This window comes from Heterodontus francisci, chromosome 43 (genome assembly GCF_036365525.1).
Source record: "Heterodontus francisci isolate sHetFra1 chromosome 43, sHetFra1.hap1, whole genome shotgun sequence".
NCBI lineage: Eukaryota > Metazoa > Chordata > Chondrichthyes > Heterodontiformes > Heterodontidae > Heterodontus > Heterodontus francisci.
The window spans coordinates 20,587,490-20,659,578 of NC_090413.1; the positions used below are offsets into that span (position 1 = coordinate 20,587,490).

Consider the following 72,089-nt stretch of genomic DNA (forward strand, 5'->3'; position numbering starts at 1 on the left):
ATTGTAAATTTACAAATATCTGACTTTTTGCAAAAACTATTTTTGCTCGAACAATGAATGCCAAGCACCATGTAGGGGCACTGGCTGGGAGGAACTAATGAACCATATAATAAGAGAAAGCTGTGTTAAAATTAGCTGATGCAGTCATTAACTAGGTGCGTCAGTGAGTTTATCATTATAGACCTGCGTTGGTTGAGCTTGATATTCCAATATCACAGAATCACAGAATTGTCACAGTGCAAAAGGAGACCATTCAGCTCATCGTGTCTTCACTGGCTCTTTGAATGAGCAATTCACCTAATGCCATTCCCCCGTCTTCTCCCCACAACCCTGCACATTCTTCCTTTTCAGATAACAGTCTAATTGCTTTTCGAATGCCTCGATTGAACCTGCCTCCACCACACACTCAAGCAATGCATTCCAGACCATGAAGAAGTTTTTCCTCTAGTCGCTTTTGTTTCTTTTGCCAATCACTTTAAATCTGTGCCCTCCCATTCTCGATCCTTCCATGAGTGGGAACAGTTTTTCCCTATCTACTCTGTTCAGACCCCTCATGATTTTGACTACCTCTATCAAATCTCCTCTCAGCCTTCCCTTCTCCAAGGAAAACAGTCCCAACGTCTCCAATCTGTCTCCATACCTGAAGTTCCTCAATCCTGGAACCATTCTCACGAATTTCTGTACTCTCTCCCAAGCCTTCATATCTCTCCTAAAGTGTGACACCCAGAACTGGACACAATACTCCAGCTGAGGTCGAACTAGTGTCTTTTAACATAACCTTCTTGCTCTTGTACTCTATATGCTCCTATTAATAAAGCCCAAGTTACTGTATGCTTTGTTAACCATGATATCTTTTGAAATATTACCAGAAGTAGGAAAGTATGCTAAATTTAGTGTATTCCATATTATATTTGAAGTAGTCCTAACATGTCCTAAAGATGACGAGGCCAATAGAATGAGAATCCATTATTGTGGGTGGTCTGTGGAAGGGACAAGGTTTTTTTTTCTTGTTCCACCCTCTCTTATAGTGACAGCATTCTCGCCTCTGAGTCAGAAGCTTGTGGGATCAAGTCTCACGCCAGAGACCCGAGCACAAAATCCAAGCTGACACTCCCAGTGCAGTGCTGAGGGAGCACCGCATTGTTGGAGGTGCCACCTTTCAGATAAGAACGTTAAATCCAGTCTTCGTCTGCCCTCTCTGGTGAACATAAAAGATCCCATGGCTCTATTACAAAGAACAGCAGGAGGGTTCTCCCTGATGTCCTGGTCAATATTTATCCCTCAACCAACATCACTAAAACAGATTATCCGGTTTTTATCACATTGCTGTTTGTGGGAGCTTGTTGTGCATAAATTGGCTGCTGTGTTTACTACATTACATTTACTACATTACGTCCTGACTTGGAACTATATCACCGCTCCTTCACTGTTGCTGAGTCAAAATCCTTCCCAGCAGCACTGTGGCTGTACCTACGGTTCAAGAAGGCAGCTCACCACCAGCTTCTCAAGGGCAATTAGGGATGTACGATAAATGCTGGCCTAGCCTGTGATGCTCACATCCCATGAATGAATGAAAAAAAAGAGACTACACTTCAAAAAGTACTTCATTGGCTGCAAAGTGCTTTGGAACATCCTGAAATCGTGAAAGGTGCTTTATAAGTACAAGTTCTATCTTTGCTTGTCAAGGAGAGGTGATGAGCTGATAGACTAACAGGGAGGGGAGGAAACTTGGTGCGTTGATTTCCTTGTGCTGATCTTCTGCAGGACCTAGTAACTGGGTGAAGTGTGGCCGGGCTAGCAGCATGGCAACAAGTCACTTGCTTACACCCACTTGCCCCGAGGCAGGGCAGGGGGAAGAACTAAATGGAACACAGGGAGGACGATACAAATCAAATGTGGCAACCTGTGTTAATCGGATTATTGTGAAGAAAGACTGCACATAAGTCTCTAGTTCTCTACAGCCCTAATTCAAGTATTTTTCTATTGATTTGTGATTACCTTGTCCTTTATTCACTTTAGATAGAAAGGTTTTGTTGCTATAATGCTTTAAGCGCGAAACATAGACACTAAGAAGAAACAAAAATAAAAGTTCAAACAGAACGTATGAATCAAAGACGCCACTGGGAATTTCCAAGGAGCGGATTAGCTCTCATTTTCAGGTGCAAAATTGGTGGCTTTGAGTTGAATTTCTCCCCCTACTCCTACCTCCCTCCACCAGTTTCCATTAATATGCATATCTCCCGGTCTAAATGTTTTACTCTTCATTCACCAATAGCATTAAAACAGCATATTCCAAATTCCAGGCTCATTAAATTCAATCAGCAGGTAAAAAAATGAGTTGCCAAGGCTTTGTAGACTGAATTGTGAGGCCCACAAGATGCCTAGTTTGGAATTTGAACATATCCTGCCAATGAGACAGTGGCTGGAGTTGTCCTGTGAGAGCTGTTGTACCTCTCCTCTGCATCTGTGTTTGGGTCCCTCACAGTCATCGGTAACCATGCCTTCAGTGGTTTGCCCTTGTTACCTAGTATCCTTCCTTGAAGGCCCATTGGGGGCCTGATAAAGTTGGGCAACTGGGACTGCCTTAGTATGTAGGCAGCATGGCAGCTTCTCGGGAATCTTGTACTGACTGGAAGGAACTGTTTACAGTAGTCGCAGACCAGTTGAACATTGAATGAGTGGAAGCTCTTCCTGTTGATGAAGGCTGCTGCTTGGTCTGTGGGAGTCTGGATGGCCACACGTGTACAGTCAATGACACCCTACACCTGGGGAAATCTAACGATGGCCCCGAATCCTATAGCCCTCTCAGCCTGACTTTCCAGATCGGTTTGAAAACCCACGTACTGGCCGGCCCTCTTGCACATGGCATTAGTGACCATCTTGGTGCAGCGAAGATACGCAGACTGGGAGATCCCACGGTTATCTCTAGAAGATCCCTAAAATGATCCTGAGGCATAGAGGTTCAGTGCCACAGTGATCTTCAATGCGACGGGCATTGTGTGCTTGCCTCTCCCATAGGGCTCAGATCATCGGCTATCATGGCACACAGTTCAGCGACCGCCTCCCTGGAGAGGTGCAGTCTTTGGCAACTCTGCTGCTCCGGCATTTGCAGGAAGCTGAGCCTCCGATAGTAGATCCTCGCTCGGGGGAGAGGTATTGTCTTCTGCGCACAACAGGCTGGTTGCATGCCCCTCTGAGTCCTCCTCCTCTGTGCGCCCTCAGAGGCTGAAGCTCTTGGTACCCCTCAGGTTGCTGCTGCCTCACTGCCTGTGGCTGCGGCTCTCTCCCTTTCTGATACTCCTCCTCACTGGCGATCTCGAAGCCAGAGTGAATGAGGCCTATAGCAATTAGTTACCCTAATTTCTCTGGGCTTTCCATGCCCTCGCTCTGTACATACAGGTGCCAAGTTCAAGAGGGCACTGCCAACTGCAGCCAATGCTGACATCCTGCTAAATATCCACCTTGTTATAGTTGGCAAGGCTCCGAAGCTCCATTGTTTTTGTGCGCCTGTCAAAACATCTGGTACAATCGCTGTTATTTGCCTCTTTATCAGGCTTAATTAGCTTGCGTCATGTTCCAGCATGACCTCCTCCTGCCAACCTAGCCACATTTGGTAATATCTGGTTGTGAAATAAAGACGTCGGGCTTCCCTCCCAATGCCTTTCATCACCATTTTACCTCTCCTCCCGCTTCCCAGCCTGTCTCCATTGGGCTAGTAAAATTCAGCCCAGTGATTTTATGAATGGTTCCTGTTCATTGCTATTCAAACCCAAATACTGCTGCACTACACTCTGGAGCAGTTTCACCTGCTTTGCATCCTTATTACTAAGGTCTCTAAAGTGGTTGCAAAGATAATTCAATGCATTCTTGATGAATACTTGAGTGGCACATAAGAATTAAATAGCTCTTTCATTGAATATTTAAGGATGTTTGCGTAAAGTTGATGGGTTCCAAAATCCATCCGTTTTGTGAAATATTAATGGGAAGAGCAGCCTCTGTAATTTGAATTTGAGATCCCATTGTGATATTGAATCTGGCATTTAGCACAATCGAACCTTTGGTCTCTAATTGAATCTATGTAAAATGTCGATGTGTCGAGGTGGTATTTTCAATTTTCATTTAATAGCTAAATTTTCATAGCTAAATGTATCATTAAAGAAATAGACTCGTTAGTACATTTTTGAAAAGGAAAAACATTAAAAATAAATTTCATTTGACTTAAGTACCTTGCTCATCTCTGTTGCATATTTGGTTGATTTCTTTAGTGTTATTGCCTTCAATTTACTTCAACAGGGAAAAGAATATATTTATTCAGTGTTTACTTGCATGTATTCACTTTACTAATATACAAAATGGCCCTAACTCCACTGCTGACTCAAGCCCCACTCCAGTAATTGAGTACAAAATCTTTTTTGGCTGAAGGACCACTTTTCAAATGGACTTGTAATCACAGACCCCACCCGCATCTAGATTATAATACTATATAATACGAAAGTTCTGCATGTGAAGTGTGCTTCAATAATGTTCTTAAAAAAGCAAGTATTTACTTACAGTGAGATGGGTGTGCCTGCTTTTCACTGCAGAGTCCATTTAACCTTGGTGTCAAGTTTGACAATGACACTTGTGAATCATTCTCCAGTTCCAGACCAGACCCAAACTTGTATTTTGGCACCAGTTCTTTGAGCTTAAGCGTGTAGTACTTGATTTTTTTTTAAACTCCTCTCTCAACCAAGGCTGAACTCAACTGGTATCCATCACCACCTTTGGTAATTGCAGGTTTACCTGGTGATTTTAATGCCACTCTCAGTACTTAACGCCATGTGTGCTCCCTGTCCTAGGTGAGACAGCCAGCCGCCCTGTGCTGTACATGTGGTGCTCACACTCTGTTTCCTGGCTCACATCAAACTTGCCTCCAGCCACTGCTCATTTGCTTCCTCTTGACCACGGCGCCCTGGGCAGTCGCCAATATCGCCCACCCGTAGGGCCGGACCTGCTCAGTAAGCATTTTCACATTGTTTTGTGGACCCTCATAGACCCCCAGGTGTCCACGGACCCCAGTTTGAGAATGACTAATCTCGGCTGATACTCCAGTCCAGAACTGAGGAACTTCTGCACTGTTGCATGAGTTTTGAATGAGACATTCACCTAAATATCTGCCTATTTAAATGCTTCAGCTGGTCCTTGAAGATCCCAGGGATATATCTGAAGAAGAGCCTGGAGTTCCCTGTGTCCTGGTAAAAATCCTTTTCTCAACAAACACCACTGAAAACTGCTTAATCAGCCATTCACCGCATGTAGAGTAGCTGTTATGTTTGCCTCTACTTTAAGGTTCATTTTGGTTTGTGAGAAGTTAACTTTAGATGTGTTTTTCTAGTACTGGTTTAAAAATGGCCCCAAACAAGGGGAGCTTAAAAGAGCTCTCAGGTTGACCAGGCATTTTAGTGAACTGATTTGAAGGAGCCTTTACATCCCCAGACACAAGTCCACAGCACAAAGCTGAATTCTAATTATCACAACTTTGACAATATTAACAACAAAATAGAATATAGACTATAAAGGTGTCACAGGGGAGATGGACAATACTATTAGATGGATTTTTGACTGTCTTTCCTTAAGAGTATTTTCACTAGAGGATGGCGGCACTGCGTCTGATCAGTGAGACTGACCTGGGAATGCTCAATACTGTCACTGGCTATCAAATGATGAGATATTTAATACTGCCACACAGACACATGGAAAGTGTGATAAATACATCTTTACACAGTTCATTACAAAATGTCTTGAGACTGTTCCCATAGTGCTCCATTTAATGCAGGCACTTTCTAGCATACAAGTCTCTTTCTCCTACCAAAATGGTAACCCCAGTTATTTGGCTTGACCTTTCTGGACCCGTGCACAAGTCACTCAACACAAGGAACTGAAACCGATCTGTGACACTTCTGATGATTAGATGATTGCTTTTTGAATCTTGCTCCTAATGGACAAGAGGTTCCTAGTGTGCTCCACACATGCTGTTTAGGCCCCCTCCTTTCCCCATCTTCAAACCCAATTGAGAGCCTCTAAGCTGTCCCATTCAAGCAAGAAAATAAAACTGGCCTTAGCTACAGTTTGCTCCATGGCTACTATCGCTGTTGCTTTGTGAGCAGTAGACATCAGATAGGTGGGACATGATTGCAGTGAGACAGCCAGTTCATTTCTTTCCCTTGTCCAATTACCGGAGGGGAACACTACCTCTGTGTGCAGTTTTGGATGAGATGTTAAGCTAAGGCCCTGTCTGCCCTCTCAGGTGGATGTAAAAGATCCCATGGCACTATTTTGAAGAAGAGCAGGGGAGTTCTCCCTGGTGTCCCTCAGACAACATCACTAAAACAGATTGTCTGGTCATTACCAATTTGCTGTTTGTGGGAGCTTGTTGTGCACGAATTGGCTGCTGTTACATTAAATCCAGGAAATCCCTCCCTAACAGCACTGTGGGTGTAGCTACGCCACACTCACCAATACTTTCTTTAAGGGCGGCACAGTGGCGCAGTGGTTAGCACTGCAGCCTCACAGCTCCAGGGACCCGGGTTTGATTCTGGGTACTGCCTGTGTGGAGTTTGCAAGTTCTCCCTGTGTCTGCGTGGGTTTTCTCCGGGTGCTCCAGTTTCCTCCCACAAGCCAAAAGACTTGCAGGTTGATAGGTAAATTGGCCATTATAAATTGTCACTAGTATAGGTAGGTGGTAGGGAAATATAGGGACAGGTGGGGATGTTTGGTAGGAATGTGGGATTAGTGTAGGATTAGTATAAATGGATGGTTGATGGTCGGCACAGACTCGGTGGGCCGAAGGGCCTGTTTCAGTGCTGTATCTCTAATCTAAAAAACTTTCTCAAGGGCAATTAGGGATGGGCAATAAATGCTGACCTTTCAAGTGATGCTCACATCCCATGAACGAATAAAGAAAAAGTGACTAGACTTCCAAAAAAGTGCTTCATTGGCTGCAAAGTGCTTTGGGATATCCTAAGGTCATGAAAGATGCTATACAAATGCAAGTCTTACTTTTTTCATCACTTGGCCTAGCATCGAATTCTGTGATTGTAAATACTAAACAGCCTTACTGCATGGTTCCGCTCTGAAATTCCTGCCCCTCCCCCACCCCCTCTCCACAGAATGTTATAGATGCCGCAGTTTTTTTTTGATCCATTCATGAGCTGTGAACGTTGCTGGCAACGTCAGTATTTGTTGTCCATTCCTAATTACCTCTGAGAAGGTTCTGGTGCTCCACCTTCTTGAACCACTGCAGTCCATGTGTACCCACAGTGCTGTTAGGAAGGGAGTTCCAGGATTTAGCCCCAGCGACAGTGAAGGAATGACAATATAGTTCCATGAGAGGATGGTGTGTGACTTGGAGGGGAACTTGCAGGTGGTGATGTTCCTTTGCATCTGCTGCTCTTGTCCTTCTAGATGTTAGAGGTCACGGGTTTGGAAGGTGCTGTCAAAGAAGGCTTGCAAGTTGCTGCAGTAGCTGCTCCCGGTACCCAAGTGGTCCCATTCCTTGAAGATTTATGATTGGTCAAGGTTTCCAAATAAATTCCTAATTCTAAGAAAAGCTGCAGTTGCTCAATGATGGCTATCACACAACACTACATTGTTAAAACTAACCTGGGTTCAGACAAACCTCGAGTGTGGGTTTCCTTTAAATCTCTGGTCAGTTTAATTCTTCACTTGAACTTTTCTCATTCATGATTCATGCTCCTCTTGGTTGCAAATTGGCACTGTTGTACTCCTAACCTCGCTGTTGGCCCTTCCAATCACTCTCTGGCAATCTGGAATAACTAATACAGAGCCGTGAGCTCAACAGAGCAGCTCGGGGAGTTTTTAAAGGGATTAGTCATAGATTTGGATTCAGCTGACTACACGCTGTCAATCCATATTCTTCTGATATTTGGCTTTTATCTTTTCCCCTTCACCGGAAAAAAAAATCAAGTGAGATCAGTTGTGAATAAAGCCAAACATTTGTAATGAAATTCAAGCTATGACATTAAATATCTTGGAGTGGGTTCAATTTTAAAGCGTTGATAATTCTTCTTCCCAATTCCAAAAAGCAAGGGAAGACTCCTCTGAATTTATTGAGTATTTTATTTTTAGGTGAATGCTGATATAGCTAGAATAAAAGCAAAATGCTGTGAATGCTGGAAATCTGAAATAGAAACAGAAAACGCTGGGAATATTCAGTGGGTCTGGCAGCATCTGCAGAGAGAGAAATAAAGTTAACGTGTCAGGTCGGTGACCTTTCATCAGAACTGGATGAAGTGTTTTACATGTTTTAATGATGCGATAAAGAAGTATAGAAATGCTAGTGGTATACAACACACTGTGGGGAGGAATACCTCTGAATACCATACAGAGCAACCTTATATATACATTTTCCACAATCTCCTGACTGAAGAATTTATATAATCTTGGTTTATAGCATGTTGCTGTGTCCCTAGTTTTACATTGATGGGATATAGGAAGCAGCTCAATTATGAATCTCTGGATCAGCCTCTATCCTTATCTAAAGCAAAATACTGCAGATGCTGGAAATCTGAAAAATAGGCAGAAGATGCTGGAAACTCTTAGCAGGTCAGGCAGTGTCTTTGGAGAGATGAAACAGAGAAACAATAACCTTGCGAACTGAAACGTTGGGCTGAATTTTCCCAGTTGGGTCATGATCCCGATGGTGGCCTCAGTTCCGGGTTGGGAACCTGGAAGTGGCCGTGGCGGGACTAAGAAAGTGATCTTCCCGGAGGCGGCCAATTAAGAAGCCGCCTCAGCGAGCCGTGTGTAATTAGGGAGGGCAGCTGGGTTCCAATGTCAGCAGATACGTTTAGCATGGCCCGCGGGTAGGGATGCTGGCTGCTTTCGTAGTGTGGGCACTTCTAAAGAGCCAGTGACAGGGGTGTCAGCGGCACAATGGAGGTGCCTTCCAGGGGTGCAATGGCTGCTATTGCAGCAAAAGCTACATTAGCGGAGACATCAGTCACCATGAAGTGACTGCAATGGCATGCCTTCTGCTTGGGGAGATGGAACACTGCAATTTAATGCCGTCAACGTCATAAAAAGCCTCGTGATTCATGGCAACTCACTTCAGTATTGAAGAAAACTAATTTCCTTTGCACCTTTTGGAATGTCAACTGGGTGCTGTTTTGAACTGATTTGTAATGCATTTTTTACAGATTTTTATGAATAAAGTATATTTTTGGGGAAAAAAATGATTCGTGTCTCAGACCCATCCACTGTGAAGCCGCTCAATTTCCGGGCTTCTGACATGGCAGGGGACCTGTGTGCTGTTGAAAAATTGCAAACCAATTCCACAATAGGGGCTAATTACTCCATTAAATGCCTTAATTGGCTACCTGCGACTGGCGGGCAGATAGGTATTGCTGCTGGGATCCCGCCTCCGGGAAAAGCGCACGGAGGCAGGAACATGTCGCGGAGACACCCCAACGCAAGTCAAACAAATTTTCCTCTTCCCCTCCCCCACCTGCCTCCAAAGCCACCTTCATGGAGCTGGGAAAATTCAGCCTGTTAACTCTGTTTCTCTCCCAACAGCTGCTGCCTGACATGCTGAGTATTACCAGCATTTAATGTTTTTATATATGTCATTATCTTGTTTTCCACATCATCCTTGGTTGTTAGGAGCTTTTAAAAAAAAATAATTCATTCATGGGATCTGGGTGTCGCTGGCCAGGCCAGCATTTATTGCCCATCCCTAATTGCCCTTGAGAAGGTGGTGGTGAGCTGCCTTCTTGAACCGTTGCAGTCCATGTGGCGTAGGTACACCCACAGTGTTGTTAGGAAGAGAGTTCCAGGATTTTGACCCATCAACAGTGAAGGAACAGCTATATAGTTCCACGTCAGGATGGTGTGTGTCTTGGAGGAGAACTTGCAGATGGTGGTGTTGCCATGCATTTGCTGCCCTTGTCCTTCTAGTTCGCAGAGGTTGCGGGTTTGGAAGATGCTTTCTAAGGAGCCTTGGTGCATTGCTACAGTGCATCTTGTAGATGGTACACACTGCTGCCACTGTGCGTCGGTGGTGGAGGGAGTGAATGTTTGTAGATGGGGTGCCAATCAAGTGGGCTGCTTTGTCCTGGATGGTGTCGAGCTTCTTGAGTGTTGTTGGAGCTGCACCCATCCAGGCAAGTGGAGAGTATTCCATCACGCTCCTGACTTGTGCCTTGTAGATGGTGGACAGGTTTTGGGGAGTCAGGAGGTGAGTTACTCGCCTCAGGATTCCTAGCCTCTGACCTGATCTTGTAGCCACAGTATTTATATGGCTACTCCAGTTCAGTTTCTGGTCAATGGTAGCCCCTAGGATGTTGATAGTGGGGGATTCAGCAATGACAATGCCATTGAATGTCAAGGGGAGATGGTCAGATTCTCTCTTGTTGGAGATGGTCATTGCCTGGCACTTGTGTGGCGCGAATGTTACTTGCCACTTATCAGCCCCAGCCTGGATATTGTCCAGGTCTTGCTGCATTTCTACACGGACTGCTTCAGTATCTGAGGAGTCATGAATGGTGCTGAACATTGTGCAATCATCAACGAACATCCCCACTTCTGGCCTAATGATTGAAGGAAGGTCATTGATGAAGCAGCTGAAGATGGTTGGGCCTAGGACACTACCCTGAGGAACTCCTGCAGTGATGTCCTGGAGCTCAGATGATTGACCTCCAACAATCACAACCATCTTCCTTTGCGCTAGGTATGACTCCAACCAGCTGAGGGTTTTCCCCCAGATTCCCATTGACCTCAGTTTTGCCAGGGCTCCTTGATGCCATACTCGGTCAAATGCTGCCTTGATGTCAAGGGCAGTCACTCTCACTCACCTCTGAGTTCAGCTCTTTTGTCCATGTTTGAACCAAGGCTGTAATGAGGTCAGGAGCTGAGTGGCCCTGGCGGAACCCAAACTGAGCGTCACTGAGCAGGTTATTGCTAAGCAAGTGCTGCTTGATGGCACTGTTGATGACACCTTCCATCACTTTACTGATGATTGAGAGTAGGCTGATGGGGCGGTAATTGGCCAGGTTGGACTTGTCCTGCTTTTTTTGCACAGGACATACCTGGGCAATTTTCCACATTGCAGGGTAGATGCCAGTGTCGTAGCTGTGCTGGAACAGCTTGGCTAGGGGCGCAGCAAGTTCTGGAGCACAGGTCTTCAGTACTATTGCTGGAATATTGTCTGGACCCATAGCCTTTGCAGTATCCAGTGCCTTCAGTCGTTTCTTGATATCACGCGGAGTGAATCGAATTGGCTGAAGTCTGGCATCTGTGATGCTGGGGACTTCAAGACGAGGCTGAGATGGATCATCAACTCGGCACTTCTGGCTGAAGATTGTTGCGAATGCTTCAGCCTTATCTTTCGCACTGATGTGCTGGGCTCCCCCATCATTGAGGATGGGGATATTTGTGGAGCCACCTCCTCCAGTTAGTTGTTTAATTGTCCACCACCATTCACGACTGGATGTGGCAGGACTGCAGAGCTTAGATCTGATCCATTGGTTATGGGATCATTTAGCTCTGTCTATTGCATGTTGCTTACGCAGTTTGGCATGCAGATAGTCCTGTGTTGTAGCTTCACCAGGTTGACACCTCATTCTGAGGTATTCCTGGTGCTGCTCCTGGCATGCTCTCCTACACTCTTCATTGAACCAGGGTTGGTCTCCTGGCTTGATGGTAATGGTAGAGTGGGGGATATGCCAGGCCATGAGGTTACAGATTGTGGTTGAGTACAGTTCTGCTGCTGCTGATGGCCCACGACGCCTCATGGATGCCCAGTTTTGCAATGCTAGATCTGTTCGAAATCTATCCGATTTAGCACAGTGATAGTGCCACACAACACGAAGGAGGGTATCCTCACTGTGAAGGTGCGATTTATATTTATTTTACTGTTTGGTAATGTTGGCATGAATGTAAAACCCATTTCATACTTGCCCTGGCATCAGGGAGCAGAGAGAACAATACATACCAACAAATGTAAATTTAATGAAAGTGCCAATCCTTCAGTCATGCATTTGCTTCATGCCCAGCAAGTTTTGACAGACAAGTCCATTTTCTGACAAAGAATCCCAATGCAGCAAACAACTTAAATCACAATTTAAAATGGCCTTTGCGTGGTTGAGTTTTATCTTCTTGTTTGTTGTAAGGAAAAGTTGTTGAGTCAGACACTGGTGACAATTTAAAGAATTTTAGTCGAAACATAAACTGCAGTCTGTTTGTAAGCTTTTTTAATCTCTTATCTGTCCTGGGACTGACTGCAGCAGTAAGTCAGAATTTATGTTCTTGTGAACAAGGTACCCAGGGATGGGTTCTAGTCAAAATGTTATAGAGTCATACAGTTATAGAGTTATACAGCACAGAAATAGGCCCTTCGGCCCATCGTGTCAGTGCCGGCCATCAAACACCTAACTATTCTAATCTCATTTTCTGCTGTTACATACCATGAATATTTCTTAATATTAACTGTCCTACCTGTTTGCCCTTATAATGCATCACAATTAATGTAATCAGTATGTTTTACCCTTCCACAAGAGGGAAGCAGCATAGAAATTTCACGGGAATTTTTCAGTTGAACTTTCGAAAAGTTAATTGTTGGCTTTATGTCATGCTGTGCAATATGAACAATTAAAACATTAGTGCACGCATATGAAATTCCTTTGTGTGTTGTGCAAATGCAGCATCAATCCATTTATTGTACACTGGTTTGTGCTTTATTAAAATAGCAGACAGATAAACTTTATGAAACAAAAGAACTTGCATTGATATAGAGCCTTTCACGTCCACCGGGTGTCCCAAAACGCTTTATGGCCAATGAAGTGCTTTTGAAATGTAGTCACTTTTGTAAAGTAGGAAACGTGGTAGCTAACTTGCACACTGTAAGCTCCCACAAACAGCAATGTGATAATAACCAGATAATCTGTTTTTGTGATGTTGATTGAGGAATAAATATTGGCCAGGACCCCGGGGAGAACTCCCCTGCTCTTCTTCAAAATAACACCACACGTTCTTTTATATCCACTTGAGAGGGCAGACAGGGTCTCAGTTTAACATCTCATCTGAAAGATGGAACCTCCAACAGTACAGCACTCCCTCTGTACTGCACTGGAGTGTCAGCCTTATGTTGAAGTCCTGGAGCAGGACTATGAACCACAGCCTTCTGACTCAGAGCTGAGTGTACTACCAGCTAAGGCAATGCTGTCACCTATAGGTATAAGTGAGCTAACATCCTATCTTGTCAATGAAAAATTGTGTTGGCACTGCAATCAATTATGTCCACAGATCATGAATGTTATGGATTTATACCTGTCTTGATATATGGGTGTATTGTATTATCATGACAATTTTATTATATTCTTACTGATACATACAGAGTTGTTATATAATTAGGGCAAATGATTTATTTTTCTCTCAGATCTGCTTTAAACCTTCATTGAGTTGAGACTGAAGTTTGGATCAATTATGTGCTCCAGTCTCTCTCTCTGGAGACTTGAACTATTAATCCAGGCTGTCACTCTAGTGCAGTACCATTTGAGATCCCGTCTGCCCTCTTGGGTGGACATCGAAGATCAAAGAAGAGCATGAAGTTCTCCCGGTGTCCTGGCAAATATTCAACCAACTCAACCAACATATCTGGTCATTTGTCTCATTGCTGTTTGTGGGAGTTTGCTGTACGCAAAGTAGCTGTCATGTTTCCCTTCATTATAACAGTGAACAAGAAAGTTACACTTCAAAAAAAGAACGTCATTGGGTGTGACGCACCTTGAAATGTCTTTAAGATAGAAAAGGTGCTGTATTGCTTTACTTATGCAAGAATGCAGGACTCAAGCAGCACATCACAGTGCGGCACAGTGGCGCAGTGGTTAGCACCGCAGCCTCACAGCTCCAGTGACCCGGGTTCGATTCCGGGTACTGCCTGTGTGGAGTTTGCAAGTTCTCCCTGTGTCTGCGTGGGTTTCCTCCGGGTGCTCCGGTTTCCTCCCACAAGCCAAAAAAGACTTGCAGGTTGATAGGTAAATTGGACATTATAAATTGTCACTAGTATAGGTAGGTGGTAGGGAAATATAAGGACAGGTGGGGATGTTTGGTAGGCATATGGGATTAGTGTAGGATTAGTATGAATGGGTGGTTGATGTTCGGCACAGACTCAGTGGGCCGAAGGGCCTGTTTCAGTGCTGTATCTCTAATCTAATCTAATCTAATCACGCCACAAGCTACAATCCAGTATACTTCACTGGGTTATCCCATATTTCCAGCAATTGGAATGGAAAGCTGATTTTCCTGTAATTACACATTTCCAATATGTTTGTGACATTTAAGTCACAGCCCTGCTGAAGAGCTTTATTGTTCAAAGCTCATTTAGCCTCCCCCGAGGTAAAGACCAGCAGGATTTGCAGAACTCTGCAGGCAACGAAACTCTTTGTTCAAGTACAAGTTCTAAGTTTGCAATAATTGAAATTTTCATTCTTTGTGAACAAAGGCTATCCACTGTTTGGGTTGCTTATCAATTCCAGAGGGTAATATTCTCTGCTAAACATTACATGGACCAATGATGAAATTGCTGCAAGTCATTATCCATGATCGACAGCCAGATCTTGCTGACAGTGTATGGGTCTTTTTTTACAACACTGAAACTTTAACTCATTCTAACTTCCACGTTCAATTAATTTCATAGAATCTTACAGCGCTGAAGGAGGTCATTTGGCCCATCGTGCAGGTGCTGGCTCTTTGGAGGAACTATCCAGTTAGTCCCTACTCTTTCCCCATAACTCTGCAAGATTTCCATTTCAAGTATGTATCCAATTCCCATTCGAACGTTACTATCGAATCTACTTCCACTACCCTTTCAGGTAGTGCATTCCAGATCATAACAACTCGCTGCAGAACACAATTTTTCTTCTTCTCCCCTCTGGTTCTTTTGCCATCTAGGCTACCTAATTGCTCTATGTCAAAGAACAGCAGCAGTTTTTTTGATGGATGTATGATCTGTAATCCAAGTTTTAGACCCAAGCAGCATGTTGAAACTTTACCCCAGGATCTCTCTAAGATCTATCAGTTTCCAATTCATATCTGGATTTACAGCAATTTGAAACGACTAACACCTTTAACATAGAAAACATACCATGGCATTTCACAGGAGCATTATCAAACAAAATTTGACACCACAACCACATAGAAAGATAATAGGACCAGAAGCTTGCCAAAGAGGTAGGTTTTAAATACCATCTCAAAGGAGGAGAGAGAGATAGAGAAGTGGAGAGATTTAGATAAGGAATTCCAGAGCTTGAGGCCTTGGCAGGTGAAGGCATGACTGCAAATTGTAGCATGAAGAAAATTAGGGATACGCAAAAGGCCAGAATTGGAAGAATGCGAAATTCTCAGAGGGTGTAGGGTTGGAGGAGATTACAAAGATAGGGAACAGCAAGATGTGAGATCTTCCTGTTTAGTATAGTTCATTATGTACTCGCTGAACCAATGGAGGTGTCCAATATTTTCTATTGTCCTCTATGGTTGTTAGGATCCATTGTTAAAATGTAGGAATAAGCATCCCACCTCCATCTGTTTGGACAGCTACTTTCAGAATTGTAGTGAATGAGTAGTAGACACTGTGAATCTTAGGATGAATTTTGGGAAGTTACACTCCTTGATTGGAGCCTCAGTGGATGGGAGCGAGAATCTGCATCATCACTGGGAAATTGGTGAGCGACATGAAGCAGCCACTTTGCCGAATCGGTCTTCATCAGGCAAATTGCTCTCATTGGTGAGACTCTGGTTAGAGTGATGTGTCATGGTTTCACTGCCAAGTTTATAAGAAGATATTGAAGCAGTGAAGGGGATTCAGAGAAAGACAGGAAGATGTAGTCTTCAGCTGTGGGGAGAGGCTAATGGCATGGAGAAATTATGATACACGTATTGTAGGCCGGGTGACAAATGTCAGGTAATATCAGGCACACAGAAAGAACAGGCTCAATTAAACAGATTGACTGAAAAGGGACAGGTGGACTTAATGTAGGTGAATGTAAGGAACAGTATGAATGACATGATGAAGAATTGCCCTTTTGTAAAGATGGAGAAGGAAATGGAGCTAGCTGTGAGTATTGATTGCTCACTTAAACTATCCAGTCAGTGGGAAAATGTTGATAATAAAAGCATACTAAATGTGTAGTCACAGCCTAGAAATTGGATTGTGTGCAAACTGGACCGTGATCCCAGTAAAAGACTCGCATTTATATAGCGCCTTTCATGCCCTCAGGATGTTTCTAAGCGCTTTGCAGCCAATGAAGTACTTTTGAAGTGTAGTCACTGTTTGTAGTGTAAGAAACGCGGTAGCCAATTTATGCACAGCAAGCTCCCACAAACAATGCAAATATCAGATCGAGTGTCCATTGAACATCTTTCCTAACTTTTGTTTTCATTGAAACTGCTGGAGACGGAAATGTACAATGGGTGGCTAATCTGATATCGCCCATTTTGTACCATCTCCCAACATTAAAATTACTGCCCAGCCATCTCTGCCTGAAACAATTTTCCTTCCCAGATACTGCTGCCTGACTGCTGTGTATTTCCAACATTTTCTGGTTTCTCTCCCTGATGCTGCCAGACTTGTTGTTCATGCAAAGCACCTTCTGCTTTTGCACGGCAAGGATGAGTTTGCTCTTTTCTTCTGTTTCAGAATTTTTTTTTTATTTCCAAAATATACTTTATTCATAAAAATCTGTAAAAAAAATACATTACCAAACAGTTTCAAACAGCACCAAGTCAGAAAATACAAACAGTGCCAGGGAGATCAGTTTCCTTCAATACAATCATGAGTTGCCTCACAACCCTTCCATTTCATTTGTCATGCCATATACATTTTTACATTTTACAGCAAATGAAAATTTTCCCCATACAGTTCGAGGGGTTTCCCATGGATCCAGCCCCTCAGTTCAGCTTGGTGGGGGGGGTATTTGAACCGTTGCAGAAATTCCTCCTTGCATTCTTTGGCTGTTTGCTTCTAACAACCTGCAATGGGTTAAAAGGTGCCTTTTACTCTGATTCTGACTGGTAGGTTCAGCTCTTGCTGATATTGCTTTGCCCTCTCACTGATTAACAGTCGGCATTCACTGAAGTCAGGCACACAGGTAATCAGCCCCTGAAGCTTGTCGGTAAAGGGGGCAGTTTGTATTCCCCTCTGACTGCCTCTCGCCTCAGTCATTTGCAACCAATCGTGTTGAACATTCAACACCATTCATTCAACTGCAGTGGGACCAAGGGAACATTGAAAACCTTCCCAATTGAGGGAGGGCAGCACAAACGAAGACAGTTAAATCACTTCAGTGTATATTCGAGCTGTGAATTTAAGAATTCACAACCGATTTTCATCCGGATGCATTTACATCTGATCAAAACTGGATAAGTCCCCAGTGTGAGAACAACTAATATACGATTTTGAGACGAATGACCTTCTCCTGTGCGATATGATTCTGTGATTGTGATTGCACGTGCCGATTGTTTCAAATCAGCTGCCAAGTATCGCCAGTGATGTATCGCCCTACCAGTGCAGGTATCGATTCCAGTGTTGGAGTGACTGTCCCTCCCAGCTCGGGCTACTATCCGTTTACTGGTATCGAGAGTGGCATGGGTATAGAACCCAATGCTAGTCGGGGGATCAAATCGATTGCGGTGAGGGCGAGTGCCGGCTCGAGTATCGGAGCAGGTATCGGTGACGATATGCTGGTGTTCAATTTCACGGGCGAGGAGAGCCCCCCGTTCCTGACCGACGCTTGGCTCGTCCCCTTGTTCTTCGCTTTGATAATGCTGGTGGGACTAGTCGGAAACTCGCTGGTGATTTATGTGATCAGCAAACATCGGCAGATGAGAACAGCCACCAACTTCTACATCGGTGAGATATCGATTTGAGTTGACATTCCCCCCCCCCCCCCCCCGTCTAGGCAACTTTTGAGTGATGAAAAGGAATCTGGAACTTCTTTTGAGAAAGCTGCCAATGTCACATAGGAAATGTATATAGAAAAAGTAAATTTGAAACAGTACTTCCAAACTGAACGGTAACTCTGGGATGAAGGGGTTCAAAAATTGGAGGTGCCACCTGATGCAAAGGATTGGGGAAATCAATTCAGGGATTTGGAATGGTTGGAAAAGAGACCTGAAATGTCATTATTGTCTTGGAGCCCCGGTCAGATTGAATCTGGGGTAGAATATTCTGTTTTGGGCACCGCACCCCAGGAAGAATCTAAAGCTGCAGCGTCGTCAGGGCTTTGAGGGTTAAAGTACAAGGACAACCTTGGCTTAGAGGTTGAGGGCGATCCAGTTGAGGTATTTAAAACAATAAAGGGAATGGACAGGGTAGATGCAGAGAAGCTATTTCCCATGGTGGGAGAATCCAAATCAAAAGGGCACAGAATTAAAATCAGAGATAGACCATTCAAGAATGAAGTGAGGAAGCACTATTTCAACAAAGGATGGTGGAAATCTGAAATCCCCCTCTCGTACCCCAGAATAAGCTGTGGATGCGGGTCAGTTGAAATTTTAAGACTGTGATCAGTATTTTTATTGGCATCAAGGTGGCTAAACAGAGTTTAAGATCAGATCAGCCAATGATGGGTGGGACTGGCTTGAGGGACCGATTGACCTACTCCTGTTCCGAATGTTCCTAAACACTGTGGGAATGCACATCCTCTCAATCCCACCCGCCTCACCCCTAAACTCAATGGCTGTTCTCCCGGTTATACCTTGAAAAAGACAAATTTAGAACTGACCAGGAATCTCTTAAAAGCATACCATCAGTGCTTGGAATGGACTCCTGGCTGCACCTCTCCACCTCACTCTCCTCCTTTAAACCTACTTCTTTGATCAAGGTTTTGGTCATCTGACCTATTAATGCCTTTTGTGGCTTGGTGTCATACTTGTTTGTTGACACTCCTATAAGTACCTTGGGACTCTATTATGTTAAAGGTGCTATATAAAAATATGTTGTAGAAGTTTGGAACTCTCTTCTGCAAATGGCAATTGATGCTAGATCAATGATAATTGATAGATTTTTGTAAACCAAACGTATTAGGGATATGGGGCAAAGGCAGGTATATGGAGTTAGGTCACAGATCAGCCATGATCTCATTGAATGGCTCGAGGGGCTAAATGGCCTCCTCCTGTTCCTAAGTTCCTATGTTCCGTGTAAAGTGCTTTATAAATGCAAGTCCTTTCCATTTTTTTTTCTTAAGGTGAGGAGGGAGCCTGCTATCGATAGCAAAAGCACAGTTCTCCCACCATGGAGGCAATAAAGGAGGCAATCTCCAGAGGCATTGCATAGGTTTTGCAAGCTGCTCTCAGGTCAGGTGCCCACTGTGCTCTCCTACTGAATGTCGGAGCCAGGTCTATGTGTTCTGCATATTTTCTTGGTGATGCTCGTGCATGTCGTCCTTCATGCAGACAGTCGCACAGCATCAGCTCCTCTTCAGTTCAGCCCAGCCTGGGTCATATGGGTTTGTCATAGTGATCACATATCTACAATCAGACAGGTCTCGCACGTGCACTTAAAAGTGTTCCTGATTTAAAACTGGCCCAATAATGAGGAGAAATTTCTTCACTCAAAGGGTTGTGAATCTTTGGAATTCTCTAACCCTGAGGGCTGTGGATGCTCAGTTGTTGACTATATTCAAGACAATGCAGTTAAAGTGTTCCTGATTTAAAACTGACCTAATTAGGAATGGCAACACAAATTGAGGAGGCCAACATTCTCCTGGGACCCGATCAAATGCCTCCAGTTGGAGGAAGCAATATTTTAGTTGTAAGAACATAAGAAATAGGAGCTGGAGTAGGCCATTCGTCCCTTTGAGTGTGCTCCCCCATTCAACAAGATCATGGCTGATCTTCTACCTCAACTCCACCTTCCCACACTATTCCTATATCCCTTAATTCCCTTAGTACCCAAAACATCTTTTGACCTCTGTCTGGAATATGCTCAACAACTGACCATCCATAGCTCTCTGGGATACAGAATTCTGAAGATTCACAACCCTTTGAGTGAAGCAATTTCTCCTTATCTCAGTCCCAATGGCTGACCTCTTATTCTGAGATTGTGACACAGTGTTCTACATTCCCCAGTTAGGAGAAACATTTTCCCAGTAGCTATGCTGTCAAGCTCCTTAAGATTTTTTATATGTTTGACTTAAAAAGTTGAGTGAGATTGGAGGTTCACCCCGGAATGTTCAACATGCTGGACATGTGTTCTTGTGTATACTTTTTTAATGGAGGTGTTAACCTGTTTCTTTAAAATGGGTTCATAGATATATATAAAACAATGCTCACAGAAATGTAGAGTGAGGTTAGGAGAATTTCTTTATGCAGAGGGTTGTTAATGCCTAGAATGCTTTGTCACACAGAGTAGATAAGGGATTGTTCAAGGGAGAGGGTGATGCAGTGGTTAGCACCGCAGCCTCACAGCTCCAGGGACCCGGGTTTAGTTTTGGGTACTGCCTGTGCGGAGTTTGCAAATTCTCCCTGTGACCTTGTGGGTTTCCGTCGGGTGCTCTGGTTTCCTCCCACAGCCAAAGACTTGCAGGTTGATAGGTAAATTGGCTACTGTAAATTGCCCCTAGTGTAGGTAGGTGGTAGGAGAATGGTGGGGAATATGGGATTAATGTAGGAATAGTATAACTGGGTGGTTGTTGGTCGGCACAGACTCGGTGGGCTGAAGGGCCTGTTTCAGTGCTGTATCTCTAAATAAAAATAATAAAATTTGGATAAATGTTTGAAGTGGAGGAAGATACAGAATGGTGGAGCAGGACAGAAGGATTTGTTTTAGATTGCTCCTCATAAAGAGTCAGTACTAAAATGATAGCCTTCTGCTGCACTGTTACTGCTTCTAAATCCATTGAGTGTTCGGCCCTGAACCTAACCTGTGGGAACTTCTATTCTTGAGTGCTAATTGGTTGGGGAAAGTTAAAAACATTGGTTACCAACTGTGCCTGTCATGAAGAAGTAGAATTGCTGATTAAATATACATAAATGAATATATTAATTTATGTCGAAGTTTATAGTGTGCGGATCATTTTATTGCTGGGAATTAATTTGCTTTGGTAGTGCATTGGTTAACATCCACCATCAGAATGAAGTAAAGCCCCTGTGGAATGTTTTCAGATTTATCAATTGCAGTGCTTTTCTTTTAGACTAAAGCTGCCAAGCTCTGCCAAAACATTTTTTGATGTCTCATGCTAAAACAGAATTTTATATCAATAGTGCTTTCTGAGCTTCCAGTACGCAGTTCTGTGAAGGACCGCTCTTCCAAACTGCAACGATAAATGCAGGAGATAGTGTAATGCGACAGAACACAGTGCCCTTTTTACTCGGGTTTTGGTGGAGTGCGATCGTGGAGCTGTGGAACCTTTGTTCAGCTGCACAGGAGGTGATCATTTCAACTTAGATTCCAGTAAAGTGAGATGGTTATAATGGCACTTTTTTGTCCAATGCCACTTGAACTATGAGAAACAATTAACTGTGTAATTACAGATTTTACTCACTCAAAAGTTGGGTTTGTAATGAAAGTGGATATTGAGCTGTTTGAATACTGGTGATGTTACTAGGGAGAGCAATTTGAGGGGATATATTAACTACCATACAGGAACATTGAGATGCATTGGCTTAAGCACAATATTTGCAACAGAGTATAATTAAGGCAAGTGTGTAGCTCTGTGATTTGTTTTTGTTCAGATTCACTCAGAAGCAAGCACTTGCTCTGCTTCAAAATATTAATGTACAATTGTGGTACTTGGGCACAATTATAGTACCTGCGATCAATCCAAAACTCGTGGATGTTGCTTTGTACTGATTCACTTTCCCTACATATTGCCACTCGTGTGCTCAATAGCTTGCAATTATGTCATGCTGATTACACGCACTAAGGCATCTCCGAGCCATTTCAGGAGGAAAAGCATTCAATGGGTTGCTGAAACTGCATCTTTGCTATAAAAGCTTCATTTCTTTCAAGAGTGTGCTTGACAATATATTAAACTAATGCAGTAAATAGTATAGGATATATCAGTCAACTGCAATCAGTTGGTAGCACTCCTGCCTCTGAATCAAAGGTTTGTGGATTCAAGTCCCACTCTGTTTAGAGCATAATCTCGGCTAACATTCCAGTGCATTGCTGAGGGAAGGCCTCATTGTCAGAGATGCCATCTTTCAGCTGAACCATTCAACTGAGATCCCAACTGCTTTCTCGTATTAAGTAAAAGATTCTTTGAAGAAGCACAGGGAATTCTTTGTATCCTGGTCAATGTTCATCTCTCATTGTGGAAATTGGCAATTTATACGTTTCTCCAAAACTGCAATGACTCTCCACAGCTGTGAAGTGCTTTGAGACATTGCGAGGATGTGGTAGGCTCCATATACCATACAAGGAGGTAAATATTGATTTTGTGCGATGGTGTAAAGCAGGTCAGAAACCCATTTACATCTCCCCTGATTTTTATTTCCATTGAATTCAGGGTCAGAATTTACTCCATATTCTTTTATCCTTTCCAAGGGGCCATTCTCAGCTCATAAATTATCAGCACCAGGTTACGGTGGGGAATTGCAATGGTTAGTTGTATTAGTCAATTCAAATATCTTTTGAAATCTTAGTTAGTTTGTTAAAGTTAACCCTACAGCACCTCTAGAATAAGTCTGTAGGTCAACAAACTGAGCATAATGGAGTTGGTAGTACAAATAAAGAGGAACTTACCCATTGAGCTAATGGTATTCCTCTTCAAGGGAATTATCTTGTGAGGGGTCATTTTGAAAAGCATCTATTAAGATGTGCCAGATTCATGAGCTGTTAGAGAACTACTTTTCATTTATCAGGATAACTGTGCTACATTACAGTAGTGATCAGGGAATGAATCATTCTCAAGCACAGAACATATGTGTTTTAGTTGATAGATACATCAGCAGTAATCAGGTGTATGTTAACGCTGAAAAATAAGCAATTGGTGGTAGGATCCTAGGAAGTACAGAGAGTCAGAGGGACATCGGTGTACTTGTCCATAGATCACTGAAGGCATCAGCTCAGATTGATAAGGTGATTAAGAATGCATATGGGATACTTTCCTTTATTAGATGAGGCATAGAATATATGAGCAGAGAGGTTATGATGGAGCTGTATAAAATGCTAGTTAGGCCACAGCTGGAGTATTGTGTACAGTTCTGGTCACACACTATCGGAAGGATGTGATTGAACTGGAGTGGGTGCAGTGGAGATTCACCAGGATGCTGCCTGGGCTGGAACATTTCAGCTATGAAGAGAGACTGGATAGGCTAGGGTTGTTTTCCTTAGAGCAGAGAAATCTGAGGGGGGAACCTGATTGAGGTATACAAAATTATGAGGGACATAGATAGGGTAGATAGGAAGAAACGTTTTCCCTTAGTGGAGGAGTCAATAACGAGGGGGCATAGATTTAAGGTAAAGGGCAGGAGGTTTAGAGGGGATTTGAGGAAAAAATTTTTTACCCAGAGAGTGGTTGGAATCTGGAACACACTGCCTGAAGAGGTGGTAGAGACAGGAACCCTCACAACATTTAAGAAGTATTTAGATGAGCACTTGAAACGCCATAGCATACAAGGCTATGGGCCAAGTGCTGGAAAATTAGAATAGCTAGGCGCTTGATGGTCGTCACAGACACAATGGGCCGAAGGGCCTGTTTCTGTGCTGTATAACTCTATGACTGTGACTTCCAGCAGGTCTGGGCCGATCCAGTCCCACAGAGTCAAAAACAACTCAACCGGTAAGCCGTCGCTTCCGGGACTTTCACTCGCTTCGAAGGCCCTGACAGCCTTCGTCAGCTCGTCCAGAGTTAGCAGCTTGTCCACACTCCCACATGTTCTGTCATCTAAGATCTCCACGATAGATGATAGGAAGGGCTGGTAGGCTGTGCTGTCCATGGGCTTCATGTCATACAGCCCGGCATAAAAGGATTTGCTAATCCTTAGCATGTCAGCCTGCGATGACATTACCGCACCATCCTCTTCCTTCAGGCTGCTGATCACAGAGCTCTCTCGTGTATGTTGTTCTGCATGCAAATGCAGCAGCCATTTTTATTTTATTTATTTATTTAGAGATACAGCACTGAAACAGGCCCTTCGGCCCACCGAGTCTGTGCCGACCAACAACCACCCATTTATACTAACCCTACAGTAATCCCATATTCCCTACCACCTACCTACACTAGGGGCAATTTACAATGGCCAATTTACCTATCAACCTGCAAGTCTTTGCACACAGCAAGATCTTACTAACCGCAAGGCAATGTTAACCTGCTGTTGCTGTCACTATTCATTTAGGTGAGAGTTATGACCACTGGATTAGAACATCTTTTGAGTTCGGTGAGTTAGCATCAGCATCAAGTGTACTGAGGTCAGGGATAACCCAGTGGTTTGCAGAGCGTGGATCCCCATTCTATACAGCAGGGGCTAATTTGAGCAACCAGCCATTGTTGAATACCCTTCTGATGATATGTCTAGCAGTCCAGGAGGGCAAGGTTATAGGAACATGAGAAGGCTGTTCAATCGCTCGAGCCTGTTCCACTTTATATAGAGACTTTCATAACCTAGGCTATACCAATTAAATCACGGTGCTCTTAAATGGGGTCATTAACTTGCATCTATCTCAAATTACTGATACTAATAGAGCTTGGCGTTCTGATTTCGGATTTATTGAGTGGAGAGCTAACAGCACTAAGGACAGCCGTTTTCAGGCTGACAAAATTCAAGTGGGGGGGGGGTAGCCCACAGGCTGCTGATTGCACACCTCTGATCTAAGGTATCAAATAAATTAAGTATTCCGTGGGAGTTCTTAACTATTGCTGCACCACAGCACCATCAAGCAAACTTTTGTTGTCTGTTCTACTTGTGAAATTGGGGTAATGCACGCTGTCAATGTTCAAGAACCAACCACAGTGCGCATTGTTTCGCATCAAGCACATGCCCCTTCCACATTGGTTCTTGCCAAGGTGAGCAGAAGTGACCAAAAGCTTGGTTAAAGAGATGTCTCCAGGCTTTTAAAAATGTGAAGGGAGTAGGGAGACATAGAGGTTTGGGAGTGGGTGGGAACTCCATTGAGTAGGCTGAAGGCTCTATCATCAAAGGTGGAGTGGAAGGGAGTGGGGAATGCACAGTTGCACTGGTCACGGGACAAGAGAACATGGAAGTTGATGTAAGGCTGGTGAGAAAGGGTGAGACAAGAGCATGTTGAGTTTAATCTATTTGGGATTGAGCTCCCCTGATAGTTTAGCTGGTTAAGATGGTAAGTGACAGGATGTGTAGGTCAGGAGTATCCCAGGTTTGATTCTTGGATTGTGCTGAATGCTGGTTACAAGGAGGAAATTCAGCCTAGTTTCCTATCCCTAATTGTTTATAGAGTGACTCTGGCAAGGCCTGCATTTATTATCCATCCCTAATTGACCTGGAGGAGGTGGTGAACCACTGCAGTCCATGTGATGAAGTGACACCCATTGTGCTGTTAGGGAGGGAGTTCCAGGATTTTGACCCAACGGTAGTGAAGAAACACTGATATATTTCCAAGCCAGGATGATGTGTGACTTGGTGGGGAGCTTGTGGGTGGTGTGTATATATATATAACAGAAGGAGGAAGGTAAAAATGTTTAAAATGAACAAAATTGGCAGTGAGGGAGGGAAATAAATCAGACCCCAAAACAAAACCCGGGACATTACTGAGGGAAATTTTAGATACTGGACAAAGGGTAAAAATCAGGTTGGTCTGATGGTTAAATCCTTTTGGCTGTAGTCACCCAAAGCTTCTCTGAAACTCCTCTCTGTGCTTTTTAGCAAAGGTGTTAATTTATTTTAAACCACTATTAAAATATTAGTGTGTGGACGGATATATTGAAAGTTTAGAGTCTGGAATATTGTAAAAAGACTTGCATTTATATAGTGCCTTTCACAACCATAGGATGTCCCAAAGTACGTTAGAGCTAATGAAGTACTTTTGAAGTGTATTCGTTGTTGTAATGTAGGAAACACAGCAGCCAATTTGCACACAGCAAGCTCCCATAGCAATGTGATAATGGCCAAATAATCTGTTTTTGTGATGTTTATTAAGGGATAAATATTGGCCAGGAAACAGGGGATAACTTCCCCACTGTTCTTCTAAATAGTGCCATGTGATCTTTTACGTTCACCAGAGGACAGACAGGACCTTGGTTTAAAGTCTAATCTGAAAGACAGTACCTCCACCAGTGCAGCACTCTCTCACTACTGTGCTGGAGTGTTAGCCTTGATTTTTGTGCTCTAGGTCTGGAGTATGACTGGAACCCACACCTTCTGACTCAGAGACAAGAGTACTACCCACTGAGCTACAGCTGACACATACATTAGACTTAACTGTACTGCTTCCGACAATGAGTCAAGTCTCTGCGTGCTAAGATTCCCAAGCACAATCTCAAGACCTTAGAGTTTAACAAATAATACCTGTGAAGAGCCAGTAGGAATTCTCAACAAGAACTCTTAAAAATGCTAATCCCCTGCAGTGGTAGAAATGCTGAAAATTGATTTCACTTAGACCCCCAGTAACCATCAGAGAGAAAATAATTTAATTCCATCAGTGTGAGATGGATTTGAATGTAGGTCACAGAGGTGAAGGACAATATTTTAATCCACTGCATCTGGCTTACAAACACTGTAGTTATTATGATACGAACTGATGGCAGACACTCAATTTTTTTCTTTTTGTGTAATAGGTGTTGAAAATCAAAGTGTTTGTATTGTATGTTAGATTTAACTGTAGTGTTTCTGACAGTACAAAGGAATCATTTGATGCAGCCAACTTTAGAAGATAATAAGCTAAATATTTTATGGAATTCTTGTGGCTGCAATGAGGAGCTGCCACCATGAGTGAATTCTGTTTGTGTTGTCTGATGCAACATAAATGAGACGCGTGGACTCCAGTTGGTTGAAGATCGCAAACAGATTTATTTACTGCTAAACTATGATACAGTACAGAGCTAACTATTTACAGGACCTATCTCTAGGTGTTACAGTTACAGAGTGACTCTGGCTTGTAGTCACATGACTGCATCCTGGTACTTGGCTCATTAGCATACTAAGATCTTAAAGGGAAATCACTCTTAAAGGCAATCAGAAAAAAAGGCCTTCTGTTTGTCAAACCTGTTTTGTTTTATGGAAATTAGTTAAGATTTTTATAGCATAGTTAACACCTGCTTTCATTACCTTTAATAGGCAATACTGCACTACCTACAAAAAGAGGCGAAAATTCTGGAAAACACTCAGCAGTTGAGGCAGCATCTGCAGAAAGAGAAACAGAGTGAATGTTTCTGGTCATTGACCTTTCATCAGAACTGACAGAAGTTATACATAGGTTTTAAGCAAGTCCAGAGGCACGAAAAGGGTGAAGAACAAAAGGGAAAGACTGTGATAGGGTGGAAGGCAGGAGGTTTTTTTTATTCATACATCGGGTGTGAGCATCACTGGCCAGGCCAGCATTTATTACCCATCCCGAATTGCCCTTGAGAAGGCGGTGGTGAGCTGCCGCCTTGAACCTCTGCAGTCCATGTGGGGTAGGGACACCCACAGTGCTGTTAAGAAGGGAGTTCCAGGATTTTGACCCAGCGAAGTGAAGGAATGGCGATATAGTTCCAAGTCAGGATGGTGTGTGACTTGGAGGGAAACGTGCAGGTGGTGGTGTTACCATGCATCTGCTGCTCTTGTTCTTCTAGTGGTAGAGGTCACAGGTTTGGAAGGTGCTATTGAAGTAGCCTTGGCAAATTGCTGCAATGCACCTTGTAGATGGTACACGCTGCTGCCACTGTGCGTTGGTGGTGGAGGGAGTGAATGTTGGTGGTGGTGGATGGGGTGTCAATCAAGCGGACTGCTTTGTCCTGGGTGGTGTTGAGCTTCTTGAGTGTTGCTGGAGCTGTGCTCATCCAGGCAAGTGGAGAGTATTCCATCACACTCTTGACTTGTGCCTTGTAGATGGTGGACAGGCATTGGGGAGTCAGGAGGTGACCATAGAATTCCCAGCCTCTGACTGTTCTTGTAGCCACAGTATTTGTATGGCTGGCCTAATGAGGTTTCTGGTCAATGGTAACCCCCAGAATGTTGATGGGAGTTATTCCAAGTGTCCTGGCCAAAATTCCACAATCAACATCACAAAAGCAGATTATTTGGTCATTATCCCATTGCTGTTTGTGGGAGCTTGCTGTGTGCAAATTGACTGCTACATTTCCTACATTACAACACTGACTACACCTCAAAAGTATTTCATTGGGTGTAAGGTGCTTTACAGCGGAACATCCTGTGGTCATGAAAGGTGCAATATACCTGCAAGTCTTTCTCCTTCCGATAACCTAAAGCCTTTTAAAGCATAAGTTTGATTGAGTTTATCTTCTTTCCTACTGTTTTAAACCCTGTTGGGTCATGCTTATGGGTCTTGACCCATCTAGACTTCTCAAAAGACTGGCTACGGCAACAGTCCTGGGTGAGGAGCCCTTTAAAAGTTCCTTCACAGGAAAGCAGGTGGCCTTCCCTTGAATCCTCCCCACAATGGCATAGCACAGAATCGGGAATTCTATGAGTGGAGGGAATCCACAAGAATTGAACCTATGTCCCATCATTCCCACTTCGAGGAGTCAAGCATATTTAAATATTACATGGAATTTATGATGGGATGCAAACTGACTGTGATACCTTGCTGTGCTCCACTGCTTTCAGAAGAAAGTCAAAAGAGTAGCCCAGTTTTAACAAGGCAACTTTCATTGATACTTTGCCATCAGGAATTTTAAATCCTGCCTCGCCCTTCTGCCCACACCATGAAGGCATTAGCAACACTTGGACGCCAGGACCACACAAACGTCCCATAAACCTGGTTCTGCTAGGCTACAAATGGCAGGAATTACGTCATATGATACGCGCTCACATGTGGGCAAGTGCAAAACTCGACCAGGCAAGAAAAAAAACCCTGACATTACCAGGTCCTGCCCAAAGTCCATCCAGTCTATCTGACGTCAAAAGGCAGAAGGAAATTTGGGGCCCAATCACACCACGACATCAGGTGAAGACAAGGTGCTGCGGTGGTTTTACAACATTCTGCTTCACTAGAGTTGCTACATAGGAAAAGGAGGCGCTCGAGCCTGTTCCGCCACTCCATGAGATCATGGCTGATCAGTATCTTAACTCCAGCTGCCTGACTTGGCTCCATATCCTTTTAAACCGTTGTATTGCAAAAATCTACCCCTTGTCCTAAACTTCACACCAGATGTAACATGAAATATTAGAATCGTGTCCTGGGTTTCGAACGCAGGGGATGGGTGGGCTTCGAGACATAAGATCAATTGTAATTTATTGTATAACCACTGATAGTGTATGTTATCCCCTGTAGACAATGAATAGTTTTCTCTGTTACTTCAGTTAATGGGATTTTGGAGTCAAGTTGCTTTAATGCAGTCAATGCTGTCAGTGCCAAATGATTTACAATTACATCACATGTACTGTTTGCAGATTATACTGGGAATCGATTGCAAATGATTTCTAGATACACTTGCAGTAATGAATGGAAATCTTTAATCAGAAGCTGGTTGCAGATTAATGGCATAGAGTGTGCACAGCACAAAAAATTATCCAATGCAGAATGAAACTAAACCCGGTGGCTCAGTAGGTGGATGTAGTGCCGCATAACACAGAGCAGGAAGGTGTATTGCCAGAGGACTTCAAAAGGAAAATCTCTTTGAAATTTTTGGCTGGAAAGGAAAACTCTGAGCACCCCTGAACACACCCCCATCTCCCCACAGCAACCCCAGTGCCCCCGACCAACCCGAATTAACCTCATCTTCCCCCGCGACAAGCAAACATGGTAGAGACCTGGGAGCAGTGCGCACCTGCCTTCCCTATTATCTAGGCAGCTGGGAGTGGTGTCATGAAGGGATAGAGGGGAGGACATTACATAAGTTTATGAAGGTGGAAAAAAAATGGAGGACAGGATATTTTCTTTTAAAAATGTATCATCGTTGTGAGAAAGTGTGAGATAAATATTTTTTGAGAGGGAGAGGAAGAGGAGAAATGTCTGATACATTGTCAAGTTGGATACATACAGATGAGGATGACCATTTGAGCTATCCCAACTTATTCATCCAAAAAAGAACTTGCAGTTTTGCCCATTACAGCACACAACTATTTCTTAAATCATTCCAGAGTTTTAGAAGGAAAGAACTTGCATTTATATAACTCCTTTCACTTCCATAGCACACTCCAGAGTGCTTCTTCTTTGGCCTCCTTGTCTCGAGAGACAATGGGTAAGCGCCTGGAGGTGGTCAGTGGTTTGTGAAGCAGCGCCTGGAGTTGCTATAAAGGCCAATTCTAGAGTGACAGACTCTTCCACAGGCGCTGCAGATAAAATTTGTTTGTCGGGGCTGTTACACAGTTGGCTCTCCCCTTGCGCTTCTGTCTTTCTTCCTGCCAACTGCTAAGTCTCTTGGACTCGCCACACTTTAGCCCCGCCTTTATGGCTGCCCGCCAGCTTTGGCGATCACTGGCAGCTGACTCCCACGACTTGTGATCAATGTCACAGGACTTCATGTCGCGTTTGCAGACGTCTTTAAAGCGGAGACATGGACGGCCGGTGGGTCTGATACCAGTGACGAGCTCGCTGTACAATGTGTCCTTGGGGATCCTGCCATCTTCCATGCGGCTCACATGGCCAAGCCATCTCAAGCGCTGCTGGCTCAGTATGGTGTATATGCTGGGGATGTTGGCCGCCTTGAGGACTTCTGCGTTGGAGATACGGTCCTGCCACCTGATGCCAAGGCTTCTCCTGAGGCAGCGAAGATGGAATGAGTTGAGACGTCGCTCTTGGCTGACATAGGTTGTCCAGGCCTCGCTGCTGTAGAGCAAGGTACTGAGGACACAGGCTTGATACACTCGGACTTTGGTGTTCCGTGTCAGTGCGCCATTTTCCCACACTCTCTTGGGCAGTCTGGACATAGCAGTGGAAACCTTTCCAATGTGCTTGTTGATTTCTGCATCGAGGGACAGGTTATTGGTGATAGTTGAGACTAGCTAGGTGAACTCTTAAACCTCTTCCAGAGCGTGGTCGCCGATATTGATGGATGGAGTATTTCTGACATCCTGTCCCATGATGTTTGTTTTCTTGAGGCTGATGGTGAGGCCAAATTCGTTGCAGGCAGCCGCAATCCTGTCGATGAGTCTCTGCAGACACTCTTCAGTGTGAGATGTTAATGCAGCATCATCAGCAAAGAGGAGTTCCCTGATGAGGACTTTCCGTACTTTGGTCTTCACTCTTAGATGGGCAAGGTTGAACAACCAGCCACCTGATGTTGTGTGGAGGAAAATTTCTTCTTCTGAAGACTTGAACGCATGTGAGAGCAGCAGGGAGAAGAAGATCCCAAACAGTGTAGGTGCGGGAACACAGCCCTGTTTCACGCCACTCAGGATAGGAAAGGGGTCTGGTGAGGCACCACTCTGCTGAATTGTGCCTTTCATATTGTCATGGAATGAGGTGATGATACTTCGTAGCTTTGGTGGACATCCGATCTTTTCTAGTAGTCTGAAGAGACCACGTCTGCTGACGAGGTCAAAGGCTTTGGTGAGATCTATGAAAGCAACATAGAGGAGCATCTGTTGTTCGCGGCATTTCTCCTGTAGCTGGCGAAGGGAGAACAGCATGTCAATGGTGGGTCTCTCTGCTCAAAAGCCACACTGTGCCTCAGGGTAGACATGCTCAGCCAGCTTCTGGAGCCTGTTTAAAGTGACTCGAGCGAAGACTTTCCCCACTATGCTGAGCAGGGAGATTCCACGGTAGTTGTTGCAGTCACCACGCCACCCTTGTTCTTATAGAGGGTGATGATATTGGCATCGTGCATGTCCTGTGGTACTGCTCCCTCATCCCAGCACAGGCAAAACAGTTTGTAGAGTGTTTAGTTTAGTTTAGTTTAGAGATACAGCACTGAAACAGGCCCTTCGGCCCACTGAGTCTGTGCTGACCATCAACCACCCATTTATACTAATCCTACACTAATTCCATATTCCTACCACATCCCCACCTGTCCCTATATTTCCCTACCACCTACCTATACTAGGGGCAATTGCTAATGGCCAATTTACCTATCAGCCTGCAAGTCTTTGGCTTGTGGGAGGAAACCGGAGCACCCGGAGGAAACCCACGCAGACACAGGGAGAACTTGCAAACTCCACACAGACAGTACCCGGAATTGAACCCGGGTCACTGGAGCTGTGAGGCTGCTGAAAGTATAGCAGGCTTGGCACTCTTGATTATTTCAGGGGTAATGCCGTCCTTCCCAGGGCACCCCAGAGTGCCACACAAGCAATTAACTACTCTTGAAGTAGTCACTTGGTACTACAGAACTTGAGTATTGTCGAAAAAAGAGACATGCTGTCAAAGCTTTTCATCTTGCACTTATCAGGGCAGATGCAAGAACGCCAGATTTCAAAGGGAGCAACAATTTATACTGCATGTGAAAAGGAACATGTCCAGGCATTGCGCCTTTCTTGAATTAAACAAAAGTGTAGGGGACAATACTTCCCTGGTGCATTCTCCATGGCAATGCCGTGACCAATCAGAGTTGACTTGCCAACCAATCAACACCCTTTTCTTGTGCAATATAAATTTGGCATTCTTGTGTCTGTCCTGATGAGTGCAAGATGGAAGGCTTCAACAGCATGTCTGTTTTTTCAGCAATACTATTGAAGTGTAATTACTGTTATATAAACAAACATGGCATCCAATCTGCGCAAAGCAAGATCTCATAAACGGCAATGCGATAAACAACAGTTTGGATTATGGGCCTATTTCATTGGGTAGAACATCATGAGGAGAACATCCTTACAAAATGTCTGCTCCCAGACCTCTCCTTCCAGAAATTCAAAGATATAAGAGAGATGAAAAGGGATGACTGAGTGACACCAGTAAGAGCACAGATTCTTTTCTCACCATCCCATAACCATGAGAAGGGAGAAAGCTTGTTCCTTCTTTTCCCTGTATTACAGACTTTCCATTTTTTGTGTTAAAACTTGGGAATCTATATTTTTAAAAACAAAAAAGGATTTCATGGACATCAAAACATCTGGAGATAGCTGCACTTTATGGAGGCTTTTTTTTTAAAAAGCGGAAGGTCAGCAAGAAGTTCCTGGTTTTGACCAGTAAACAAATACTGGAAAGCATGTGATTCCAAGTAAACACCACAGAGGGTTTGACTTAAGAGCTATACTTTGTTGTGGCAATAGAGAATTTATGACTAGCATGAGACTTGCTTGGAAAAGTTTAGTTTCAGTTTGAACTGTTAAAAGGTGCTTGTTTTTGGACTAAAAGCAGGCAGTTGGAATCTGCATATGGACCTGCCAGGAGATCAGAAGAAAACACAGATAACTGTTAACCTGCATCTGAAGAATCCCTGCTCTGGAAAAGCAAAAGCTTGAATAAAGTTATATTGTTGCCTCCTGCATTTTTGAAGAAATCCTGAATGGTTACAGAAACCTTGCATCTATAAAAAAGGACTTTGCATCGAATGTGTGAGTACTAAAACCTCTGTTGCTGCACATCTGATGGAAGACTTATGTGAATCCTTCTGCAGTTGAATTTCTTTGAACAGCTACCCAAACAGACTATTCACCAATCTCGCCTGGAAAATTTCCTAGTGGCAGCCTACCATTTGACTTTGGGACACCTCGCTAAACCAAAGGACTTCCTTCCAGATCATTGCAGTCTAAGTTTTTTTTATTCTTTCTATTCCTTTGCAACAGCTGTAAACAAAAATCCCCTTTTTCCCCAGTTAACAGGTTTTTGAATGTTTGTGAATGTGTGAGGACTAGGATGTAAAAAAATACAGGGGTTTAATATTTCAATTTGCTTATATATTTACTTCATTATCGGTTAAGACTTGGTTTATAATAAACGGATAATTTTGTTTATTAAAGAAACATGGTTGGTATGCTTTATTCTGGGGACAAATAAAGTATCTAATTGGCTGTTTCGGTAAGTGGGAAAATTTATTGATATGCTGTGACCTGTGGAGAAGTGGGACTGAATTAACAGTGCACTCCTCCTGCCTCGGTCGTAACACCTGTATTACCAGTTTCTACAAACCATTTAGTATGCTGCAATTCTAAAATCCGAGGACTAAGTAACTCATCTTTTTATTTCCTCTATATATTTTCAGCTAATCTAGCAACAACAGACATCATATTCCTGGTATGCTGTGTGCCATTTACAGCCACTCTTTATCCACTACCCAGCTGGATATTTGGAGACTTCATGTGCAAATTTGTCAACTATTTACAGCAGGTAACGAGCACCCAAGGGGACCTTCTCGTGTTGTCCCGTGACTAGCGCTGGTTTGGGATCGGTCCATGCTTATCTGTAGGATGGATACATCTACATGGCCACGGGGATGGAGTAGGGATTGGACAGGAGCTTGAAATGGGATGAGTTTGGGATGCAGGGATCAGTATGGATGTCAAAGGGAAGGTTGGATTGGAGTTGGAAGGCATGTGGAATTAGGGATGAACTTGAAGTTCTGTCCTTTCCCTCATAGCAATGTAGACAATTCAATATATAAGGATTCCAGGGATACGGGGGACAAGAGAAATGCATACATCATAAAATTATCCCATGTATTTAGTCTGTTTTTCTCCATTACCATTTTTAATGGTAGGAAGTGAGTTTACACCACAAGTGGTACTACCTTACACTCCTACAGCTGAGTAAGTTTATTCAGTGAGTATCTATGTCATACAGACCAGAGAGGTCCAAGATATGATTCCCCAGCTTGGGCTAGGATAGTGATTTTTTAAAAAACCTTTTATTTTCAGTTTTGCCCAATGCTCATTGTTCTAAGAAGATGCTGGTGGGGCTTATCCTTGACCCACTACAGTCCTTGTGGTGATGGAGCACCTACGCTGGTCTTGGGTAGAAAATTCTAGGTGACTGAGGCAGTGCTGATGAAGGAACAGCGATATGTGTGACTTGGAGGGGAACATGCAGCTCATGGTGTTCCCATGACATTGCTGCTCTTGACTTTTTTGGTGTTGGCGGTCGTAGGGGAAGGAAATCCTTTTGAAGCAGCTTTGGCAAGTTGTTGCTGGGAGAAATATGTGGCTGAATCAATAGTTTAGTTTAGAGATACAGCACTGAAACAGGCCCTTCGGCCCACCGAGTCTGTGCCGACCAGCAACCACCCACTTATACTAATCCTACACTAATCCCATATCCCTACCACATCCCCACCTGTCCCTATATTTCCCTACCACCTACCTATACTAGGGGCAATTTATAATGGCCAATTAACCTATCAACCTGCAAGTCTTTGGCATGTGGGAGGAAACCGGAGCACCCGGAGGAAACCCACGCAGACACAGGGAGAACTTGCAAACTCCACACAGGCAGTACCCAGAATTGAACCCGGGTCACTGGAGCTGTGAGGCTGCAGTGCTAACCACTGCGCCACTGTGCCGCCCAATAGTGTGACAGACAGATAGCACAAGACTTACAACTAGCCTCAAGCTTCTGAATCCAGGAGAAAACCAGTTAGGATTCGCTGTCTAATAATCCGTGCTGGAAAGGGAGCATGCGCAGAGACCAGGTGAGGACATGGTAGAACTCTGTTATCTTTTCTCCTTCATAAGGGCAAGATAGTGCTGACACTTGTAGTAAATGCAGGAATTGTGGTCAGGTATTGGAGAACAACTGTCATCAGTACCAGGCAAGGAGGAGGGGAGAATAATTCTGGGGATACAGAGAATCACCTTTGTGGATACATGAAACACTCTGAGTGTAAAACAATTCTCATCCAAAAATAGCTGTCTGTGACAGAACTGATGAAATCTGGTTCATCAAGGGGCTTTGAGGGTTAAACTAAGAGGGCGCGTTGCATAAACTTGACTGGTGTTCTCTTATGCAGAGGAAATTGATGAGTGATCTGATCAAGGAGTTTTAAATATTAAAAGGATTTGATAGGGAAGATATGGAGAAATTATTTCCTCTGGTGGAGAAATCAGGGACAGGGGGACCAAGTTGTAAAATTAGAGCTAGGCTATTCAGGAAAGAAATCAGGAAACACCTTTTCACACAAAAATGGTAGTAAAAACTCTCTTCCCCTAACTCCAGGGAACAATAAGAGGTTTCAACACTGGGAGTGATAGATTTTTGTTGGGTAAGGGTTTCAAGGGATATAGGGCAAAGGTGGGTAAATGGCATTGAGGTACAGATCAGCCATGATCTAATCTGAATGGCCTACTCCTGTTTCTAATGGTCCATAGAAGAGGAGGGAAGAGGTGGACATGCACAAAGGGGCAAAAGCCACGATAATTTTTAACAACTGATGTGTGTTTCTGTCCATTTCCTCGCCCCCCCCCCCCCCCCCCATCGCCCTTACCCGCCCCTCACCCACCTCCCTGTAGGTCACCGTCCAGGCAACATGTATCACACTAACTGCCATGAGCATGGATCGTTGCTATGCGACCGTCTACCCACTCCAGTCACTTCGCCGCCGTACGCCAAGGCTGGCAATGGCAGTCAGTGTGGCCATCTGGATTGGTGAGTGCGACTGAAAGTCAAGGTTGATGATGGGGGGTTGGGGGAGGGGGGACAAAAACATCAGCAAATGCTGGAAATACACAGCAGGCCTGGGAAGAGAAAAGACAAGTTAACATTTTGGTTACAGACCCTTCCACAGAACTGGAGAGGGAAGGTGGATGGACCCCTTTCATAGGACTGTCCAAAACACGAAGGAGGATGGGTAGGATCTCAGTCAACCACGTGCTTTCAGATGGACTAAATATTGGAACAATGGGGCTGCTAATGGGAATGGAGCCAGGGGGGAATGGAGCTTAAAAACTGGATCAAGAGGAAAAATCCTGCATAAGCGATGCCTGTTGCATCCCTTTGACATACATTTGTAAGTTTCCAGGCCTCTTGATCTTTTATTCACTCACTATTTAATGATTTAGCAGCCACTTTCCTCTCAGTACATCTCTAGCCTCCATTCTTTGCAGCAGCCTCTTATGAGTGGCTGCCACTCTTGGCTCAGCTGGTATGTGCACTATCCAGGGTGGAACCAAGCCGCACGGTTCAGGAAGGTTATGACCGGTGCAGTCGTGTGATTTCATCCTAGGCACTGGCAAGAAAAGTGAGCGAGGGTTTCTGCTCTTGATCGCTACCCAAGGACCCCAGCTGGGTAGCGCCCATGTTGAACTTGGGGAGGGCAGTGGGTGAGGGGGCAGGAGCGACGGGATGAGGCTCGGCTGTGATGCCAAGTACAACTAAGCGAACTGCTGATATTCAGGGTCTAGGTCAACATGTTAAGAATGGCAAGTTGGGCGAGGACTACCAGAACAGGTAGATCAGAAATGGGAACTCTAGCTTAGATATGACACCCTACACACCTCAAAATGCTTCACATAAGCAGGTTCCTTTTGGAATGTAGTGCCTTTTGCTCTGGTGGCAGTCATTTTGTGGCACCAACGCCCTACAGACAGCAATGAGGTGAACATAGCATTGGGCAAGACGTTAGGAGAACTCGTGCTGTTTTTGAAGTAGTTTTACATTTCTTCTGAACAACGAGCAAATGCATTTATAAAGTGCCTTTAAGACAGAAAAAGACGAACATTGAGCCAAAGAAGGCATGGATTCAACAGGCCGAAATGGCCTCCTTATGTGCCGTAAATGACTCTATGACTCCATAAGCAGATGTTAGGAGGGATGGCCAGAAGGTTGGAGGTGGTCTGCAAGGAAGGTCTCGAGAGTTGTGCAGAGGTGGAGAGATTTAGGGAAGGAATTGCAGAGTATGGAGCCTAGGCAGCTGAAGGCACCGTCAACACTAGTGGAGTAAAAAAATTCATAACTCCTTTGATATTCACACTACTTAATCTCTGCAAGATTAAGAACTTCATTTGAGATCACAGCCTTACTGGAACTCCCCAGATCAGCCCTTAGTGAATCCCAGGATTAAATCGGAAGATTCATATCATGGTTTGAGCTCACAGGGCTAAAAATATTGATACGAAGAATTAGAAGCTTCCTCCTGCTTCACATTTAGCCAATGTGATCCTGAATTTTAATCATTTCACCTCTCTTCCCACTTATCTTGTAATAACAGAATGGGGGCCAGTCCAAATAATATTTATTCTTTTTATCCGGTCCCATCAGTTCCTCCTTTTCTATCTTTTGTTGTTTTCCCTTGCAGGTTCCTTTATTCTGTCTGTCCCCATGGCTATGTACCACAGAATAGAGTGGGGCTACTGGTATGGGCTGCAGAGTTATTGCATTGAGGCATTCCCAACAGAATCCCAGCAGAAAGCCTTCATTGTGTACACGTTTCTGGCTGTCTACCTTCTTCCCCTGGTCACCATCTGCGTGTGCTACACCATCATGCTGAAACGAGTGGGACGGCCCATGGTCGAGCCCATTGACAACAACTATCAGGTAAAGGAAGTAAAGACATATATTTATATAGCACCTTTCACAACGTCGCAAAGCACTTTACAGCTAACAAAGCAATTTTTGAAGTGCAGTTCTCTTTGAAGATGGGAAATGCAGCAGTCAGTTTGCACACAGCAAGCTCACACAAGCAGCAGTACGATAATGGCCACATCATCTGTTGTAGTGATGTGGGTTGAGGGATAAACATTGGTCAGGACACTGCAGAGAACTCTCTTGCTCTTTTAGCCAGAGACTTTTTCCCAGGGCGGAAAGGGCTATCACCAGGGGGCATAATTTTGAGGTGATTGGAGGGAGGTTTAGGGGAGATGTCAGAGGTAGGTTCTTTACACAGAGAGTGGTGGGTGCGTGGAATGCACTGCCAGCAGTGGTAGTAGAAGCAGATACATTAGGGACATTTAAGCGACTCTTGGATAGGTACATGGATGATAGTAGAATGAAGGGTATGTAGGTAGTTTGATCTTAGAGTAAGTTAAAGGGTCGGCACAACATTGTGGGCCGAAGGGCCTGTACTGTGCTGTACTGTTCTATGTTCTATGTTCTATGTTCAGCACAGTGCCACAGGATCTTTTATGGTCACTTGAGAGGGCAGGTAGGGCTTCAGTTTAACACTTCATCTGACAGAAAGCACCTCCAACTGTACAACACTGTGAGCGTCAGCCTAGATTTAGTCCTCCTAGTCCCTGCTGTGGGATTTGAAGTCACAACCTGCGAACTTAGAGGTAGGAGCCACAGCTGACAAGGGTGTTGTAGTTATAAACACTGAAATCAACTAAAGATGCACCATGTGCTTGGGGATACAGCAGTGTAGCAGTTCAATTACTAAACTAGTAATCCAGTGGACCTGAATACATGAGGAGCCCTGTGAGGGCAGCCTCCTGCCCTTATTGCAGTTTCTTGGTTGGGCTTCGGTCAGTCTGTGCCAGTTGGTTTTGACATGTGAGATCTCTGATTGGCATTTGGAGTTGTCGCACAGAGCCTCTTAGTTGCTAACAAAAACCTTTACTCTTTCTCTTTACACTGATGGCAAGTCCCTTCTCCATCCTCTCCACCACTCCCCCCACCCCCGCCAAGACTTCATAATCTTCCTAATTAGCTTCCCTTTTACAATTTATATACGTCTCATTTATTCTGTTTTATACAAGTGATTCTCAGTAAACCCAGTAACGAGAGAAGTGCATGTATGTTTAAAAAATGTGCACGAGTGTTTAGAAATGAGGGGTGATTGGAAGGGCTACAATTCACTGGAATACATTTCCTGTCAGAACCTGTGTTTGTTTTTAAAGTCTAATTTAGTTTGATATAACATGCAGAATAATTTTGTACCTGTCACAGATTGTAACTAAGGCAGTCAGTGACAAACAGTCCCAAATAAAATAGTCCAGCAATTGAATGGGCTTTTCTCAGCAACTCCCTCTGGTGGTTTCAGTGTGGTATTGTGCATGTGTCTGATCCTTTTTATTTGCAACAGAGTAGTTTTAACCAAAGTGGCCGAGATTTAGCACCGAGGAGTTAATCAAATCATAGTTGAGCTCAGAGTTTATTTTCACCCGTTAAAAAAGCAATAGTCAATACTGGCTCATTTGTAGTTTAGGCTGGAACTATATCATATCGATCGTACTCAGACTGAGACCACTTGACAGCAATCTGAGAATCTAAGAGCAGGGTCATACTTTTGGCTGCGCATTCACCAAGGTCACAAGAAGGCCAGTGACGTGGGAGCTCTGTGCATGTGCTTGCATATGAAAGGAAAGGACTAGCATTTATATAGCTTCTTACGCAGCCTATTTTAATGTAGGGAATTGCAACATCTAATTTGCGCACAGCAAGATTCCATAAACAGTGCTGAAATACATGAACAGATTATCCATTGTTAGTGAGGTTGCTTGAGGGATAAATATTGGTCAAGAAAACAGGGAGAGCTCCAATGCTCGTCTTCAGAAAGTGCCATGGGATCTTTTACAGTCATGTAAAAGGGTAGACAGGGCCTCATTTAACAACTCACCTAAAGGAGGATGCCAGTATCAGGAAAGATTGAGCAGGCTGGGCTCTTTGGAAAAGACAAAACCAGGAGGAGACCTAAGAAAGGTCTTCATAATGATGAAGGGGTTAGATAGGACAACCCTGAAACATTTAAAGGAGGCCTGATGCATACATGAGGGAGAAGGAAATAGGGAGATTATAGGGGCAGGATGAGAAGAGGTCATTAGAGTGGGAGCTCATTTGGAGCATAAACACCGGCATAAACCAGTTGGGGTTGAATGGCCTGTTTGTGCTGCAGGCTCTCTCAACCTGCAAGTCTTTTGGCTGTGGGAGGAAACCAGAGCACCCGGAGGAAACCCACACAGACACAGGGAGAACTTGCAAACTCCACACAGGCAGTACCCAGAATTGAACCCGGGTCGCAGGAGCTGTGAGGCTGCGGTGCTAACCACTGCGCCACTGCGCCATTCCTAATTGTGCTCGATTTTCCTGTGATCGTCAGGAGCCTGATGTCTGGCTCAATTCTGGGTCTGGAACCCGGAAGTGGCCATGGCGGAACATCGCTTGTGATCTTTCCGAAGCCCGCAAATTAAGATGCTGCATCCGGGAGCCCCGTCCGGACCAATCAGAGGGGCGCTGAGATGTCTGGCTGGAAGCCCCACTGGGAGAGGTGGGTGCTGCTGAGGCACGCAGGAGTCCGCCAGAGCCCCTCTAAATGGAGACGATCTCCACAGGATTGTAAAAAGGTAAAAATCTCTCATGGCCACAGCTGTCAGGCCATCATTGTGGAGGGGAAACCCATCCCCAGAATGGCCTCCAGCTACGGCTATGGCCACCGCATCCCAGAGGGTTCGAGCTGGGATAATGGGGAAGAGGTGACAATGGCCCCCTGGTCCGCCACCAGTTCAATTCCAGGCTTCTACCTCTGTGGGGGGGGTGGAGGGACTGTCCACCGTCGGGAAAATCCCAGCAGTGGCGGCATCTATCCCCAAAATTGGCCCATTAATGAGCCTAATTGGCTACTCGTGGCTGCTGGGTGGGTAGTCTCTGCTGTGCTTACCCCGCCTTTGGCAACATCGCTCGGAGGCGGGAATGTGTCGGGTAGCCAACTCAATGTGCTATTTTCCAATTTTGCTGCCGGTCCCGCCTCCTACCCCACCTCCGCGGGACTGGGAAAGCTTAGCTCTATGTATGCATCTGTGTGTTAGACAGAACTTCAGACAGTGCAGCACCCACTTCGGTATTGCCCTAGAGATTATGGGCTCAGGTCTCTGGAGTCGAGCTTGAACACAAGCCCTGCTAAACCCAGAGCCGAGAATGCTAGCAACTGAGCCACAGGCGGCAGGACCTGATGATTGGATCACATGGACACTTTTAAAATGTGGCTTCACACCAGTCTGGAGTTATGCTGCAGGTAAATTGGCCTGAAGGTGGAGTGAGACAGCATGCTGTCAGATGTTTAGTTAGCATATCAGAACACTGGAGTTATACTGTCACTTGTGCACCATCAATCCAGAAGTGACACTATAACTGCATCCTTCACCTCTGTTTTTGATATCCTAGGATTTATTTCTCCTTATGTATTCATCAGAGGAAGAGGGGCCAATGGTGGGAAATCATGAAGAATAAAACAGAGCGTTTGGGGTTGTGACGCAAAGCAAGGCTGTAGGTGAGGGATGATGACCTTGCAGATAAAGGGTGTTATTTTTCTAGTCCAGGCCTGGAGCAGTTTGAAGAAAGACCCAATAATTTTTTTAATCAACACATTTTCTTGGAAATACGATTTAGGAAATCTTCGGAAATGTTTGGTTAGTCTGCCATGTGTAACAATTTCATAAATTGTTATTATTCCTCTAAATGTGAAGGGTCTGTTACCAATCAGAATAAGGTCCCTCAATCCCTCTTGAAGCTGCTACTGTTCAACCAACTCTGAACTATGAGTCTTGTGTAGGCAGCTGCAACCTGAGGCTAACAGCTGGGAAGATCCATTTGTACTGGGTCTTCCTGACTGTAGGTGTTGGCGACTCCTAACTGGTTTACTTTATGGGCTGCAACTGGCTGAATGAAGTTATATATTGAGAGCTAGCAATGTTAGCATGGGAATGCTCAACATAAGAGCAGTTTGACTGCCTGATGAGAGCCCATTCACAACTGCCTGCCTCTCTGACCTTCCAAGTGGTGTGGAATTGAATGGCGTGTAACATTGGATGCAACTTCAATTTTCAACCGTGATGTTCGGACAAGGGAAGCTGGTTGGAACTGGCAAAGGGCCATTTTGGGATATTATTTTTTGTCAATACTTTTATGTGAGTGACAATTATGGAATTATCGTCTCAGAACTAGAAACAAGCATAAGAACAACACCAGGTCCATTTCTTCCAGAACTCATCTATCATGAAGTCCATCCAACCCAACTGATCTATCTTGGAGTTTACCCAATCCAACTATCCACCATGGACTCCACTCCACCAACTCATCTGTGATGGAATCTCCCTAACCCAACTTAAGTATCATGGAGTTTACCCAAGTCAACCTATCTCTGGGGGAAAGCTTCTACAAAATTTTTTGTGAAGGAAATTACAGACAATTTCCAGAATGCTTACCTAACTGAAGTGATTTATGACTTTAACCCCTTATAGGGACTACACCAAATCAGGAGTACATCCGTATGAATCTCCTTTAATCAAGTTCAAACCAGACAAATTCTCAGACACTTATTTGGGTCCAAAGAATTGTACTGGCTTTCCCTCAAAGAAAGAAAACCAACAGAGAATATTACCATCTTTCGGATAGCCTATTTTTAATATTTATGGCTAACTCATAAATATCCCAGATATTATAAGGTCTGGGAAACTTTCTTCAATATGTATCTCTCCACTTAAAGAGACACAGAGAGGAGGTTCTTGTAGTTGTATACAGAATACTACATGAGACGATTTATTAACTTTTATATATTTATTAAAGAATTTAACATGCAATAAACTTCTTAAGTGGATAAGTCACAATATAATGATCACAATATCAAATATTACTGAGAGATGTAACACATATTCTTATTTCTAACACAGAATCCAAAAGTTTAACCTTGCTAATGTTACAGCAAAATTATCTTAGAATATTCAGAATATCCATTAAAATTTAAAGTAAACTTTTACCTTAAATCCCCCAGTAAGACATGGGATGAGAAGTGTTGTTTGAGGATACAATACCCCTAAACTTTGCTTTCAAAACCTCTCATTTTTATACTATTTCTAAGGTTTTAGCTGACTTCCAGCATTTCTGTTACCTTCCTGCGTGTGTTTAAAATCCATATCTTTAATTACCATTTCCACTTAATATTTTACTGGAATTTGAAGTTGTGAGCTTTTATCTGGTCAAAATGTTTATAATTGTGTTTATGTAACCTCTTGTTCCTGTTAGTACATTCCATTTATTGTGATTTGTCCTTTCCATGGCATTTCAAAGCAACCTCCGGAGCTGTCCTGTCTGCACAAACCAATTAAGTTTGTTGCTACCTCTTACTGAGGTCACACAGGATATTTCAATGTCTGTGTTTGTCTTGCAATTCCCTGGCATCAGAAATTCTATTCTAACAGGGACCTTGAAATATTTAACTCTACCTTCTTAAAGGGGAATTCCAGTGAGGTCTGAAAACTGACCATTTATTCAATCTTTACTTCTAGAAGGCATAATACACTATTTCCAAATTCTACTTAATTAAGCCTATTATATCTATATTCCATCACATAACATCTTATATATGCCTCCTTGATTGGTTGACTTCAATGGTATGGCACCTGCATTATCCCATTAGCTCAAGTTCCATATACAATAAATCTTTTAAAATCCAAAAATGCTTCTTTGCAATAAGATTGGTACTCAGTGCCTCTCTCTGGAATACACTTGATTGACCTGGAGTAATTTATCAATACCATCAGTACTAATTTTTCAGATTACATCACATATGGAAGTGCAAATTGTAATGCATGGGGTGAAGCTGAGTATCTGCTCATTAGTCCATGGGCGTGAATAATTGTTTCTTAGCTCATGTTCAGTGTTATTTCACAAGAGCCAAAATGGCAAAATGATAACTTACATGTGTGCCTCGGTCAACATTTCACAACGCAAAATCTGTATAAGCTGGTGGAGCAAGAGAGGCAAAATCATAGAGGGGAGGATACCTGTTAGGTGCATGAGAGAAAGTGATGGTGTTTTGACAGAAGGAGCCCCAACAAGAATCTCATGACGAGATTGAAACAACAGGAAGTATCTTGAACAAAGACAGAGGGGAGAAGGAGAATGATTGACCGATCATGAGAAGTTTACTGAAAAGATTGTGGGGATTTCTAACAGTTAGATGCTTTTGGCTATCATGTATTTTATCAAGTGTGAACCCTACCTTGCCCAACTTGTGAACCATGGAGTTTACCCAACCATTCCTTATCCTGAGGAAAGGTTCCGCTCGATTACTCTGAAAGTAAATTGAGAAAATGCCAAAATGCTTTAGTTTGCTAATGTTACCTAATGTGTAAAATTGATTGTACAAAACATTTTTTACCTATTGGATAGTGGAACAGCCTTAGAGTCAGAGACTGTATTTCATTCAGAAAAAACTGACACCTTCAAAGGGAGCTGGGTCAATATTTGCTGAGAAGAAAGATTAAGGGTTAAAGAACGATCAATATCTCTGCTTGGAGGTGAAAGGAACTAGGGGCTAACAGATAGTGAGATGGGCTGAATGGCCTTTACTCACATCGGACTCGATGCTCCTTATACTTCTTCAATAGCCACAGAAAATCTCGAATATATTTTGGGGAAGTAAAACCAACATTTGAAAGTCCCTACAGGACAAGAGACAGCGAGGGGAGGAGCTGCACAAATTATGAACAAAATTTAGTTGCTGCTAATTTTGATGTATGAAAAGGCTATCAATTAATTCCTCTTCCATGTATTCTCTTCCAGCAAGTACATCATTTATCAGAGAGGTCAATTGCTATGAGAACCAAGGTTACCAAGATGGTGGTGGTGATCGTATTATTGTTTACCGTGTGTTGGGGCCCCATCCAGCTCTTCATCCTCTTCCAGGGTTTCTACATGAACTTCCAAGCCAACTATGAGACCTACAAGATCAAAACCTGGGCCAACTGCATGTCCTATGCTAACTCTTCAATCAACCCCATTGTCTACGCCTTCATGGGTGAGAGCTTCAGGATGTCATTCAAGAAAGCCTTCCCCTTCATGTTTAAGAAACGTGTGAGAGACAGCAGTATTGCCAATGGCTCCAGAAATGCAGAGATGAAGTTTGTCACAGAGGAGTCTTAAATTCTTAGAAGACGTCAATTGACTTGAAAATAATTGAATCCTCAGTAACTGAATAGCTGACTGACACAATGGAAATTCTTCATTAGTAACTCCATACATCCTTTCTTTGAATTAATAAGCCATGTAACGACATTTGTCAAAATTCTAGATAATGATCGAGCAATTAATTTCCAGTTGGAATAGAGAACACCATTCAACCCATCAAGTCTATTCCCTCCACATCATGGAGTCCACCCAACCCAACTGATCTATCTGGGAATTTACCTAATCCAACGATCTATCATGTGCTTCATCCATTTGTAATGGATCTACCCAACCCAGCTCATAGAGGACAAATTTCAGCCAATCAAATTTCAGTATTCAAATGAAGTGTGACTGCATGGCTTATTTTTGTTGAATACTACCTGTGCTGTGTCAACTTTGCGATGTTTACCATCCAGATATTCATAATGTTTTGCCAGATAGGGCTAGAGCTAATAGTGGAGAAACTCTCCAACTTCAGAAATTCTAGGCCAGCTACATGGTTAAAGGATGGGAGAGAGGAGGCAGGAGGATAGTAAAGGTAAACAACAGCCTTTTGGGTAGGTAGGGAGTAAGAGGATTAAGCATCTTTGAACTATTCCTGAAGTGACAACTGGAGGTCTAACTGCAGCTATCCATCAGAAAAGAGCTTGCAATGTAATACATAACGCATAGGGAAATTATCACAATTAAAGGGAAACAGAGTAGCATTGAGAGATCACCTTTTACAACCTCAGCGGTTTACAGTCAATGAATTACTTTTAGAAATATTGTCACTGTTGTATTTTGGGAAATGTGGCAGCCATTTTGTGCACAATAAGGTGTCACAAATAGCAGTACAATGCACAATAAGTTAATCTGCGTTTTTAGTGATGGCAGTTGAGGAATAACTTTTGGTAAGGACACTGGGGTAATCTCCCTGCTCTTTTTCAAATCGTGGAGGGGCCTCAGTTTAATGTTTCACCTGAAAGCTCTCCCTCACTCCACTGAAAAATCAGCCTAGATTATGGACTCAAGCCTCTGGAATAGGACTTGAACCCACAACCCTCTGACTCAGAGGCAAGAATGCAACCCACTCAGCCATGGCTAACACCTCACTGTGTGAGTTAGAACAAAAGGGCACTTTTGAACAGCTGTTTGAGTAATTGGAGACAGAGTCCTGGGGGTAGTTTAGCAGAAAGGTTAAACTATTTCTTTCTTTAGAGCCAAGGAAAGTCATTCCATCATCTGGAAACAAAAGAAAAGAACAAAAGAGAAAGAAAATGAAAGAAATAACTTGTATTTTATATATGGCGCATTTTGGACATTCCAAAACGCTTTTCTGTGGGGAGGCGGTGGTGTAGTGGTAATATCACTAGACTAGTAACCTAGAGACCCAGGGTATTACTCTAGGGACATGGGTTCAAATCCCACCACAGCAGATGGTGGAATGTGAATTTAATGGGTAAATCTGGAATTAAAATGATGGCCATAAAACCATCGTTGATTGTTGTAAAAACCTATCTGGCTCACTAATACCCTTGAGGGAAGAAAATCTGCTGTCCTTACCTGTTCTGGCCTATATATGACTCCAGACCCACAGCAATTTTGCTGACTCTTAAATGCCCTCTGAGATGGCCTAGCAAGCCACTCAGTTGTATCGAACTGCAACAAAGTCAATAAGGAATGAATCCAGAACGACCCCCTGGCATCGAACTAGGCGCCGGAAACAACAACGGCAAATCTAGCCCTGTCGATCCTGCAAAGTCCTCCTCACTAACATCTGGGGGCTTGTGCCAAAGTTGGGAGAGCTGTCCCACAGATTAGTCAAGCAACAGCCTGACATAGTCATACTCACCAAATCATACCTTACAGACAATATCCCAGACACCACCATCAGCATCCCCAGGTATGTCCTGTCCCACCGACAGGACAGACCCAGCAGAGGTGGTGGTATACAGTCGGGAGGGAGTTGCCCTGGGAGTCCTCAACATCGACTTTGGACCCCATGAAGTCTCAAGGCATCAAGTCAAACATGGACAAGGAAACCTCCTACTGATTACCACCTATCACCCTCCCTCAGCTAATGAGTCAATACTTCTCCATGTTGAATAGCATTTGGAAGAAGCACTGAGGGTGGCAAAGGCACAGAATGTACTCTGGGTGGGAACTTCAATGTCCATCACCAAGAGTGGCTCAGTAGCACCACTACTGACCGAGCTTGCCGAGTCCTAAAGGATATAGCTTCGAGACTGGGTCTGCAGCAGGTGGTGAGGGAACCAACAAGCGAGGAAAAAATATACTTGACCTCGTCCTCACCAGTCTGCCTGCTGCAGATGCATCTGTCCATGACAATATTGGTAGGAGTGACCCACGCAGAGTCCTTGTGGAGACTAAGTCCCATCTTCACATTGAGGATACCCTCCATCGTGTTGTGTGGCACTACCAGTGTGCTAAATGAGATGGATTTCTAACAGATCTAGCATTACAAAACTGGGCATCCATGATGCGCAGTGGGCCATCAGCAGCAGCAGAATTGTACTCAGCCACAATCTGTAACCTCATGGACTGGCATATCCCCCACTCTACTATTATCATCAAACTGGGGGACCAACACTGGTTCAATGAAGAGTGTAGGAGGGCATGCCAGGAGCAGCACCAGGCATACCTCAAAATGAGGTGTCAACCTGGTGAAGCTACAACAGAGGACTACTTGCATGCCAAACAGCATAAGCAGCATGTGATAGACAGAGCTAAGTGATCCCATAACCAACGGATCAGATCTAAGCTCTGCAATCCTGCCACATCCAGTCGTGAATGGTGGTGGACAATTAAACAACTAACTGGAGGAGGTGGCTCCACAAATATCCCCTTTCTTCATGATGGGGAGCCCAGCACATCAGTGCAAAAGATAAGGCAGAAGCATTTGCATCCATCTTCAACCAGAAGTGCCGAGTTGATGATCCATCTTGGCCTCCTCCTGAAGTCCCCAGCGTCACAGATGCCAGTTTTCAGCCAATTCGATTCACTCTGCATGATATCAAGAAACGACTGAAGGCACTGGATACTGCAAAGGCTATGGGCCCTGACAACATTCCGGAAATAGTACTGAAGACCTGTGCTCCAGAACTTGCCGTGCTCCAAGCCAAGCTGTTCCAGTACAGCTACACACTGGCATCTACCCTGCAATGTGGAAAATTGCCCAGGTACGGCCTGTGCACAAAAAGCGGGACAAGTCCAACCCGGCCAATTACCGCCCCATCAGTCTACTCTCAATCATCAGTAAAGTGATGGAAGATGTTGTCGTCGGTGCTATCAAGCGGCACTTGTTCAGCAATAACCTACTCAGTGACGCTCAGTTTGGGTTCCGTCAGGGTCACTTAGCTCTTGATCTCATTGCAGCCTTGGTTTAAACATGGACAAAAGAGCTGAACCCAAGAGGTGAGGTGAGAGTGACTGCCCTTGACATTAAAGCATCATTTGACTGAGTATGGCATCAAGGAGCTCTAGCAAAACTGCAGTCGGTGGGAATCGGAGGAAAACGCTCCACTGGTTGGAGTTGTACCTAGCGCAAAGGAAGATGGTTGTGCTTGTTGGAGGTCAATCATCTCAGCTCCAGGACATCACTGCAGAAGTTCCTCAGGGTAGCATCTAGGCCCAACCATCTTCAGCTGCTTCATCAATGACCTTCCTTCAATCATAAGGTCAGAAGTGGGGATGTTCGCTGATGATTGCACAATGTTCAGCACCATTCATGACTCCTCAGATACAGAAGCAGTCCGTGTAGAAATGCAGCAAGACTTGGACAATATCCAGGCTTGGGCTGATAAGTGGCAAGTAACATTCGTGCCACACAAGTGCCAGGCAATGACCATTTCCAACAAGAGAGGATCTAACCATCTCCCCTTGACATTCAATGGCAATCGCTGAATCCTCCTTTAACAATATCCTGGGGGTACCATTGACCAGAAACTGAACTGGAGTAGCCATATAAACACCATGGCTAGAAGAGCAGGTCAGAGGCTAGGAACCCTGCAGCGAGTAACTCACCTCCTGACTCCTCAAAGCCAGTCACAAGGCACAAGTTAGGAGTGTGATGGAATACTCTCCACTTGCCTGAATGGCTGCAGCTCCAACAACACTCAATAACTTCGATACTATCCAGGACAAAGCAGCCAGCTTTATTGGCACCCCATCCACAAACATTCACTCCCTCCACCACAGACGCACAGTGGCAGCAGTGTGTACGATCTACAAGATGCACTGCAGCAATGCATCAAGCCTCATGTGACAGCACCTTCCAAACCTGTGACCTCTACCAACCAGAAGGACAAGGGCAGCAAATGCATGGGAACACCACCACCTGCAAGTTCTCCACCAAGCCACACACCATCCTGACTTGGAACTATATCGCCGTTCTTTCACTGTCGCTGGGTCAAAATCCTGGAACTCCCTTCCTAACAGCAATGTGGGTCTACCTACCCCACACAGACTGCAGTAGTTCAAGAAGACAGCTCAACACCACCTTCTCAAGAGCAATTAGGGATGGGCAATAATTGCTGGCCGAGCCAGCGACGCCCACATCCCATGAATGAATTAAAAAAAACTTTGCAGCCAAGGAAGAACATTAGTGACTGTTGTAACAAAGAAAGCTCAAATCCTGAGTAATTTCAGTTACTTTTCAATGCATTTATTCCAAACCTGCTTTCTGCATTTGTAATATTTAGCCGGAGTTCATCATGTTAAACAAATTGGCACAAGAAAGTAACGGAGAAAGATAAAGCCTTTTTCCATCGCATTATGACCATTTGGGAAAGGTTCTTTAGTAAAGCTGCCTCCTGTGTTACGTCACCGCTTCGTGTCCAGTATTTTCATATTTAGTTGGTGTGAAGGATGGTTGGGTGGTGGAAATTCATCAGTTTTATGTTTCAAAGAAATCATTGGCATGTGGGCATTAGCTCAATGATTGAGCTTGAAGTGTCTGGTAAGACCACTGGATGATGTAATGCAGACCATATGCCACCCAGTGCGTCTCAGTGATACACACTAGTCATGTGCATTTCCAAACTAGGAACACAGTCATAGGAGCAGGAGTAGGCCATTCAGCCCTTCAAGCCTGCTCTGCCATTCAATAAGAACATGATTGATCTGGTTGTGGTCTCAACTCTACTTCCCTGTCTGCTCCCCATAACTCTTGACTCCCTTGTCTATCAAAAATCTATCTAACTCAGCCTAGAATAAATTCTCCACTGCTTTCTGGGGAAGAGAAATAGGAACGTTTAATATCTAAAGATTTGTCCTGCCTTTGGGGTGTTAGTTCTTCCATTTTTATCTCCTGAGTTGATGCGTATTCATTTCAGTATTCACATGATGGTATCAGCCCTCCTGAATGCCTTTGAATAAATGTAGAGCCCAGTCTGGAACTGAGTGATAGATAGGGAAAAGCCCCAGGTTTGATCCCTAGTTTGTGTCGTCGCTCTATCTCAGCCAGAGTGAGGGTTAAGGGGAAGGGAGGTTGGGGCACGTCAGGTGACCTCAGGCAGTGATCCTAAAGAAAAAAATCAGGAATCTTGCCTCCCGATTACTCCCTCATGATCCATCCTGGAAAGTGAGTGTTTAAATGCCAGGTGATTGCCTATGATTTTCCTAATGGATGGCTACCCTGTGACTTAAAACAGGCTGGCCTTCCATCTTAATGTTTCCATAGCGCATCACTAAATAAAATGCCACTTTTGCATTTGCGTGTACACAGACTTTATTAGTGTCACACAAAAAAGGACAAAATTGGTGACTATAAAATTCTGCCCTCTTTCTTCACATGTTATATGTTGTTCTGTGAACATGGGTTTTGTGAACGAGGCTCTGCTGAATGTCCCAGCATGTTGCTTTTTATTGAAATTGAGGCTCCACGAGAAGTCGTTGAAATAAAAAATCATTACATTTTTTGGGGGTTGAGTTTCTTGAGCTGAAATACATGGGCCAGGCTGGAGCACAGTGCTGTAACACAAGAATTTTTTTAAAGGAGCAAGAAAAAGATAGTTAGTGACGATAAGCCTTTCTCAGAGACCAGCCTCACCCACTCAACCTCAAACCATTGCTTTCAATCCATTCTCTCTGCAGAAATACATGGGCTTTGCCATTGTGGTGTGGGAATACAGAATGACTGCTTATTGCATACCAGTTCCCCTTGTTCTAATGGAACTGTTAACCTGCTTCCAATAAGCAGGTTGGCACCTCCGTTTTAAGAAGCAAACCAAAGAATTTCATACGATTATGTTAAAAAAGTAACTTGCATTTATATAGCATCTTTCACAGAATGTCCCAAAGTGATTTACAGCCAATGAAGTGTCGTCACTGTTTTAATGTAGGGAACACAGCTGCCAATATGCTCACAGTAAGCACCCACAAACAGCAATATGATGATGACCAGATAACCTGTTTTTGTGATGTTGATTGAAGGATAAATATTAGACAGGACACCGGGGAGAACTCGCCTACTCTTCTTTGACATAGAGCTGTGGGAATCTTTTACATCCACCTGAGAGAACAGACAGGGCCTCAGTTTAACATCTCAGCTGAGAGAGAACACCTCTGACATTGCACTGCAGCATCAGCCTTTTGGAGTGGCACCTGAACCCACAGCCTTCTAACTCAGAGGCTCTAGTGCTACCCACTGAGTCATACCTGACACACATCTAGTTAGCACTCAGGTGCTACTCAGGCACTGTCATGGTTGGGCAGTGAATATGGTGCTGGACTGGCCTCCTGGATGGTTGAGAGGTTAAACAAATTGTAAAAGTGAATTCAGTCAGTCTATTCATTTGTAGCCGGCAGCAGGGCCTAATTGAATGGCGGAGCAGGCTAGAGGGGCCGAATGGCCTACTTCTGCCCCTAATTCGTGTGTTCGTATCTTGTAAGTGGGACAATGAATAGGGGAGATAGCTTGTGATAATATCACTCAACTAGTAATCTACAGGCCCAGGCTCTGAGGACTGGGTACAAATCCCACCATGGCAGCTGGTTGAAGTTTTTTAAAAATTGGAATTGAAAGCTAGTCTCAGTAATGATGCCATGAAACTATCAGATTGTCATAATAACCCATCTGGTTCACTAATGTCATTTAGGGAAGGAAATCTGCCGTCCTTACCTGGTCTGGCCTACATGTGACTCCAGACCCACAGCAATGTGGTTGACTCTGAACTGCCCTCTGAAATGGCCTAGCAAGACACTCAGTTGTCAAGGGCAATTAGGGACGGGCAACAAATGCTGGCCTTGCCAGCGACGCCCACATCCCATGAAAGAATAACGAAAAAAAAATACAAGTCGGCCCACTATTAGGAGGCCTCAGCTTCCCCGCAGCCAGTGCTATCACTGTTCAAAGAACAGAAACATGATTATCTTTCAAATACAATGCTTTGAAAAGATCCATTCAGTACATCAAGCCTTATTGTCATTAAAAATGCCATGTCATTAATTGACTTTCTGGTTGACTATTGTGTCAACACTCATGGACTGCAATGATATGGTGAGACGCAGGAAGGCCCTGCAGCAGTCCGCCCCTTTCGAAAAGAAAAGGGAAGAAAATTGATAAAGACGAGGAACCCACTTTGTCATTCCTAAGCGACAAAAGGAGAGTGTCTTTTTCCTCCCTAATTAACATCCTGCTAATGAAGTCACGAAAACACACAGCTCTAATAATGAAATTGTAGGAACTCTGAAAGATACCCTTTTCTGAGAATTTTTTTGCTTTTGTTTCCAGAACAATATTGCATATATAAAAACATCCTTGGCAGACCCACAAGCCGACTGTGACACAAGATTCTGGGCCACTTTGATGCTGAGTCAATTCTAAGGCCGTGTTAATTGTTGTCAAGTGTGTGTTTTGTATAGCAACCTTGTTAGCTACTTATTAACTGCAGAGAAAATCAGGCATTCCCCCTTTCTAGTTGGAGAGGAAATACGCCCCTCACTGATTTAGGCTCAGTAGATTAATTTAATGAGGTAGAATTATCAGTCAGATGTTGGGATTAGCTGGGTTAAGATGCAGGGTGAGAAAATCAGCCCTGGTTCTTGCTCTTGCTCGCTCTCTGGTGATACCCTACAGGAAAGTGTATTTGGATGAGGATAGGGTCTGGCTTGAGTTGTAATTCACCCCCACCCTATCATTCCCCTCTCCCACACCCCACCGCCCAGACCTCACTTTGGAATAATTAGATGACAATTAATCAACCAAATAGACATTTGGGAGAGGTTTGTCGGACAACCTCTCATGACGCAAAGTACGTTAAGGGTTGGCAGCTAATTGGTTGTTCTTCACACTGTCTGTGTTTGAGTGAACTATGCGAAAAAATATATTTTTTAAATGTGGACCTGACTCCTCAACACCACAGGCATCTCTGGCAATCAGGTGAGTTTATGGAGTTATTTAATGGGCTTGTTGTTAGCAATAAAAATCAGACTGCTCTTTCAATGAGCCCACATGGACATGATGGGCCAAATGGCCTCCTTCTGTGCTGTACTATTCTAGGAAAACTTAAACTGTAAATCCATTGGCCCCCACCCTACTCCCATTCCTCCTCCAACATCACACTCCAAAATGTTACAAGTTCTAGATGCATAACAATTTGTAAAGTGCCTTCACCAAAAGACCCTTGAACTCTGGTTGACCAGAGGCGACCTTCACTTCACAACGAGACATTATGGCCTTAGAGGGACACAGCTCCACCTTAGCAGCAGAATAATACATTGTGCATCACATATTTCTCCACTCGATAAAACACTTTGGCTATAATACCGGAACGCAGTTTCCAGTCGTGGCAACAGTTTCAGGTGATAATGCATTTAACCATGTTTACCAGACCTCCTAATTTCATTAATGATTTACTGATTTTGCCTAAATGCGCTTAACTCTTGAGATGGAATGGACAGAACAAATCTATCTCTGTCCTGGTGAACTATCAAAGCAATAGCATGAAATTGGGAATGAGCTCATGGGCGAATTATATCCAAAAGCTTGACGGTTGATCAGGCAATTTGATATCCAATAATGTATTGCAAAATGAAAGCTCCCTGAGCTGAAACATTAACTTTGCTTCTGTCTCCACAGATGCTGCCGGACCTGCTGAGTATTTCCAGCACTTTTTGTTTTTATTTCAGATTTCCAGCATCTGCAGTATTTTACTTTTATTTTAATGTCTTCTTCCTTTCTTTGGCCTCCTTGTCTCGAGAGACAATGGGTAAGTGCCTGGAGGTGGTCAGTGGTTTGTGAAGCAGTGCCTGGAGTGGCTATAAAGGCCAATTCTAGAGTGACAGACTCTTCCACAGGCACTGCAGATAAAATTGGTTGTCGGGGATATCGCACAGTTGGCTCTCTCCTTGCGCTTCTGACTTTTTTCCTGCCAACTGCTAAGTCTCTTGGACTCGCCACACTTTAGCCCTGCCTTTATGGCTGCCCGCCAGCTTTGGCGATCACTGGCAACTGACTCCCACGACTTGTGATCAATGTCACAGGACTTCATGTCGCATTTGCAGACGTCTCTAAAGCGGAGACATGGACGGCCAGTGGGTCTGATACCAGTGACGAGCTCGCTGTACAATGTGTCCTTGGGGATCCTGCCATCTTCCATGCGGCTCACATGGCCAAGCCATCTCAAGCGCCGCTGGCTCAGTAGGGTGTATATGCTGGGGATGTTGGCCGCCTCAAGGACTTCTGTGTTGGAGATTCGGTCCTGCCACCTGATGCCAAGGATTCTCTGTAGGCAGCGAAGATGGAATGAATTGAGACGTCGCTCTTGGCTGACATACGTTGTCCAGGCCTCACTGCCGTAGAGCAAAGTACTGAGGACACAGGCTTGATACACTCGGACTTTTGTGTTCCGTGTCAGTGCGCCATTTTCCCACACTCTCTTGGCCAGTCTGGACATAGCAGTGGAAGCCTTTCCCATGTGCTTGTTGATTTCTGCATCAAGAGACAGGCTACTGGTGATAGTTGAGCCTAGGTAGGTGAACTCTTGAACCACTTCCAGAGTGTGGTCGCCGATATTGATGGATGGAGCGTTTCTGACGTCCTGTCCCATGATGTTCGTTTTCTTGAGGCTGATGGTTAGGCTAAATTCGTTGCAGGCAGCCACAATCCTGTCGATGAGTCTCTGCAGACACTCTTCAATGTGAGATGTTAATGCAGCATCGTCAGCAAAGAGGAGTTCCCTGATGAGGATTTTCCGTACTTTGGTCTTCGCTCTAAGATGGGCAAGGTTGATCAACCTGCCACCTGATCTTGTGTGGAGGAAAATTCCTTCTTCTCAAGACTTGAATGCATGTGAGAGCAGCAGGGAGAAGAAGATCCCAAACAGTGTAGGTGCAAGAACACAGCCCTGTTTCACGCCACTCAGGATAGGAAAGGGGTCTGATGAGGCGCCGCTATGCTGAATTGTGCCTTTCATATTGTCATGGAATGAGGTGATGATACTTAGTAGCTTTGGTGGACATCCGATCTTTTCTAGTAGTCTGAAGAGACCACGTCTGCTGACGAGGTCATAGGCCTTGGTGAGATCTATGAAAGCAACGTAGAGGGGCATCTGTTGTTCGCGGCATTTCTCCTGTAGCTGGCGAAGGGAGATCAGCATGTCAATGGTGGATCTCTCTGCTCGAAAGCCACGCTGTGCCTCAGGGTAGACACGCTCAGCCAGCTTCTGGAGCCTGTTTAATGCGACTCGAGTGAAGACTTTCCCCACTATGCTGAGCAGGGAGATTCCACGGTAGTTGTTGCAGTCACCACGGTCACCCTTGTTCTTATAGAGGGTGATGATATTGGCATCACACATGTCCTGTGGTACTGCTCCCTCATCCCAGCACAGGCAAAGCAGTTCGTAGAGTGCTGAAAGTATATCAGGCTTGGCATTCTTGATTATTTCAGGGGTAATGGCATCCTTCCCAGGGGCTTTTCAGCTGGCTAGAGAATCAATGGCATCGCTGAGTTCCGATTTTGTTGGCAGTACGTCCAGCTCATCCATGACTGGCAGAGACTGGGCTGCATTGAGGGCGGTATCAGTGACAACATTTTCCCTGGGGTACAGTTCTAGGTAGTGCTCCACCCAGCAGTCCATTTGCTTGCGTTGGTCAGTGATTGTGTCCCCTGATTTAGATTTGAGGGGGGCGATCTTCTTGATGGTTGGCCCAAAAGCTCTCTTAATGCCATCATACTTTCCTCTGATGTTTCCGGTGTCGGAGGCCAGCTGAATATGACTGCATAGGTGTTGCCAGTCATATTCAGCTGGCCTGCATTTTAATGTATTGCATGGATTATCCTCTGACTTTATTTAATTACCAGGTTTCCTCAGTAGAGGTCACTGTTGAGCAAGGTTTTAGTCCACCCCAAAGGCCTCAGTTGCACCCTCCTACTGGGGAAGCCCTTAATGAAACTGGCACAAAAAGTGCAGCAGAACTTTGTTATAACAAATTCTATTGATGTGATTATTTTTCTTATGATGACCTTTCTTTCCTGATTCTGGAGTACTCTGCAGTATACACCCAAGCCTTATTATGATATACTTACAGGTATTGAAAATGAAGGTCTCTCCTAGTGATGCCCATCGTCTCTCACAGGATTGGGGAAATCTAGGGCCACGTGCAACCTCTGAGCCCTGGCAATCCACCCCGTGAAGTCCAGGAAAGTCAGCCCAATTTGCATTGATATTGCATATTTGCCGGTTTGTCCTAGTTTGAATTTTATTGGCCAGGAGGTCTAGGCTTTTGTCTCATACAATCGTAGTGGGGGTGAAATTGGTTCCACCTGCAGCACGAAACGGGCTTGTAATGAATAGTCGGCTGATTTTTCACCGCGCCTGATCTTCCTCCCACTGAAGAGCACAGAATGATAGTTCAGATTCTTTCTGGGGTCTTGTATCCTAGTCTCACTGTCGCTTTTTTACTTGGTTTGAAGTTAAAAATCTTGGCACTATTTTCCAAGTCAATGGAAAATAAAAATAGGCTGCTGATTCACTACGAGCTCTTTTCGTGCTGCTGGCATAAACCAGTTAGTCTCTAACAACATAGATGGAGGCCATTCAGCCTGTCACACCTGTGCTAGCTCTTTGAAAGAGCCACTCAGTTTCGTCCCGAATTACCTTTCACTTGTGCATTCCAGACTTTAACAATCCTCTTTATGATGAAATTCCTTCTCCTTTTCTTCTCATTGGTAGATCCCAGTCAAAATCTGTTAGTGTCAGCAATTTGAGATAGATGCAAATTGATAAGACTGTGGATTTAAGTGTTACACTTGGCCCACAAGGCTATACCTGTGTCACCTACAAGGATGAAAGATTGGACATTGCTCCTTCAGATCTATGAAGTTTCAGAGAAGAACAAAGGGGAAATCACAGAATCGTTACATAGAAACATAGAAAATAGGAGCAGGAGTAGGCCATTCAGCCCTTCAAGCCTGCTCCGCCATTCATTATGATCATGGCTGATCATCCAACTCAGTAACCTGTTCCCGCTTTCACCCCATATCCTTTGATCCCTTTAGACCCAAGAGCTATATCTAACTCCTTCTTGAAAACATACAATGTTTTGGCTTCAACTGCTTTCTGTGGTAGCGAATTCCACTGGCTCACCACTCTCTGGGTGAAGAAATTTCTCCTCATCTCAGTCCTGAAAGATTTACCCCGTATCCTTAGACTATGACCCTTGGTTCTGGACTCCCCCATCATCGGGAACATCGGCTACAGCACAGAAGGAGGCTGTTGGACCACACTCCAGTAGCCTACCAGGGGAAAGTGCCACCCAGTGCCATGCTGAACTGCGCAGCTCAGAAGATCCCAGGTTTTATTCTGTGCTGAGTCATCTGATCTCAGAGGGGCAACACTTCGGTTACTACAGTTGGCCTCAGTGCCCCTTGACTATGCTGAGTAACCATCAGACAGGATTCCTGCTCCTGATCCCGTGACAGTTGCTGGAATGTGTACCCATGGATGTCGACAAGAAGGAACTAGACTGCGATGCCCTCTATGGTCAAATATCTTGCCCACACCCATTGTCAAGGGACATATCAGTGGAAGGAGTAGAGGGGCAGAGAGGGTTCAACTTCAAAAATTACATAGAATATACAGCACAACTGGTCTGTGCTAGTCTTTATATTTCACACAAAATTCCCTCACATTCTATCTCAGCTTTTCAACATATATTTCTATTCTCTCAATCTTTAAAAGTGAGAGTGCAAATTGATAAAACCACAGTGGCGCAGTGGTTAGCACCGCAGCCTCACAGCTCCAGCGACCCGGGTTCAATTCTGGCTACTGCCTGTGTGGAGTTTGCAAGTTCTCCCTGTGTCTGCGTGGGTTTCCTCCGGGTGCTCCGGTTTCCTCCCACATGCCAAAGACTTGCAGGTTGATAGGTAAATTGGCCATTATAAATTGCCCCAAGTATAGGTAGGTGGTAGGGAAAATATAGGGACAGGTGGGGATGTTTGGTAGGAATATGGGATTAGTGTAGGATTAGTATAAATGGGTGGTTGATGGTCGGCACAGACTCGGTGGGCTGAAGGGCCTGTTTCAGTGCTGTATCTCTTAAAAAAAAAATCAAAGGAATCTATGTGATGCTGGGTCTTATAAATACAGCGTATAGACTACAAAAGCAAAGTAGTAAAGCTAAACCTACGGAAATCATTGGTGAAACCACAGCCACGATATTGTGTCCGGTTTCGGGCGCCTTGCTTTAAGAAAGGCTGCCGAGGAAATGGAGCAAGCGCGGAAGAGACTCACTAAGCTGGTACAAAGGGTCAGAGGCTTTCGCTGTGAGGAGAGACTGAAGTATCTGCAGTTATTTTCAGTAGACCGGAGAAGAGATCCGACAGAGCTGCTTAGAATTAGGACAGGTTTTGATCAAGTAAATGGGATAAAAAGTCTATTTACACTGGTTGGTGAAATTAAAGGCCATGAATGTAAGCTCACAATTAAAAGAATGAAGGGAGTGGTTAGGAGAATAATATTAGGCGGAATGCTGTTAGAACATGGAATGCCTGAACAGAAACAGTTGTGGAGGCAAAATCCATCATCGCTTATAAAGAGAAAAGTGCATAAATATTTTTAAATTAATCTTTTTAAAGAGTCTGAGGCAAGTCAGTGGGCAATGGGATTAAGTGGTTCTTCCAAAGCTGGCACAGGTAGGATGGATTGAATGTGCAGCTTCTGTGCTATAAATTTCTATAATTCTGATCTGTGAGCAATGTACTGTGGATAGCAAGAGTCAAGGGCTGGGAGGAGGGAGATTAGAGGAAATTAACAATCATGCAGCACGTTTGTGATAAAAGGAGCTTCGAAATGCTGTACTTTGTGATAAAGAAATTAAATTGTAATCAGAGGAAGAGCTCATTAACTAGGAACCCTGATATGGTTCCCACAGATTGTGATAAGAAGGATCATAATATATTTAAGATCATTGGCAACAGAACAGGGGTGGGGGAGATGAGGAGAGTTTTTTTTAATGCAGTGAGTTGTTGTGATCTGCAACGCACTGCCTGGAAGAGCAGGACAAGCAGGTTAAAAAGTAAGTTTCAAAAAGGAATTGGCTAAATATTTCAAAAGGAAAATAAATAGGCAGGGCAATTGGGAAAGAGCAAATGGCATGGGACTAACTGGATAGCTCTTTCCAAACAAAACAACACTGGTATGATGGGCCGAATGGCTGTAAGATTCTATGATTCTATATTGCCTTTGTGATCTTCTGTTATATATCCGACCTGTTCAATGTTACTTGGGGATTGCTTCAGCTTGAACCTTCAGAAAAAGAAGGAAAATTACATTGACATCAATTGATCTTGAAAATGGGACAGTTTGGATTATTGATCGACCAGCAAGACAGTTAAACCCTCGAAACAATGGGAGAAAGATCCCTTGCTGTGTTACGAGGAACAACTGGGCAAACCTGTAACCTCCTCCAGCCCGACAAACTTCTGAGATCTCTGCGCTCCCCCAATTCTGCCCTCTTTTTCTTTTATTTTAGAGATACAGCACTGAAACAGGCCCTTCGGCCCACCGAGTCTGTGCTGACCATCAACCACCCATTTATACTAATTCTACATTAATCCCATATTCCTACCACATCCCCAACTAGGGGCAATTTACAATGGCCAATTTACCTATCAACCTGCAAGTCTTTGGCGTGTGGGAGGAAACCGGAACACCCGGCAAAAACCCACGCGGTCACAGGGAGAATTTGCAAACTCCACACAGGCAGTACCCGGAATTGAACCCGGGTCGCTGGAGCTGTGAGGCTGCGGTGCTAACCACTGCGCCACTGTGCCACCCCAATGGTTACGCATCCCTGATTTTAATTACCCCACCATTGGCAGCCGTATCTCTAGCTGCCTGGGCCCTAAACTCTGGAATTCCCTCCCTAAACCCCTCTCCATCTCTACCTCTCTTTCCTTCTTTAAGCTGCTCCTTGAGCAAGCTTTTGGTCGCCTGTCCTGATATCGCCTCATGTGGCTCGGTGTCAAATTTTGTTTGCTCCTGTGAAGCACCTTGGGATGTTTTACTACATTAAAGGTGCTGTATAAATGCAAGTTTGGTTATTAAACAAGACATCATGATGTGTAGAATGGATAAATCCCGAACATTACTTAAATTAAATAGTGACACAGGTCTTGTGATGGATTGATCAGCACTCTGCTAAGCAAACCATTCCCTTTTTCCAGTCATTCCTAACCATTGTTGAATTCTGAACTATTCCCAAAATAGGAGCCTTGGGTTTCAATTGAGATGGTGTTAAATCTAAAACTTTGTCTGACTTGGTTTCGGATCTGTTTAGGATTTTTCTGCAAGTTCACGGAATTTCATCAGGTCTAGATCCCTATACTGATACCTGCCATCGGAGGGAGTTTCACTTCATCCTGATCTTCAATGAGCAATGCCACAGGAGAGCAAGCAACTGGTTTGGAACTTTGTGCTGGGAAAGTTTCACAAAAGTACTTCTAACTCCAGAAATGCAGAAGGAGAGATTACTCTTGTCAGCACTCATTTTTGTCTGGTTTATGTTTATATTCAATACAGACAATAACATTGAGTCTACAGCACAGAAACCGGCCATTCGGCCCATCTGGTCCATGCCAGTGTTTACGCTCCACATGAGTCTCCTCCCACCCTACTTCAGCTCACCCTATCAGCGTAACTTTCTATTCCTTTCTCCCTCATGTCTTTATCCAGCTTTCTCTTAAATGTATCTATACTATTCACCTCAACTACTCCCTGTGATAGCGAGTTCCACATTCTCAACAATATCTGGATAAAGAAGTTTCTTCTGGATCTCTTGGTGATGATCTGCTATAGATACGCTGATAAATGGCAGTACCAAGGACAGTTGAAAACAGCTAGAGTTGTTCTGCCTGGGGCAGACCCCAAACAGAATCAAACAAGGCTGTCCCTGGGATAATCTACATAACCCATAATTGCAGAAAGGGGGGGTCTGTCATTTCAACATGTGCTGGGCACTATATCAGAGAGAAGGGAAATGACTGGAAGTCAAATATTCAATGAGCCACTCTGTAACAGTAGTACTCATGCTTTGCTCCTCCAAGCACACTTCCTGCCTGCAGTTTATTTCCTCCCTGTTTATTTGTGCTCCATTTTTGCAGTACTTTTGACTTTGTCTCCCCCCAGTAATTATTTACAGCTGGAAGTTTGTGTGTGTTTCATGATCATCTTTCGTCCTACTTTGATTTTATTTTCGATTACTATATCGTCTGACGTTCAGCAGTTGAAAACTCTCCTGTGGAGGGGCCAAGTCGTAATCCATGCAGTCAAAGCCATTTACCATCTCACCTGAAAGGCGGTACTGTATTGGTGTCGCGGACTGTGTTTTCTAGTTCATGTATCTAGCAGGGGAATTGAATCCATAAGCTTCAGACTGAGAGACGAGAGTGCTACCCACAGAGCCATGGCTAATACCTGTGAGACAAGAAAGAATAATTAAAGGAATCTGCTTTCTGCCACCAAAAACGACTCAGTATTGTGACAGGTTTGGAAATTCCATTGAGGTTCCTCCACTGTAATGGCTGTAGGATACAGGGGGAATGCCCAAGGAAATGGGGAAGACCCAGTTTGTGGGGTCTGTGCTATTCCTGGGAATCTTCTGGCTGATGGGCCGGGTTGGAGACTCTCTAAGGCAGAGTTTCTGCTCCTGTGGCCCCTTGGTGTTATAGTAGCGGCTGGTACACTGAAAGATGCATGAGGTGCACTGAACTCCGCAATGGTGTAAGTGAGCCACCCCATTGGTGCAGAAGGGAAAAGCAAATGATCTTGGATCTCTTGGGGTGGCCAGTCAGAATGTTGCTGGGATCGGGAGGGTGCTGACCGATATGCAACCCCAATCCAGGCGGTTGGCTAAAACTCTTCTGGCACGGGGCAGACGGGTATCAAAGAGACGTGGCAAGCGGCACTTGGCCCATTTGAAAGAGGAGCCTTTCAACTGATTCCACACGCTCTGGCGGTGGGGGCGGGGCGGAGCGAGGTGGGGTGCGTGTCGGCGTTGGTACGACCGCCAGGATTGCCAAGTGCGGGACCACCATCCCGTCATGAAAACTGGCCAGAAGCATAAGAGCTGGGAGACAAGCTCAAGAGGAACATAGGAGCAGGAGGAGACCATTCAGCCCCTCAGGCCTGTTCTGCCATTCAATTAGATCATGGCTGATCCATATCTTAAATCCATTTACCCACCTTGGCTCCATAACCCTTAATCCCTTTGGCTAACAAAAAACTGACATTTTCAATTGACTCCCTCCTCCCCCCACCCCAGCCTCAACATCTGTTTGGGGGGAGAGAGTTCCAGATTTCCACTAGCCTTTGCATGAAGTGGTGTAATAATTGCAACTGGGTTTGACCACACAACACACACTGTGCTTCGAGGTAATTCATTGTATAGGAGGCGCTTTGAGAGAGATCCGAGAGGGGAAAAATGGCCATGTAAATGTAAGTCTTTCTTTGCTGTCATTTGTCCCGATTTATGTTGTTTCCGTGCTTAGCCAGCTTTTCCTCAGTTGCATGCCAGCCTGGCTCCTCAGTGTAAGTGTTTCCTGATCTCACTCACTCTACAGCATGGTGAATGACTATAATTGCAGGTCTTTAAATAAAACAAATACAGACTTGCTGCAGATTCCCCATTCCTAATTGGAGGATTTGGTCTAAAACATGTTTACTTGACTAAAATTCCAAACTTTGTAATTCTGCCACCGACCAATGTGTAATTAGACCTCTTTCAGTCAATGTCAAGCTTTTTCTGGTAGCTCCAGGAATGAGCCAACTGCGGTGGCGTGTCTCGTCTTCCTCCACAGTCTGACCCCATGTCACTGTCTGCCCGCGGGAGAGCAACACGTCTCTACTGTGCTTTTTGCCGGAGATAAGGGACTAGATGGCAGGCAGACAGGAAAATAAATATAATGACAACAACAACTTGGATTTTTACAGCGCCTTTAATGTAATAAACCATCCCAAAGTGCTTCACAAGAGCATAATCAAACATAATTAACGCAGAGCCAATAAGGAGCTAGGTTTTAAGGAATGCCGTAAAGGAGGAGAGAAAGGCAGAGACAAGAGGTTTAGGGAGGAAATTCCATGCTTAGGGCCCAGGCAGCTGAAGTTACGGGCGATTAAAATTGGAGATGCTCAAGAGGCCAGAATTGGAGGAGCACAGATATCTCAGAGGGTGGTAGGGCTGGAAGAGGTTACAGAGTTAGGGAGTGGCGAGGCCATGGAGGGCTTTGAAAACTAGAAGGAGAATTTTATAATTGAGGTGTTTGCCAGAGTGGGAGCCAATGTAGGTCAGTGAGCACTGGAGTGATGGGTGAACAGGACTCAGTGCGAGTTAGGACACGGGCAGCAGAGTTATGAATGACCTCAAATTTATGGTCGGAAGGAGGTTACAGAGATTGGAAAGGGCGAGGCAATGGAGGGATTGGAAAATAAGGATGACAGGATTACAAAGTAAAGCAGGAGGAACAATCTGTATTTCCCACCATCTTACCAGTGTGTAATATAGTGTTGTGGTGCCTTCACCTTTAAGTAACCTTAACCTTAAGAGGCTAGGGCACTGATGTAACTGATAACATTATCACATACATATATAGATATGCAGAAGACGACATCTTGTAAGGGGATACTGAGCACACAGCCTGCAGACAGAGCACACACAGTAGCATGGACAAGACCAGGACCTCAGTAAAATGCAGAGCTCATACAATGTAAATAGTTAAGGTAATAAAGAGTGTTGTCTTGAATTTGAATATCAAGCCTGTGTCTATCCTTAAGAAGACTCACTGATCTGCTTAACAGTTCTACATAAAGGAAAAACACAACACTACAAAGTGGTCATGAAGATGGTTAGGATGATCGGACTCTACATTTCCAGCATTGCTCGGGGGTCAGGCAGGATGCAGTCAGCATGGAAACAGGAGTATTTTTCTGCCCCCCTCACTCACTCTAACCTGTCCCCATCTGAACTTGAGGCACTCCGTTCTCTCAGGTCTAACTCCGACATGGTCATCAAACCTGCAGACAAGGGTGGTGCTGTTGTTGTATGGCGTACCAACCTCTATCTTGCAGAAGCTCAACGCCAACTCACGGACACTTCTTCCTACCTCCCTCTAGACCATGACCCCACCACCGGACATCAAGCCACCGTCCAAAGGACTGTCACTGACCTCATCTCCTCTGGAGATCTTCCCTCTACAGCTTCCAACCTCATAGTCCCGCAACCCCGGACAGCCCACTACTATCTCCTTCCCAAAATCCACAAACGGGACTGTCCCAGCAGACCCATTGTGTCAGCCTGCTCCTGCCATAATGAACTTATTTCTTTCTATCTAGACTCTATATTTTCTGCGCTGGCCCAGTCTCTTCCCACCTACATCCGTGACTCTTCTGACGTCATTTTGACAATTTCCAGTTTCCTGGTCCCAACCGTCTCCTCTTCACTATGGACGTCCAGTCGCTCTGCACCTCCATCCCCCACCAGGATGGTTTGAGGGCTCTCCGCTTCTTCCTGGAACAGAGGCCCAACCAGTCCCCATCCACCACCACCCTCCTCTGCCTGGCTGAACTTGTTCTCACATTGAACAACTTCTCCTTCAACTCCACGCACTTCCTTCAAGTAAAAGGTGTCGCTATGGGTACCCGCATGGGTCCTAGTTATGCCTGTCTTTTTGTGGGATATGTCGAGCATTCTTTGTTCCAGTCCTACTCAGGCCCCCTCCCCCAACTCTTTTTCCGGTACATTGATGACTGTATCGGTGCCGTTTCCTGCTCCCGCCCCGAACTGGAAAACTTTATCAACTTTGCTTCCAATTTCCACCCTTCTCTCACCTTTACATGGTCCATCTCTGACACTTCCCTTCCCTTCCTCGACTTCTCTGTCTCCATCTCTGGGGATAGGTTGTCTATTAGTATCCATTATAAGCCCACCGACTCCCACAGCTACCTCGACTACACTTCTTCACACCCTACCTCCTGTAAGGACTCCATTCCATTCTCCCAGTTTCTCTGTCTCCGACGCATCTGCTCTGATGATGCTCCCTTCCACGACGGTGCTTCTGATATGACCTTTTTCCTCAACCGAGGATTTCCCCCCACTGTGGTTGACAGGGCCCTCAACCGTGTCCGGCCCATTTCCCGCACCTCTACCCTCACCCCTTCCCCTCCCTCCCAGAACCGTGACAGGGTTCCCCTTGTCCTCACTTTCCACCCCATCAGCCTCCATATCCAAAGGATCACCCTCCGCCATTTCCTCCACCTCCACCATGATGCCACTACCAGTCGCATCTTCCCCTCCCTTCCCCTGTCAGCATTCCGAAGGGATCGTTCCCTCCGCGACACCCTGATCCACTCCTCCATTACCCCCACCACCTCGTCCCCGTCCCATGGCACCTTCCCCTGCAATCGCAGGAGGTGTAATACCTGCCCATTTACCTCCTCTCTCCTCACTATCCCAGGCCCCAAACACTCCCTTCAGGTGAAGCAGCGATTTACTTGTACTTCTTTCAATGTAGTATACTGTATTCGCTGCTCACAATGTGGTCTCCTCTACACTGGGGAGACCAAGCGCAGACTGGGTGACCGCTTTGCGGAACATCTCCACTCAGTCCGCAAGCAGGACCCTGAGCTTCCGGTTGCTTGCCATTTCAACACTCCCCCCTGCTCTCATGCTCACATCTCTGTCCTGGGATTGCTGCAGTGTTCCAGTGAACATCAACGCAAGCTCGAGGAACAGCATCTCATCTACCGATTAGGCACACTGCAGCCTGCCGGACTGAACATTGAGTTCAATAATTTCAGAGCATGACAGCCCCCACTTTACTTTCATTTTTAGTTATTTTTTCTTCCTTTTTTTTTTCTTTTTTACATTTTTTACAATCTTTATTTTGCATTTATTTCATTTCATCTTAGTTTGTTCAGTTTGCTTACCCACTGTTTGCACTTGCTGCTGTTCAATATCCAGTCCGTTAACACCTAATCTGTATTAATGCTTTGTCTTTCAACACACCATTAACATATTGTTTGCCTTTGCTCCATGACCTTTTGGTCAGCTATGTGGCCTTGTCCAATCTACACCTTCTCCTTTGTTATCTCTTGCCCCACTCCCACCTCACTTGCTTATAACCTGTGACTTTTCTAATATTTGTCAGTTCTGAAGAAGGGTCACTGACCCGAAACGTTAACTCTTCTTCTCTTTCCACAGATGCTGCCAGACCTGCTGAGTCGTTCCAGCATTTTTTGTTTTTATTTCAGATTTCCAGCATCTGCAGTATTTTGCTTTTATTATAGAAACAGGAGTAGGCTATTCAGCCACTTGAACCTGTGCTATCATTCAGTTAGATCACAGTTAATCTGCATCTTAACTCCATTCATCTACCTTGGCTCCATATTCCTAATGCCCTTACTCAACAAAACTCTATCAAACTCGGTTCAGAATTTTTCAGCTGCCGGCCTCCCCCCTCTCACCACAGCCTCAATGGCTTCTTGCGGGAGAGAGTTCTAGATTTCCACTACCCTTTGTGTGAAGAAGTGCTTCCCGACATCACCCATGAATGGCCTGGCTCGAATTTTAAGGTTATTCCCCCTTGCTCTAGATTCACCCCACCCCTCCCACCAGAGGAAATAGTTTCTCTCTATCTACCCTATCAAACCCTTTAATCATCTTTAAAAACCTCAAGTGTTTTACAAAAGTGCTGGCAAAAGCTTGCAAACAACCTGCTTCCTCGACTTTGCTTTTGGGGCCTCTTCATTTGTAAAAATCCTCTGAGATCTTTACACGAAGAATGGATAAACATGATTGTTGTAAAATTAAAACATACATTGCCGAGGGTTGGGTGGGGGGTGGGGGGGCGGAGATGAATTGCATTCTTAGTTGCGGGACAGATTAATAAGCAGCTGTGATGATCACTGAAAGCGTTGAGAATTTGCTGAGACATGAGATGCCTTGTGAACTGGTGAACGCTTTCCATTAGCAGTGCCACTTTTAAACCCTTAAGCCGAGAAGATACTGCTTCCAAAATTAATGCGCCAACACCTTTGTGTGCCATTCCTCTGTCTGTTATTTCAATGAAGCTCTTAGCCCATGTATTTTACAGAGGTTACTGCCTCTGGAATAACTGGCACAGGAATCTCAGACACTTAGAATGTAAGTTGCTGTGGCCAGGTGAGGAAAGGGGTCTCAGGCTCCCCTCTCGCCCCTTCTCTTGTTTGACCACAACAGGGTTTATTCCTATTTTTTAAAACAGTGGTTATGCTTACCACCTCAGTAAGTGTTTAACCTCACTCCTCTAATGTGATTGCAAAAAAACCAATCGGACTGGCTTTCTTAAGTTTAAACAAGAAAAAGGTAAGTTTATTATATTTAGCACTCTAACCTGATTTAAAGGTACTAAATAAAATGCTACTCATTCACGCACACATTCACACGAGAATCACACACACACAAATAGATTACAGAGGGAAACGCATTTGGTGGTTAGATTGAAGTCCAGAATAAATGGAACTTAAACACAATCTGTGATTTCCAGTAGTCCTCGGCTGAAGCTGTAGTCTTGAAGTCCTCACTGGTCCAAGTGCACCGTGGTTGGCTAGCTTTGTTCAGAGTTCCTGAAGGCAAAATTGGTCGTTGATTTTCTTTCCCTGGTTGCCGGCTGTAGTGGTCTGTAGGCTTGGAGGGTCCCCAATCGCAGCTGGTTCTTTTCTTGATAATTTTTTGGGGAGACAGAGAGTGACACACACACGGAGGGGGAGCAGCAGCCGTCGTTGCTGCTGTACCCTCAGTTACTGCCTGCCTGCTGTCTGTGTCACAAAACTTTAGTTTCTTCAGAGATGCACAGGCAGTCACATGGCTTTATCAATCCCTTTTGTTTCTAAGGAGGTTTTTTTCTGGAAGCCTCTAATGAGTTTCAAGGTGCTACATGGCCCAGGATGTCCATTCACACTTGGAGGGGGTTGGGTCTTTCAAAGTCGATCGGTGGGAATGGCCTTGACAACCATGTTAAGAAAGCCATTCTAGGTAATTCAATCACTTAGAGCAAGCCATTGTCCTGGCCAAGCTTCTATTAGACGTTTTGTCTCCAGTCCAATCTCCTGGTATTTCAAATGTAAATTGCAGTGACCATCTTGGCTGCTAGGTTTTTTAAAAGTTAACTTGTGGGATTTTTCCATTAAAAGTCTAATGTAAGTTTTCTACTGATGAAATTAATATGTCCCATTTTATGATATGTTACAGGTGGAAACTGCAATTTGCCAGGTAACATGTATTGAATTGCTGCCAGCTCTTACAAATAGCCTCAGGTCTTGGAGAAGTCTCTGAAGATGCAGCTGGTTCACAATACGTACTGGACATAAGGAGGAGAGGGAAGATGGGTCGTGACACCCAACCAGAAGTTGTCTAGAATGTGAGGAAAGTGATATTTAGGTTTGACAGGCAAATCTTGCCTGTCAAATAGCAGGAACTGCCTGGGGTTTTTTTTTATTAACTGCAGTTCCTGTAATGCAGAAGGGAGACAAATCATTCTGAATGTGTTGAAATAACTGATAAATCGAGCCTCTAATTTATAACCGCTGCTGCTTTACTAGTAACTGAGTAAAGTAACTGATTAAGTTTTATGTTTCCACCATCTCACAGGGGTAAGAACAAAGAAATAGGAGCAGGAGTAGGCCATTCGGCCCCTCGAACCTGCTGTGCCCTTCAATAAGATCATGGCTGATCTTCTACCTCAACTCCACTCTCCTGCCCTATCCCCATATCCCTTGAATAGACTCAATGACTGAGTGTCCCAGCTCTCTGGGATATAGAATTCCAAAGATTCACAACCCTGAGTGCAGAAATGTCTCCTCATCTTTGTCCTAAACGACGACCCCTAATCCTGAGACGATGACTTCCAGTTTGAGACCCTCCAGCCTGGAGAAAACAGCCTCTCATCATCTACCCTGTCAAACCCTCTGAGATTGTTATACATTTCAATAAGATCACCTCTCATTCTTCTAAGCTTCAGAGAATATATGTCCATTCTACTCAATCTCTCATCGTAGAACAACACCTCATGTCAGAAAAACTTTGTTGCACCCTCTCAAGGGCCATTATATCCTTTAGGCATTAGTCCTAGGAAGGTTTTGCGCAGGCTGCTCACAAGTTGGTCCCTTTAAGAAGCCACGTAAAAAATGTAAAGTTACCGCACATTCAAACGAACAGCCCATAGACAGCGAAAAAAATATAGAGGGGACGTTGCTTATATGGGTTTATTTTTCTTCAGTTGATTCTCTATCTCTTCTGAATGTGGTGACTCATGCTGTCTTACAGGTCTACATGCACCAGAATCCCACTAGTCCTTCACTCAAGGTGACCTTCTACATCTGTGAGCATAGACACTAAATGCTTCATCGAATCATTGACTCATAGAAGGGGACCATTCAGCCCATTGTGTCTGTGCCAGTCCCTTGAAAGGGCTATCCAATTAGTCCCACTGCCCTGCTCTTTGAACAAAGCCCTTAGTTATTGTGCTTTTGACTGTGTGGCAGAGGGGGAACATAGTTGCCCCGCATCCTATCCTTATATACATATTTTTCAGCATCTTGCAGGATGGGTCAGTGCGTGAAATCTGAAAATGTCTTCAACCAGTCATTTACCAATATTGCACATGCAATGTCAGTGTGGGTGCAACAAGGCATCTGAGTGCACCTGCAGCCAACAAGCAAGAGATCTGAAAGCAAATACATGTGTGATTTACACACAGGAGATTATGGGATTTCAGTGCTCCTGGGGAGGCATTAAACTGTTTTTTTAATTCATTTGTGGGATGTGGGTGTTGCTGGTTAGGCCAGTATTTATTATCCTTCCCTAATTGCCCTTGAGAAGTGGTGGTAAGCCGCCTTCTTAAACTGCTTTTTTTTTTTTTTTTTTTTTTTTTTTTTTTTTTTTTTTTTTTTTTTTATGTCTCCTGTTTCTCCCCCCTCCCCACAGTGTTATGGATGAAGATGGCGAGAGCCTGCGACGACAGAGGCTCGACAATCAGGTAGGGGACTGACAGAAGCTCTTCTTAAACTGCTGCAGTCCATGTGGTGTACATGCACCCATAGTGCCATTAGGGAGAGTTTTTAAATTCTTTCATGGGATGTGGGCGTCGCTGGCAAGGCCAGCATTTGTTGGCCATCCCTAATTGCCCTTGACAACCAAATGGCTTGCCTGGCCATTTCAGAGGGCAGTTAAGAGTTTGCTTTGGGTCTGGAGTCACATGTAGGCCAGACCAGGTATGGACAGCAGATTTCCTTCCCTAAAGGACATTAGTGAACCAGATGGGTTTTTACAACAATTGATGATAGTATCTTAGCACCATTACTGAGACTAGCTTTCAATCCCAGAATATTAATAATTAGTTGAATTTATGAATTAAGTGAATTGAAATACAGCTGCCATGTGTTAATGGTTAATTATGTTAAAGGTAAAATGGTTAATTAGCTTAAAGATAAACAGCTGAAGGGCTTTCTTCAATTAAGGATTATGAGGTGAATATAAAGAGAGCCTGCTGGACATAAGGGTGGTTGGTGAACAGAAAGCAGAGATATGTAATGCTGTATTCTGTGAATTAACTGACTAGCCAGAATGGATTGGCATCTAAGTTTCATTCCTCACTGTTTGGCTTGGATCCATTTTATACTGTGGTGGGATTTGAACCCATGTCCCAGGGCATTAGCTTGGGCCTCTGGATTACTGGTGCAGTGACATCACCACAAGGCCACTGTCTCCCAGATATTCCAGGATTTTTGACCCA

The 72,089-nt window shown here is 44.3% G+C and overlaps 1 protein-coding gene across 1 annotated transcript; it reads left to right on the forward strand.

Moving 5' to 3' along the window:
* Positions 1-17,703: 17,703 nt before the first annotated feature.
* On the forward strand, positions 17,704-45,796 carry LOC137355557 (G-protein coupled receptor 54-like). Its single transcript, XM_068020802.1, has 5 exons — positions 17,704-17,902; positions 34,215-34,339; positions 36,454-36,589; positions 38,238-38,476; positions 45,437-45,796. Exons 1-5 carry the CDS (start codon positions 17,731-17,733, stop codon positions 45,794-45,796), a joined length of 1,032 nt encoding a protein of 343 aa, XP_067876903.1. The 5' UTR covers positions 17,704-17,730.
* Positions 45,797-72,089: the final 26,293 nt, after the last annotated feature.

Excerpts from the sequence above, each read along its gene's own strand:
- LOC137355557 (XM_068020802.1), top strand. The coding sequence starts at position 17,731 with ATGCTGGTGTTCAATTTCACGGGCGAGGAGAGCCCCCCGTTCCTGACC. Across the intron at positions 17,903-34,214 it reads AGCCACCAACTTCTACATCG|CTAATCTAGCAACAACAGAC; the intron begins GTGAGATATCGA and ends ATATATTTTCAG. Across the intron at positions 34,340-36,453 it reads TTGTCAACTATTTACAGCAG|GTCACCGTCCAGGCAACATG; the intron begins GTAACGAGCACC and ends ACCTCCCTGTAG.